The sequence below is a fragment of the Leptidea sinapis genome, chromosome 26, assembly GCF_905404315.1.
Source record: "Leptidea sinapis chromosome 26, ilLepSina1.1, whole genome shotgun sequence".
In the NCBI taxonomy this organism is placed as follows: Eukaryota; Metazoa; Arthropoda; class Insecta; order Lepidoptera; family Pieridae; genus Leptidea; species Leptidea sinapis.
Genome location: NC_066290.1, coordinates 7,255,122 through 7,309,159, shown reverse-complemented (window position 1 = coordinate 7,309,159; position 54,038 = coordinate 7,255,122). Strand labels below are relative to the sequence as shown.

At 36.2% G+C, this 54,038-nt stretch overlaps 2 protein-coding genes across 4 annotated transcripts; one reads left to right on the top strand and one right to left on the bottom strand.

The window, feature by feature from the left end:
* Positions 1-6,432: 6,432 nt before the first annotated feature.
* LOC126972339 (TRAF3-interacting protein 1) lies at positions 6,433-29,944 on the bottom strand. Its single transcript, XM_050819018.1, has 7 exons — positions 29,749-29,944; positions 23,048-23,195; positions 21,623-21,740; positions 18,890-19,791; positions 18,634-18,789; positions 8,726-8,937; positions 6,433-6,634 (listed from the first exon to the last, which is right to left on the bottom strand). Exons 2-7 carry the CDS (start codon positions 23,177-23,179, stop codon positions 6,475-6,477), a joined length of 1,680 nt encoding a protein of 559 aa, XP_050674975.1. The 5' UTR covers positions 23,180-23,195; positions 29,749-29,944; the 3' UTR covers positions 6,433-6,474.
* Positions 24,492-48,799, top strand: LOC126972337 (zinc finger protein 260). 3 transcript variants are annotated; one of them, XR_007731119.1, is made up of 10 exons: positions 24,492-24,917; positions 25,007-25,288; positions 30,127-30,280; positions 32,037-32,146; positions 34,658-34,845; positions 37,763-37,902; positions 39,716-39,924; positions 41,243-41,410; positions 42,194-42,450; positions 44,199-48,799. XR_007731119.1 is itself a non-coding variant. In XM_050819016.1 (10 exons), the coding sequence occupies exons 1-10, from the start codon at positions 24,681-24,683 to the stop codon at positions 43,510-43,512; spliced, it is 1,806 nt and encodes a 601-aa protein (XP_050674973.1). In that variant the 5' UTR covers positions 24,492-24,680; the 3' UTR covers positions 43,513-48,799. The 3 variants fall into 3 exon arrangements, 2 of the variants coding, with proteins under 2 accessions (XP_050674973.1, XP_050674974.1); XM_050819016.1 differs by having other exon boundaries at positions 42,194-42,316; positions 43,318-48,799; XM_050819017.1 differs by lacking the exons at positions 24,492-24,917; positions 25,007-25,288 and adding an exon at positions 29,635-29,942 and having other exon boundaries at positions 42,194-42,316; positions 43,318-48,799.
* Positions 48,800-54,038: the final 5,239 nt, after the last annotated feature.

The window sequence follows — 54,038 nt, the reverse complement described above, 5'->3', positions numbered from 1 at the left end:
TTTGATTTTATCAGTATTATTATAGTTTATTAGTGTAAATTATATTTATATTTAGTGTTAATATAATAGTTTAGTGTTTAGCTAGAGTCCAGGTAAGTTTTTATGTATATTATCATAACGCGCCTGACTTGACTGCCCCGGGGGCTGAGATAGTTCCCCCGGCGGCTAATTTTATTACTATATCGACAACTAATGAGTCGGAAATGGACATGGATAGTTCTGTTTCCAAGCGTACAAGTCGCAAAAAATCTCATTTACATAAAATTTGCAAAAACTGTAATATGAAAAAGAGGAAGTACGCTCAGGCGGTGGGTGGTAAGACTGGATGTCATTGTGGAAGCAGTGAAATTAGTGATACTTCAATAGAAGTTACTAATAAACCTTTAGAAACATCTAATATCACTAGTGAAAATAATTCAATAGTTCCAACAATACCCTCTATTGGTTCAGATCCCAAAGTTTACACTTCTATTGGAAGGATAAAGTACAACGAAAATGACATAGCTCCATTTATTGTGCACATACAAAGAGAAATAAATTCACCAAATGGCAGTACCACTCTACACCCTGTTTCATTTGGCAGGTTCCTTAAAAAAAATAATATTCATAATATTATTAATGGTTCATTGAATAAAATAGGTAGGAACAGAATGTCTTTATCTTTTTCAAGTTTTACTGACGCTAACACCTTCATTGATAATTCCAACTTAGAAAAGATGAACTTGAAAGCATTTATTCCATATAATGCGCATGGGCCTTGTACGAGGAGTGCCGTCGGACTGGTCAATTGAGGATGTTATTGAAAATGTGTCAGTGCCTAGTGGTTGTGGTAAGGTTCTCAAGGTTAGACGAATAAATTATAAGACTATAGTGGAGGGTTCTCCTGTCTGGAAACCTACTCAAAATGTTGTTCTGACATTCGATGGCCAGGTCCTGCCGGAACGTATATTCGTTTGTTTTAATTCCTTACCAGTAGAGCTATACACATACCCAACTATACAATGTTTCAATTGTTGTCGATTTGGACATACGAAATTGCAATGCCGATCAAAATGTAAATGTTACAAATGCGGCTCTGAACACACTGATGACTCTTGTAATGTAAATGAGGAGAATGTTACTTGTTGCTATTGCTCAGGTAATCATTTTGCTATTAGTAGATCTTGTCCAGAGTATGACCGTCAAAAACAAATTAAAATTTCTATGGCACAAAAATGCATCTCATATGGGGAAGCAGCAAAATTGATTCCTCCTATTAATAAATCCTATGCTTATATAGCAGGAAGAACATCAGCTTCTTATAATACTCCAGTCCATCTATCTACTCGCCCTCATTCATCTCATCAGTCACAGCCAAATAGTTCATATAGGAAAACAATCTTTAGAAATCGTCGTACACCCCCTAAATCAAATAATGGTTATGATCAAGAGGCTTATCAAAATATAATCAAAGAATTTCACACTCCTGCAGTCCAAGATGGCTGTGCATTGGAAAATACTTCCAAATTGACTACATCAGATATCATTCAAATTCTTATTCAGACATTAACCCAGTCTAATATTAAAATACCGCACAACGTTGCATCTATAATCGATATGTTCAACAATTCAACCCTTAAAAATGGCAGTACTTCAAAAAAATCTACAATGGAAATGGAGTGCAGTTTCTAAAAAATCTGAAATAATATACTTAATAAACAAGTATAAGGCTTGTTTATTTGCACTCTCTGAGACTTGGCTTAAGCCAGGCTCGCCTTTTAAAATCCACGGATTTTCTTGCTTAAGAGATGATAGGTCTGATGGGTATGGTGGTGCCGCTTTACTTATCAGAAACACTATCTCTTTCTATCCTCTCTCACTTCCTACCTATAGTAATTTTTCCGTGGTAGCAGCACAGATTAATAATATTTGTGTAGTTTCTATATATATTCCTTCTGCTTTTTCTTCAGCTCTTCACTACTTTAACAGTCTTATCACACGTCTTCCTCGTCCTTTCATAATTTTAGGAGATTTCAACTCCCAACATATTTCTTGGGGATGTTCTATCTCTACATATGGTGGTGAAATGTTGTTAGACATACTTGATTTTCATAATATTTGTATACTTAATTCTGGTGCTCCTACCAGACGTACAGGACCAAACGAAAATATTAGTGCAATAGATCTTTCTCTTTCTTCGCCAAGTTTAACTTCATGTATGACATGGCATACGTTATCAAGCTCACATGGATGTGATCATTTCCCAATTGTTGTTTCATTTCCGACTAATGATTCGCGTTACTTACAGAATTCTTACAGAAAGCCTCTGCCCCAGGTGAAGATGGTATTCCATGTTCTTTTTTAGCAAACCTTAGTCAAGCTTCGCTTCAATATTACTTGGATTTAATTAATAAAATAATTCTATCGGGCAATGTTCTGCTTTTTGGAAATCGCAAATTATTATTCCCATTCTTAAACCAGACAAGTCACCGAGTCTAGCATCATCATATCGCCCAATAGCATTATCACCTGTAATCGCAAAAATTGCTGAGAATTTGGTAAAAAATCGTCTTGAATGGTTCATTGAAAATCGTGGAATACTACCCGAATCACAGTTTGGATTCAGGAAAGGTAGGAGCACGTTGGATAGTGTGGGTACTTTTACGACAGATATACGATTGGCTTTTACACGTAATGAATCAGCTATTGCAGTCTTTTTAGACTTGCAATCAGCTTATGATAATGTCAATCTGCATATTCTTCAATATAAAATGAATAAACTTACTATTCCGGATATTCTAACAAACTTTATTATAAACCTTCTGTCAGGTAGAACAATAAAACTTGACCAACAACGGGATCAAAGTAGACTTGTGTGGAAAGGACTTCCACAAGGATCTGTACTCAGTCCGATACTTTTTAACCTATATACTCATGACTTGGTATCTTCACTTCCGAACTCTATTAACATGCTTCAATATGCTGATGATTTAGTAATATATGCCATGGGTAACACATTTAGTTCATTATGTAGCCGAATATCAAATTCCTTAGATTGTTTAAAACTTTGGATGGATGAAAATGATCTCAGCATTTCACCTCTTAAAAGTTCGGTAGTAATCTTCACGCGTCAACGTTTACATCCTCCAATTTCCATAATTTACGATAATCGTCGAATGCCAACTAATAACCATGTCAAGTTTTTGGGAGTCGTTTTAGATTCAAAACTGACAGGAATGGCTCATTGTGAATAAGTAGTTACTAAATGTGAAAAGCTTCTTAATTTAATGAGATGCCTCTCTGGTGTTTGGTGGGGTGCACATCCGTTTTTCCTGAAGCTACTTTACAATGCTACAGTACGGAGTATCCTTGATTACGGAACCTTCTTGATAGAGCCCTGTAATTCAGCAGGTCTAAGAAAACTAGATTCTATCCAATCAAAAGCTTTGAGAATAATAACTGGAGCCATGAAATCGAGTCCTTTGAATGCATTACAAGTAGAGTGTAACGAACCCCCGCTTTATTTAAGGCGCCAGGTTTTGTCTGATCGTCTATTTTTTCGTGTTTGGCAATTTTCAAATAGCCCCTTGATAACCAAATTAAATACTCTCACGGATCTCATTGAACCATCAAGTTATTAGAATAACAAGCCATTACCTTGTTTGGTACAAAGTTATTTGAGGTATAAATCGATTCACTACCCGATACATCAATCTCCAAAGCTTGATTTATTTAAATGTAAATATGAAGCCTTATCTACCATTCCGACGGTTCATTGTCTTGCAAATATTGAAAAATATAATGCAAATAATTATTTTAATTCTGTTGTTAGAGAAAACTGGCCAGGATGGCATCATATTTATACCGATGCGTCAAAACACAAGTCAGAAGATTTTTTAGGAGTAGGAGTTTATCATGCCCAATATAATATTGTCCAAAAAATAAAATGCCCATCTAACACGTCGGTTTTTACTGCTGAATGTCTTGGCATCGCCAAAGCATTAGAATATGTTTTACTTTGTAAACTTAATAATAGTTTAATTTTATGTGATTCCAAGAGTGCTTTACAGGCTCTTTTGCGATTTCCCTTCAAATCAAAATATTTTTTTCCTATTATAGCAGACATTAGAAGTAATCTTTACGAGTATTCAACAAAAGGTCTTTCAGTCACTTTTGTCTGGATACCTAGCCACTGTGGCATAATAGGCAACGAAACAGCCGACATACTTGCAAATGAAGCTGTGGTGTCTGGTGACAAATTCCCCTTTAAAATATATACTCAGAATTTAGCTGTTCTTTCTGGTCTTTATCTCAGGGCCTCCTGGGGTAAAGTCTGGGCAGAAAGTGGCCAATTTAAAGGCAAAAATTATTGCGAAATTCAACAAATAATTCCTAACAAGTCATGGTTCTCTGTCATTAAACTTGATAAAATCATTACCACCATATTGATAAGAATGCGCCTTGGACACACCACTTGTCCAGCCCACCTTGCAAGGTTTTATATTATAGATAGTCCACAATGTGAATGCGGACATGACTTTGGGGATCTGGATCACTTATTCTTTTCCTGTCCTAAATATGACCGAACTTCCTTTTTAGATAGTTTGATATCCATCCGTGTCCCTTTCCCCACTTCTATAAAAACCCTTCTGAGTTCTATTGATCCTATATTGTATAGTATCTTTCTAGATATATTTATAGCAATAATATTAAATTGTAAATAATGTATTCATCTATTTTTTTTTGTATATATTTATTTACCTTAACATTTATCTTAACCATATCATATATCAAAATTCTCGTGTTGTACATTTTTGCAACGTGATTCGTTTCCGTACCTTAAAATAATTAAAAACACTTTGAAGTAGAACATACAAGAAAATTTGCAATGTGAATCGATGAAAGAAAACTTGAAGCTGGCGGATGCATGGAATGTGCGAGCCAAAGTCTCCAAAAAGGAGTGAAATTAAAAAAAAAAACATTAATTTAAAATTACGATTACAAACCAATATTATTACATACATATTTACATTATAGAAAAAACAGAGCTATTTATATAAGATGACCTTATTCTATGTAGGTACAGTTTTAAAGAAAGAAAAGCAACTTCTAGGTGCTAGGTCTGTAGGCCACAAGAATTTCTATAATTGATTTTGCGGAATGAGCTTTCTACGTTTGAACTATTACATATTCTTTGGTAATATTTCTTTGATCATATTTTTTTGTTCCTTACCAAACCCGAGGACCCCACCCGGTCCTCTAGCAACATGCACAATATTTTGTTCTGTGTTTGAAATACGACCTTTGCTGGAGGCCCACACAGGATCTGATTTCGGATAATGAGGTCATCATAATATTGTGGTAGTAGGCCCCTGAACTTTGTACCAAACGTTTCTCAAGGCAGGTGTAAAATATCATTCGGTTCGGTTAATCAAAAAGATCAATCTGGGTATCACTTTACTTCAACCACCTCCATATAATCCTCTATTTCGCAGTCATTTAACTCTTCGAATATACTTTAAGCCTTCCTAAGTACAGCACAAATCCTAACCATTCTAGGAATTGACTATTTTCGAAACTAAAGTTGGTACTTACCCGCCTGAGAATATCTCCCGACGAAATAGCTTAACACTAAGGCTATGCTGAGACGCAGGTGACACAACACAGTACAGATTTTGCAGGGCAGGGCAGGAGAGACACGCATAGGCCACGAGCGAATGCTGCGACTTGTCTAGTATATAGAACAGACGTGTTCGAGTTTACCAGCAAAATTATTTCTTTGAATTAGGATGAAGTGATGGAGAGATGCTTTTATAGTAAGGGACACTTTTAAAAATTATTTTAATACACTAGGGACAGTCTATTCGCAAGCTGAGGTGGTTGCAAGGAGTCGTTTCTTGGTTTTTTTCAATCTACATAAAATGAAAAACGCTTAATTTCTCGGCAATAATTAACCAGTAACTTTTTAATGTCTTTTTTTAATACTGGATGATTAGTATCATACAAACAAGGTACACAACATACTTATTCAATTAAATGATCTATCATTGTAACAAAATTTCTTAATTTTTTCATTCAATTTCTTAATTCTTATTAGCTGGAGAAAACATATTGTGTACAAAGTTGAATTAGCGGTAACAACATGCACGCGTCGCGCAGAAATTGTGCCGGTGCTGAGCGAGACAGTATGTCTGTGCCGTAAGTGGCTGCTCCGCAATCCGCATCGTGTATTACAAAATCTGCTCTGCCACCTGGATCTGCGTCGTCTGCGTTGCAGCATGCGCATAGCCTGACCAACGTGAAGGGAACCCGCGATAACCGACGCAAGCGTCAATTTGAGATATCTAGCAAGTCGCAATCATTAATTGGCAGTCGGCGAATCGACGAACGCTAGGTATCTGATTTAACTAAGAGAATTAAGGATGAAGAATAAGATATTTAAGTATTGTATATTTAATCATAATTATTATTATATCATATTTACATTATTTAAAACTAATATTGCACGCTCCCGTTGGCAAGAAGCCGTTCGATTTTAAAATTATTTTTATGAAATATTATTTGTCCGTCGTTTATCTTTTCTTGCTTTTCCGCTATTTCTTCATCCAACTGCTTAATTCTTGCATAAAGTGGAAGCAAAGACTCCTCGTTCAGACTGTAAAAATCAAATTGGTATTTTAAAAGCAACATTATATTTAGATTATATACCAAAATAAGTTTAGATTACCTAAACACCCATCACAGTGGGAGGCGCTCCTTTGCACCAAGGGCGTATTTACGGGGGAGTAATAGGGGTAACTACCCCCCCCCCCAGAAATCAGGAAACAAAAACGAAAATCGGGTCTCAAATAAAATAGATGAATCTTAAAGAGAAAACAAAATCAAATCTTCGGTAGTAGTTAGTTCCCAGAGTCATAATTCAATTATTGTATCGAAAATCAGATTTAAATATCCTTCCATGTCTGTTACGAGAATTCCCATTCCGCGCATTTAATTTTCCAAAATTCAGAGAAAAAAAATTACGTTTATGTTACTTTATTATTAATAATTTTTAGTAACCATTATGTTCCTTAAAACCCTAAAGTTTATTTTTGTAAAGTGTTTTTATTTTACATAGAGATTTAAAATTACAAATAATAAAGTGTTATTAAAAAAGTGTTTGTTTAATTTTTTTTTTCCTTTAACCCTCTCTTACAGTTACAAGGCGACTTCTTGAAGTTATTACCCCCCCTAAGAAAATGTCGTAAAGACGCCACTGCTTTGCACAGGAAGCCGGCTATGTCATGGGTACCACAACGGCGCCTATATCTGCCGTGAAGCAGTAAAGTGTAAACATAACTGTGTTTCGGTCTGAAGGGCGCCGTAGCTAGTGAAATTACTGGGCAAATGAGACTTAACATCTTATGTCTCCAGATGACGAGCGTAATTGTATTTGTGCCGCTCAGAATTTTTGGGTTTTTCAAGAATCAATCAATTACCATCAGCTGAACGTCCTGCTCGTCTCCCATTCATAAAAAAACCGAAGAACAATAAACCAAAATCTTGACCAAACAGCGAATATGAGTATAAAGATTGTGTGTGTACTTATACGCATGCAAGAAGATTGTTTGGCGTAACAAGATCTTAATCCTAAAAAAAATATTCCTCGTGCTATTTTACGTTCGTTGAGAGAACAATATTACAATAAAGAAGGTAGTAAATACAATCAATGAATATATTATTATTATACCACATAAAATAGTAAAACAATAAAACATAAAACATTAATAGAAGAAAATATCGCAATAATTTACGTAAGGGCCAAGTGTCGAAGGATTAAAACTTAGAAGTCTGAATTGAAATCTCTCCAGTAATTTTTTCGTGATGCGCGTACAAATGAAAACCTCTATTATTTTATTTATATGGACTACTTTTAAACAATTAGATATCATTGAATCTTTTTTACAACTTACTTATTGAAATTCATTTAATTCTGGTCCATTGGTGGTGGTTCATTAGAAATAATATGAGGTACAAGAGGTTTATGGTAGCTGAAGTATGCTACAAATTGTCTAGTTGAGCAACTAACGTCAGGGTGTAGAATTTGGATATCGGTGTGCGCGCGCATCGTAAAATTCACTCTATTAATATTTCCTTTTTACTGTGTTGCTAATCAGTGGCATTTTTAAACGACGAAAAAACGGGGATTACGTTCTACTATTACACATAACTTTTTACCGTCCGTTTTGATAATTCTTTTTTTATTGGAAAGTACCCTAGAAAATAATTCCTACCCTAAGGGTGAGAAAATAGGGTTTAATTATTGTTCACTCTCAGACTTATGCTGTAACACACAAGTGTTACAAAAAAATCCTCACGACGAATGAGCTTTAGACCTGTAGACCTATGTCTTTGTAATTATTCTCAATCTTGTACATCGTAATATTAACACAAACATTGTAATAATAAATTGTGTAATACGTTATTTGGCAAGATCAGATAAAATAATACCCTCAAGTGTTTAAACTCTATGGGGTTACTCGCTTATTCATAATAGTCTGCTAACTTAAAGCATTGCTAATTCTCACTCTGTCTTCTTCTATTCACCTAAGTCAGAATGAGAAAAAACACTCCTAAGCGGCTGTTTAAAGTTAGCGGACCATTATGAATAAGGGGGTAAGTCATAAAATAAGCATGTAGTAATTAGTAGATTACAGCCAAAAAAATTAAGAGCAGTTAAAACGACACCATATTAGTTACTACTAACGCTTTTTGCTTCGATAATTCCCTTGATGTCTCTTCATACGCTTTTGTCCACTGTATCAGTTCTTGACGCATAACTTCAACGTCTTCTTGTATGTGATCCAATAATTTTCCCAGTGGATTTGCTACTCTTGATATGGCCTGAATGCTGAAGCGTAAAAGCTCGATGTCTTTACTTATGTCATCCCTTGCTTTTTGAATTCCAAATTGCCATTCCTGTTAGTAAAAAATCGTGTTAAGTACAAGGTCTATCAGAAGTATACAATATTAAATCAAAATCATCACGGTAATGACACTTATGAATGTCCAAAAATTACATTCCTTTTTTTAAATTTACCGCTACTTCATAAAGAGTTGAGCTAATGAGAATTGACAAGAAACTATGGCACCCTTTTAAATCAACATTTACAGCTTCATCGTTTTACAAATCATTTCAATAATTATAATATACTAGCTGACCCAACAAACTTTGTTCTGTAGATAATAAAAAAAAATTGTGTTTTATAGGAATTTGCCAATAATATTTCAAAACATCAAGAATTATTTCGTAAAAAATGCTCCCTGTTGTTATAATGAAATTGTTTCACAGCGGAACTATCAAACCGTGCGTCACTAAATTCTCTCATAGAAAATATGTCCATACAAAACAATTAGTGAAAATAAATATAATATTGTCTAAATTCTTAATATATACATATTATTATCTACTAACCACACACATACACTTTCACACCCACACACAAACATACACACAGTAAATAAGATACACAAGAGGCAGTGGTTCTGTAATATATCTTGTAAAACTATTGTAAAATTATAATTTTACAATAGTTTTACAAGATATATTACAGAACAATATTTTGTCAATATGAGTAATCTATAATGGCCTTAAAAATTATGTTATATATTATTGTTAATTAACGTTCACTGTAACGCTGTTGATTAACAATAAATAAATAAATAATAATTATTATGGATCCCAAATTGAAATAAAAACTATCCTATCTCTCCTTGGACCACACTGCACTCCATGAAGTAATCCCCATTATAATCCGTTCATTATTTTAGGAGTCCATCGCGTACAAACAACGTGTCACGTATTTTATATATATTAAGATAAGATTATGTAAAGTTATGCTACAATAATACCCAAACGTCAAATAGTCAATGCCTTACAATTGTAAGTCAAAAAACCGTTCACATCCATGAACATGGGCCAGCCATCGCCTCCCTTGACCATATTTTAGGGAAGAAAATGACCCATCCCATGTTATCGCCACAAGCAGTGACATTTAAGCGAGTACGACGAAGCCTGTCACGAGAACTCAACTGAATAACAAAACAGAATCTTCATCTACATATTATGCAAATTGCAATACTCACTAAATACCTCTACTTACAATTTCACCATTCTGCTTAAATTTGGTAGATATTATTAATGTTATAAGAGAAAACCAGAGAAATGGGCGAAGACTAATAACTGAATGGCAACCATTAGACAGCAAAAGAAATAGAGGTGAGCAGCCTATGAGATGGGAAGACGACATCAAGAAAATAGCGGGGCAACTATGGACTCGTACAACAAAAGATATAACAGAATGGGAATCTTTGGAGAAGGCCTTTGTCGGAAGACATGCTGTACCACAGTAAAGACCGTTGGCTGATATTACTTAGAGGCACTTTTTACTTTATTTTTGTACCTAGTATGTAAAATTAGTACAGCAATAAAGGATTTTTTATTTATTTATTTTTATTAATATTATAATAAAGACACGGGAGTGGGTCAGGGATTGGAAATAATACTCCGCTTATAGGAACGAGTCTTTATTTGCGTTCACTTTTTCTGAACTTGCACTTCGCCGGTCTGCCGCTGTTCCTCTTGTGGGCGGTGGTACCTTCAACGCGTCACACTGCACCGAACACTACTTCTCTTCTGTCTTCTTCTTCTTAGAACACTTACACTTTTCACTACTTCTTCTTTTCTTCTTCTTCTTCTTTACACTTTCGAGTCAGAACTAGAACTGCCGTAGGCCACGCTTAGTACGGCTTATATACCCCCGGATCCGTTCTATTTTCAAAATGATTCTCCCATTCCATCTTTAAATTTAAATTGTACTAGAAAATTCTTTTAACTATTTTTATCCTGCTTACACATTTTCCATCCCTTTTTTTCTGTTCGATTTGATCCTGAACTTACTAGAAATCTCCTTTAACTTTACAAAACCCAAAAAAATCCATACACTGGTAGGTGTATCGAACCCGGGTCTACAGCGTCTAAAGTAAACACTTTTCCGCTGAGCTACGAGTATTGCTGACGGAGCTGTTGAAATTAACAATGTCTTGAAGTTTGACAACTCTCATCATATACTTCGAAGGGTTGCTACGCAACACTGCCCCCTCCCAAGACATGATCGTCCCGATCATCGTTGCTTCCGTAGTACTTAGCCACCCGATCGACATGTACGATTTTCGGGGGACTTCGAGGGGTACGCTGGATCCTGAGAGTCACATCATTTATCCTTATGATTACTTTATATGGTCCCTCCCAACTTGGTTGGAGCTTCGGAGACTTCCCCTTTCGCCTTACAGGATTGTGTAACCAAATCAGGGTTCCCTCTTCAAAACTAGGAATATTAGCTCTTCGATCGTAGCGGGTCTTCATCCGTTCTTTTTGCCTTAAGCCCAGTTGTTCTAATTTCCTCGTAGATGTCAACCATCTTTTTCCGTAACTCATCCACGTATTCTGTTATACTTTTCGGAGTATCCGGTGGACAGCCTGAGAGTAAATCAGCTGGCAATTTCAATTCCCTTCCAAAATTGGCGTACGCAGGAGTCATCGTTGTTGTCTCGTGTATTGCGCTTCTATACGACATAAGAAACAGTGGAATGTACTCATCCCAGTTATCCTGATGACTGTTCACTACTTTTGCCAGATGTCGCTCCAATGTTTGGTTAAACCTCTCCACCATCCCGTCCGACTGTGGGTGATATGGCGTAGTTCTGGTCTTATGGATTCCCAAGATCTTGCAAACTTCTTGAAATACTTGTGACTCGAAGTTCCGCCCTTGGTCACTGTGCAACTCCAAAGGCACACCGAATCTGCAGAAAACTTCATACACCAGCTTCGTCGCAACGGTAACTGCTTCTTGATTCGGTAGAGCAAATGCTTCCGGCCACTTCGTGAAATAATCCATCACCACCATTATGTAACGGCTTCCAGCTTTGGTGAATGGAAACGGTCCGGCTATATCCAGAGCTACTCTCTCCCACGGAGCCCCAACATTATACAACTTCATAGCTCCTCTGCTCCGGGTTTGAGGTCCTTTGACAGCTGCACAACTCTTGCATTTACGACACCAGTCTTCCACATCATCACGGCAATGCAACCAGTAAAATCGTTCTTTAATTTTTATGAGAGTTCTTCTTATTCCCAAATGTCCACCTGAAGAACCATCGTGATAAGCTCTCAGGATCTCGTTCACCTTCTCCCTGGGAACGACCAGTTGCAGATGGCAATCCTTTCCTTGCGGGGTTTCCCATTTCCGGCAGAGCAACCCGTCATGCATCACCAAACTATTCCATTGTGCCCAGAGACTCTTGGTAGCCGTACTGTGTCTAGCCACTTCAGACCATTTTGGTTTAAGTGATCCACTTGCTAGCCAATGTAAAAGTGGTTGAAGATCCTTATCATTTTCCTGAGCTCTCCTCATTGCATCGTTGCTCCAGTTCCCATCGATCGAATCTGTTCTGATCAGTCGGATTATTGGATTTTCTTTCTCCTCCTGACGAATGCAATGTTTGCATTCCGTCGGACAAGGTCTTCTAGATAAAGCATCTGCGTTTCCATGAGTTTTTCCTCCTCGATGTTCGATTTCAAAGTCATACTCTTGAAGTTGCTCAATCCATCTGGCCACTTGTCCTTCCGGATTCTTGAATTCTAGTAACCACTACAAGGCGGCATGATCAGTCCTTACGAGGAATTTGCGACCCAACAAGTACTTTTTAAAATGTTGTAATGTCTTCACCATGGCAAGTAACTCCCTACGAGTTACACAGTAGTTTCTCTCCAGCTTCGATAAAGATTTGCTAAAGTATGCAATTACAACTTCTTGATCTCCCCTCTTCTGAGATAACACTCCACCAATTCCAGAATTGCTAGCATCAGTATCTACTATGAATCTTCCCTCCGTGTCAGGATATCCGAGGATAGGTGATTCACATAGTCGTTTCTTCAACTCTAAGAAAGCTTGTTCGCAGTCTTCATCCCAGGAAAAGGCTCTTTTCTCTTCCGTCAGTCGATGTAAGGGCTTAGCAACATCGGAAAACCCTTTCACAAAGCGTCGATAATAAGAGCATAGTCCAAGGAATGCTCTCACATGTGTCTTTTCTGTCGGCGTCGGCCAGTCCTTGACAGCACTTATCTTGGCAGGATCCGTCGCAACACCTTGCTCCGAGATAACGTGCCCCAAGTAATTCACCTGACGTTGAAAGAAGGAACATTTCTTTGGACTCGACTTCAAGTTGGCACCCTGCAGTTTTGCGAAGACGTTTTCGAGCTTCTTAAGATGATCTTCAAAACTTCGTCCCATAATGATTATGTCATCCAAGTAGACAAGGCAGGTTTCTCCCAACATACCTGCCAGCACATGCTCCATCAACCTTTCGAAAGTAGCTGGGGCGTTGCATAATCCGAAGGGCATTGTTTTGAACTGCCATAACCCTTTTCCGGTTGAAAAAGCCGTCTTCTCCTTGTCTTTAGGGTCCAGATCGACTTGCCAGTAGCCACTTATCAAATCAAGAGTAGAGAACCACGTCATGCCACAAAGTGAATCTAATGTGTCATCGATTCTTGGCAATGGATAACTGTCTTTCTTAGTTGCATCGTTCAAACGCCGATAGTCTACACAAAATCTAGTTGATCCATCCTTCTTCTTCACCAGAACCACTGGAGAACACCATGGACTCGATGACGGTTCTATCACACCATTTTCTTTCATATCCCGAATCATATCTTCCACTTCTTGCTCACGTGCAAACGGAATACGTCTTGGTCTTTGCCGTATCGGAACAGTGTCTCCTGTGTCGATCTTGTGTTTCACCAAACCAGTTCTGCCGATGTCCCCGTCGTTCTTTGAGAAAATCCCGGAGTAGCGTAGCAGGAAATTTATCGCTTTTATTAACTGTAGCTTGGTAAGATTGTCCTTATAGCTATCCAGAAGTTTTTGTATGTTCACATCCTGGTTTGCAGCTATGGTCTTCCTCCCTTCTTCACACTTTCTTAACCAAGCTATCTCCTCACAAGCTCCGATCACTGTTCCCTTCCTAATGATTTGCTTGTCCTCATGAGGATTAAACACGGGAACCATCGCAATCTGGGAGTTACCCACAACAGTCCTGGCTGGGATCCATGTTGTGTCCGATGTCTCTCTTTCTATTATAGTGCATTTACAAGGTCTTCCTCTGTCATCCCTTGGCAGGACTACCGGGACTAGGGTCTGCGATCTCGGATTTAAAGTAGTGTCTCTTAAGCACAACACTTTCCCAACAGTTCCGCCTTTTATTGGAATTTCTTCACCTCCATGCTTCAATACACCATGTTTCATGTCAATGGTACACTGATGATTTCGAAGAAAATCAAACCCAATGATGCAGTCATCTGTGATATCCGCGATTACCACTTTTTGCCAGTACAACGTATCCCCGATTTTCATGGCCACGATCTTCTCTCCCTGGACTGGTATGCGCTGGCTGGTAACTGTTGTGAGTGTTAAGTTTACATTTTCTCGCATGTGTCGTCTTCCGATGCTCTCTAGTCTTCTTTGGCTAACGACTGTACGTGAGGCTCCCGTATCCAAAGTGAAACGGCAGGATTTTCCATTTATCATTCCTTCTATAACTAAAGTGTTTCCGTCACATGTCTGCTTAACGAAGGTCCTTGGGGCTTTGCTTCTACCGGCCAGCGCCCACCCCACTGCCCTGGCCTTTTCCTGCTGCTCCAGCGGTGATGTTGAGACCGCCGCATCCTTCCTACCTTGCGTTATGCTCTCACGCCTGGGGCAAGTGCTTCTAATGTGTCCTCGCTCCCCACAACCATAGCATGCTGGGTTATATGCTTGCCTTCGGCTGGAATCTGCTGGTACAATTTTGCGGAGTCTCAACGCCCGAGAATCGTGGCGAACCGCTTCCACTTCCAACGCATGTGCCACCGCTTTCTTCAAGCTGGTATGATGACTCAATCGTACGGCTGCTCTAACTTCGGCGTCCCGTATTCCATCGATGAAAACTTGGAGCAACATTTCTTCTTTTGCAGCTGGCGACGACTGATATGCTTTACGCACTAGTTTCTCGGCTTCCACGGACCACTGCTGAAGAGTTTCGCTGGCCCTTTGACTGCGGTCCTTAAGTTGCGCCCGGTACACATGTTCGAGGTGTTTATCACCATAGCGTGCCTCCAACGCGTCAATAAGGTCTGTGTAGGTCACTTCCACCTTCCCAGCGCCGAGTGCTTCCAATACGGAGAGTGCTTCGTCACGGAGCGCTAGTGTGAGGGCAGAGTGCGCTTCTTGGTCACTCCAACCGCAGGCTCTTCTGACCGTCTCCAATTGTAGCTTAAAGGCAGCCCAGGAAGACTTGCCGTCGTAGGGAGGTACTTTTAAATTTCTGCTCGATGTGGTTCCGCAGGAAACTCCTGTGTTGGCTGAAGGACACACGACCCTCCCACTGAGCTGATTAATGATAACTTCCATCTCTCCCATCTTCCGTTGAAAGTTCTCTTCAACTTTGTCCATCTTCTTTTCCACACTGTCAATCCGGGCGATCTCTTTTTCCACAGCGTCAATACGGGTGGAGTTTTTCTGCACAACGGATAAATGTCTTTGGAGAGGCCTTCATGCAGGCCTCGCAGCTGCTCCTCCTGTCGGCGTGCTTGTTCCTCCTGTTGGCGCGCTTGCTCGTCTTTCAAGCCCCGCAACTGCTCCTCTTCTCGGCACGCTTGCTCCTCCTGTCGGCGCGCTTGTTCCTCCTGTCGGCGTGCTTGTTCCTCCTGTCGGCGTGCTTGTTCCTCTTGCAAGGCTCGCAGCTGCTCCTCCTGTCGGCGCGCTGCCTCTTGCATCATGGCGGCCATCTGCTGCATGACCGCGCAGATGTCTACGGCAGGAGCCTGCGGTGCTGACACGGTCGCACTGAGTCCAGAGCCGGATGTTTCGTCCTCTGCCGCTGCAGCTGCTCATGCTCGCGTGGTCACTCCCTTCTCGTTCCTGGGCACTAATGGCATCTTTCCAATCCCACTTCTGACACCAATTGACACGGGAGTGGGTCAGGGATTGGAAATAATACTCCGCTTATAGGAACGAGTCTTTATTTGCGTTCACTTTTTCTGAACTTGCACTTCGCCGGTCTGCCGCTGTTCCTCTTGTGGGCGGTGGTACCTTCAACGCGTCACACTGCACCGAACACTACTTCTCTTCTGTCTTCTTCTTCTTAGAACACTTACACTTTTCACTACTTCTTCTTTTCTTCTTCTTCTTCTTTACACTTTCGTGTCAGAACTAGAACTGCCGTAGGCCACGCTTAGTACGGCTTATATACCCCCGGATCCGTCCTATTTTCAAAATGATTCTCCCATTCCATCTTTAAATTTAAATTGTACTAGAAAATTCTTTTAACTATTTTTATCCTGCTTACACATTTTCCATCCCTTTTTTTCTGTTCGATTTGATCCTGAACTTACTAGAAATCTCCTTTAACTTTACAAAAACCAAAAAAATCCATACACTGGTAGGTGTATCGAACCCGGGTCTACAGCGTCTAAAGTAAACACTTTTCCGCTGAGCTACGAGTATTGCTGACGGAGCTGTTGAAATTAACAATGTCTTGAAGTTTGACAACTCTCGTCATATACTTCGAAGGGTTGCAACGCAACAATAATAATAATAGATAATTTATATTATCGGGAATTTAGTAACAATAGAGCATGGAGCATATGCAGACGAGTTACAGATGCGTTTTCAACCTTTTAGGTCACATTCATGGAGGTAACATATCAACCATGGAAGACATTTTTTCCACAGTTTATTAATATGTGAAATTTTTCCCAAATGTGGATGTGGTTCAAACATGCAGAGGTGCTGAGGACAATATTGAGCTCTTAGGAACATTAGTCGTTATAGAATTGGTAGAATACACACTAAGCGTTAGATACGTTCTGGCACACACCAGTATGGCGTTATATGTTCAGAAATAGAAAGTGCAAATTAATTTGATAAATACTTCTCCGAAATCCCAATAATCAAGACCAAAGACCAAAACTCTTCACCAAAAGCAGCACAGGATATGCTTAAATTACACGTAGCAGTATCTTCCATTGATTTGAAATTTAAGTATGTAAAAGGTAGCAATATGCTAAAAATCTGCAAATCCATTAACACAAAAATTGTAAAGGACATATATGGCCATTCGACAAATATAGTCAAAAAAATACTAGAAATTATAGCACCTGAATTGGGAATAATATTTAATGAATGCATAGATTAGGGTGTGTTCCCTGACCTCATGAAATACAGCAAAGTTATACCTTTGTTTAAATCGGACAGTTCTTTTGACCCTGCTAATTTTAGGTCTATTTTAGCGCAGCTTGTTTTTAGTAAAATTTTTGAAAAATTTTTGCTTCAGCAGCTCGTTTGCTGATGATACGTCACTTATTTTTAAAGTGAAGCGACGTGCAGATATTGATGACGAGGTAAACAATGCACTCATTCAAAAATAGTGCGTTGGTTTGAGACGAATAATCTGCACTTAAACAGTAAACAAACAAAGTGGTTACGGTTCATTACACCAAACACAGCGGAGGTACAAACCAACGTACTTATAAATGACCAGAGATTGGAAGAAAATTTATTGAAGTAGGCGTTACTTTGCGGAAATCCATAATTATACAAATGATTTAAGTTTTCTTTAGTGTTAATTCCGCCAATATTTGTTTTTAAACAATTCGACACGTGTTTCGCCTCTACACGAGGCATCCTCAGGACGTGTTGTCTTGCCAAAATCTGTCACGAGACCATTAGAACATTTATAGAATTTTAGTGCCAGATTACTGAATATCTAAGTGATCCGACAGCGTGGGACTAGATTATGATTATTATATAGCAATAGCAATAACAGCACAATATTGTATATTTCATTCAAATGAGCGTAAAGAAAGAACGCTGTGAGAGTTTCTTGCACCACTTCTTCTCTCTCAGAGCGCCATTTGTTTCCGAAGCGGTAGTAGTATCTAGTATATCAGAAATGACATGAAAACTAAAGGAATCAATTTAGAGAAAATAATGCCTTTTATGCCTTTAATCAGCTAGATCCGTTTGACCGTGTGCAACGCAGAGCTCATTGGGGACCCAGTGCTCTATGAACGGCTAGATCATTTGGCGTAGCGTAAAGACGTCGCTTCATTGTGTGTATCCCACCGTGGTAGATTCATAGATGTCAGTGATCCTACCGCATTTAACACGGGGAGTGTTCCGATGAGCTGCTTGACCTGATTCCTGCTGCCATTCCACCTTCACGAGACACCCCATAAATCAGGATATCATCCCCGACAGCTAGATGTGTGGCATTCCTCCACAGCGCGGTTCCTCCAAGCTGTGGAATTAGCTTCCTTGTGCATTGTTTCCGTGTGCGTACACCTTTCTAAAAAGGCGGCAACGCTCCTGTGATTCCTCAGGTGTTGCAAGGGAATATGGGCGGTGGTGATCACTTAACTAATAATAAGTACTACTACTACTAACTAACTTAATATTTAGCTTCCGAGGTGAGAGCAATACAACATGTGCTATTGCCGGGCTATTACTTATAGAGAGCCAGTCTGTGGGTTAGCAAAAATTCAAACTCAGATTCATATGTTGTATTCGAACTTACAATCTCTGTTGATCCGGTTGATTTTGTGAAGTCCTTTTGTGAATCTAATATTTGTTGAACGAGATGTCCATGCTCAGCACTAAGTACTTCTTCCAGGTTCTGCTTGGAATTATCAAATTCCAAAGCAGTATCTACTATTTGAAAACTCTCGTCTTCCTGCAACAATAACAAAACAGAGACATGAATGAAACTGTAGTAGTGCATATTTTTTATAAAAAGTACGTAACGTTTCAAAAATTATGAAAATACAACTTACCTCTTCGAGCAAGGTATTTTCTGAAATTATATTAACTTTACCAAGAACCACGGTATCTTTTGGTGCAGTATGGTTTTCTTGCTTATCTCGTATTCTAGGAGCTCCAGGCCGAGATGAAGACGGTCGTATATTTACTTTGTTTATACTTATATCGTCAGTCTTGCGACTAGTATCATGAGACAATGTTTTTTGAGAAACTTCATTGTCATCACTTTTATCTTTTACTTCATGTTTGTCGTCACATGTTTTATCCTTGTCTGATGAATTTGTGGTAATATCACTTGATTTGTCTATGGAACTAGGCTCTTCATTTTTTTCCAATTCAACATTTTCCTTCTGATTTATATCTTTTTCGATGTTGTGAGGTTGGATAGTAGAATCAGCATTACATATTATATTATTTTCTGTGTCTGTTGCAAAAGATTTACCTTCGTTAATTTTATTTATATCAGCTTCAGTTGACTGTATTTCGAGATCGTTTGCTTCATCATGAATGTAAACATTTTCTTTTAAAGGTTTATTAATTTTGTTAATGTTTTCTGTAGCCTTTTTAATAACTTTACTAACATTATTCGAATTGTCAGTTTTAATTTTTGATGCTTGTTTGATGTTCTGCTTCGGTTGCTTAGGTGGAGATTCCTTTTTGGGCAATTTATTTGGAACATTTTTGTCATGTTTGCTTTTCTCTTTGTTTTTTGGTGCTAGATTTTTTTCATCAGGTTTAGTTTTATCATTTGATTCAATATTCAAAGATTCTTTAAACTTCTTTACTGCTTCTTCCGAAGTCAGATTCCGATCAAGTGCATCTGCCAAACATTGTAATAAAAGATTTGTTTTTTCTGGTTCCTGTCCAGCTACTATCTTAGAAGGCTTAACTGAAAGCTTTTTTCCCGTAGTCGTCCCTTAAAAATATGTTTAGAGTTAGTTATTGAGAAATTGATTGCTAAATACGGTAAAAAGTAAATAACTTCCGAAATTATAACCTATGGGCTTCCAGAGAGTTTATGCAAGTGGACCTCCAGCTTCCTCACTGGGTGCAGCATACAGGTCGTTATCGACGATTATTGCTCAAACCCGAAGCCCGTGAACGCGTGCCCCAAGGCTCCTTGTCTAATTTAACCCCGAGAAGACTCAAGTTTGCGTATTTACCACTTAAAAAATCCCATTTGTATCACCGCTCTTCGACAACACATTCCTTAAAGTCTCGCCTAGTATTGGAATACTGGGTCTCAAAATCTCGAGCCAATTGCCAATTCCCAGGGCATCTGGAGGGCAAAGCCAAATTAGCTTCGAAGATGCTGGGTGTAATTAATAGAGCACGACAGTACTTCAGTCAGCCCACATCCGACCACATATGGAGTATTGCTATCATCGCTGGTCTGGTGCACCTCAGTATCAGCTCGATCCATTCGACCGCGAGCAACGCAGAGCAGCACGAATTGTCGTGGAATAGTGCTCTGTGAATGGCTGGATCATTTGCCGTTGCGTAAGGGCGTCGTTTAATTGTGTGTTCTACCGCATTTATCGGAGTATTTCGAAGAGGTGTTTGTTTATGGCACATTCGTAAGGCGTTCCTCCACAGTGCGGTTTTCAAGAAACGTTCTTCCACGTACAACAAAACTGTGAAATAAGCTTCCTTGTGCGGTGTTCCCGAGACGTTGCGACATGATTACCTTAACAAAAAAGCGCGTACACGATCCTTAAAGACCGCCAACGCTCCTGTGATTCCTCTCGTGTAGCAAGAGAATGTGGGCGGCGGTGATCACTAGGTGACCCGAACGCTCGTTTGTACTCCTTTTCCATATAAAAAAATTACCACTATAACTATAGCTAACTTTTTTTAGTAAATTCTTAAAGCTTTTGTAAACTTTGCGAGCGGATTTCTTTTTTATTTTTTCCGAACATCAAGTCCATGCAACAAAAACAGTAAATGCAAAGTAAAGTAAATGTAACATGCAAATGCGACAAAAACAGTACTTACATGATACTTAATGATGATTTTAATAAAAATACGGGACGAGACGAGCAGTACGTTCAGATGATGGTAATTGATACGCCCTACCCATTACAATGCAGTGCTGCTCAGGATTCTTGAAAAGCCCAAAAATTCTGAGCGGCACTACAATAATTGCGCTCATCACCTTGAGACATAGGATGTTAAGTCTCATTTGCCCATTAATTTCACTAGCTACGGCGCCCTTCAGACCGAAACACAGCTTCACTGCTTCACGGCAGAAATAGGCGCCTGTATATGTTTTTGTATATGAATACAGAATAAACATTGTGCGTATCCCGGAATTATCTTTAACAATTCGGACAGAAAACTGCTATAAAATGGTGCTATGGGGGTGAAAACCCTATCTTAGCTGGATCATCTCTGGGAATACGTAGGTACCTACTTTTCACACCGAGCAGATGTTGGTCCAAGGCCTATGTCTATGTTAAGTATAATATATCATGAAACCTTTTCATTGATATGACGTAAAAATAAGATGCTATTGTTTAGTGCCCAATAATAACAATATCTGAGACTTGAAATTTTGTTTCATTTAGAGTGGGTAATTTGATAACCAAAAATTACCCACTCTATATATAACTATATGTTTTATCTCATTTCAAACACTTTATTTGATCCTCAATAAATTCTTATAGGTTATAAATGATAATATGCTGAAAATTGTTTGAAATAAACCTTTACATATTTATTTAAGTTTTCTTAATTATTGTGCTTACCTACTACGAAAATTATTTTATGAAGAAAGGAAATTTTCGATTCTTTATCCTTTACATTCTCTGATATTAGCTCTTTGTCATCAAATAGTCCAGCAAAGAATCCAGTGCTTGTCAATACCTAAAACAGTCAAGTGTTTAGAAATTAAGAATACCTAAATACTAGCTTTACCTGCCTGTGACGTCATCCACGTGGACGTTATAAGCGGCAATAATAAATATATCTGCATCTAGTATGATAATATGTTGCTACATGGTTGTCCCAACATTTTCTGAACAAACTTTGGATCAACTTTACTTTTCCCGTGCATTGATTTTGAACAAATACAGCCTAAATGTTGATCCAGGCTCGCTGAAGGCATTCGTGAAAGTTACATTAAAGTCAGTCCAGTAGTGCCAGAGATTAGGATGTACAACAAAGGCAGACCGACAGACAGATGGAATCTATTTGAAATTTGTATTTTTGTGTTCAGGTACACCACTTTATTACGTACAATCGGTTTTTGGAAACAGTATCCAATTTTGGTTTTTTGAGAAGGGCGGTGATGGCCAAGTCGCAAATTGCGAGACTTAGAGGAGAGTCGTGAAAGGAGTTATGCCTTTGATTTATAAGAAACTAATAACTGCATATTTAGTTTTTTTTTTAATTTATAAAAATTTTGACGGCAATCGTCTGGAACGATTTTTCAAAAAAAAATACATCCTGTATAAACTAGCGGCCCCCCCCCGGCTCCATATGGATAAGCTTGGTGATATACCATTTAGATAGTTATAGGCGAATTTAAAAAGTATGTACTTGGTATAATTCTAGTCTTGAGTATTTCATTGAATATTTTTACTAAAATTGGGCTTGAATCTCTGACTGTACATCACATCAGTTCGTATGGTATATTATCGGATCCTGGGTCTCATTCTATTTTTTAGTGAATTGATCGCTCTCTGTAATTCTTGCGTGAGAATTTATGGTATTCTCCCATTATGAATTCTTGTCCTGCCTCAGAGGTGCTTACTTGTGCGTTAAAGTCGCCCATGATTATAAGATAATTGAGGTGGTGATATTTCTTTATACTTTCTGATAAGCTGTTACAGATGAAGTCTAGAATTGGCAGTGGTTGAGGCTTGTTCAGTGGCTTACACACCCACATGTAAAACTGATATTTTTTTTAGAACGTTTAGTGTATATGTAATATATATTGATATCTAGAGAACATTTCTAGATCGAAGTAATCATTAATCATTATATTGATAATAAAGATCCTATATATTTCATAATTATATCATTTCCTTAGTACATATTAAAAACTGCTAGGTACTAATAATTGTGAACCACAATCGTTGGCTCTCTAATTCAGCGCCTTTACACACTTTTTCATCAACCGTTTTTAAAGGTACGTACTTTACAATTTGAAATTTAAAAAATATACTTACCGACGTTGTAATATCATGCAAAAACCTAAATGGTGGTTTCTTAAGCAGTTTATCAGTGAGCGGCGGACGTTTAATAAATTTTCCGAGAGACCCTTGAGTCCTCTTTATTATTTGATCTAAATCTGATTCCATCGCTCATGTTTCAAATCTATTAAAATAAAGAAGTGTTAATTCTAAAACTACTATTTAAGAACTGTAAATATGTAAACACAGAATATGCATTCATATTGGTTGTCATAGCAACGTATTGCCTATAATAATAGAAGTACCTACAAAACTATAGAGTTAGTGAATGTATTGTCATAGCAACCCTTACGTAAACGCGTAGTTGAGGAAATTGAATATGCTATAGACACAGGCTATTTACAATTAAAGCATACGAGAGGAGGACATCTCTAACGAGGATATACAGCAAGATGGAGAAGGAAACCAAATCTACTGTTACTGTAACCAATTTTGAATGTCAGGTCGTACACAGTCAGTCACGCCTGGTCTAAGCTCCTAAGTACTTTGAGAACCTATTCTGCGAACATCAGTGTTTATTTTATTTTAGGTAATACGATAGTATTCAACAATTATTTTCTTTTTTTATGTAAGTGCCTGTGGTGTTAATCATAAACATAATCAGGAAAATCGCACATTTCATAGGAAAATAATTAAGACGTCGTCATTGCATAAAGCGTTTTTTTTCAGCAATGATTTCCACGCTGCGCTCATCCAACGTAGAGTAACTTTACATCGTTTATTGATAAGACAAAATTTCTTTCGAGGCTGAATGTCTCGTTTCAGAATCCTGCTAGTCAAATTCTCCTGTAGATGTCTCGTGTAGAGCCGAAACACGTGCCGAATTGGTGAAAGACAAATCTGAGTGATAACAAATTATAACATTTTGGTAAATATGGATTTCCGCAAAATAACTTCAATAAATAATTAGCAAAAAATTGTATTTTAAAGTCCATTGTTTCAATTTACTGTTAAAGAACATTTAGTTATACCTACTGAAGAACTATTGGTTTATGATATAATTTTATTTATCGGTTAATTACGTATTTGGGGCTTTTATTAATATATTTTGTAACATAATATTATAACCTCAAAGTTACAAAAATGTAGAAAATAAAAAACCATAGAAAAAAAATCGATAAAAAACTAGTAATCGATTTCTATTAAATTCGTTGTTTCATTAAAGCATATATGCTCTAGTTTTTCGATATTATCGAAAACCAATATTTATAAAATAAGGGATGCTCTAGTTATACTAATTGCAGGCGTAAGTTAGTATTTTTTTGCTGAATCAACACCTAAGACTATTTATTCCATTTTCTCGTCAAATTTATGAATGTCAAACGTTGGTTGTCATTCGAAATGTCACCATGTCAACTTCAATTTAACATTTATAAATGTCGTAAAACTATTCTTTCCTCTTCGAGTCAGCACTCAGCGCCTGAGTGAAAGTTATATCAAAATTTGTGCAAATGGTGAAGTTCTGACTATTGAAAAAGTGTTGCTAAATTGTTAGTTTAATGAAGAAATTCTTAAGTATGTCTTTGAAATTTGTTTTATATGGCCAAGTCATTTGATTTAGGACGGCGTCGAAAGTGTTAAAAGCTGTGTCATCAATTACGAAACGAAGATGGCACCTCGGAATGATAACGTGTCCAAAAAAAACACTAGCAAAAAATGTTCAATATACATTTGCTCATCGTGTGACACTAAATTCAAGAGCAAAGTTCGTCTGAGATATCATTTGAGAAATTGTAGTTCAATAAAAAAAGAACCAGTATCGGAGCAAGATAGTGGCTCCAAGAGCTCTAATGAAAGTTTATCTAAAGAAAAAGAAAGCAAACTTTTAGTAGCCTCCAAGAAAAGGGTAAGCTCTCCTATAGATCAGTTTCAATACCATTTTTTCAATACTATTTACATCAATGTTAAATTTCACAAATTTTGGTTTAATTTCAGTTAAAGTGCACCAAATGTCCAAAGGTGTTCACCTTCGAAAAGTCTTTCTTAAAACATATAGCAAATGAGCATTCAAACTTTAAAAGCAAAATTCAATGCATTTATTGTGATATTACTCTTCCAAATACATCCTCGCTGAAAGTTCACATAGACAATAAACATCACAGTAGAGAGTATGAATGCAAGTACTGTAGAAAAAGGTTTGCCAGGAAATACCATGTAACTCGTCACTTGGCTCAAAGAGGCTGTGACGGTAGAAATATTACAGTCTTTCCATGTAATGTAAGTATTAATGATTATATATTATTCAAAAAAATTTAATGAAGTAGGTGTTACTTCGCGGAAATCCATAATTATACAAATGTTTTAAGTTTTTCTTTAGTGTTAATTCCTCCAATGAGTCTTGTGCCAGATTTTGGTGAGACAACACGTCCTGAAGATGCCTCGTGTAGCGGCGAAACACGTGTTGAATTGTTTAAAAACAAATATTGGCGGAATTAACACTAAAGAAAAACTTAAATCATTTGTATATATATTATTCTTTCTTTATAATTTATCTTGCTAACTTTGAAAACACATAATATGTGATTTCCAAACAATCGGTACAACTGTTAAAAATGGCTCTAACTTAAATCTAACTATTCAACAGCAATATCTAAGTAACTAGTAGTTGCATTTGCACCTAAAGGTTTTATCTCAGCCATTAAGTTGGCATAGCAACATTCCATTCTGGAAACTTGGACCAACAGCCCTTATGTCATGTGTATACAACAAATGTGTGAAAAACATAGCAACACTGGACATTGGTTGTGATAGGCTCCCACTTTTTCTAAAGAAATGTAGCGACACTCTGGCCAATTAATTAGTGTTTAACTTTCTATTATATTCAACATTTGTCATTGTTCGGAAAACCATATTCTTCCAACTAATACTTATTTTTAAGATACTTAAGTAGTTTATAGTCACCTTAAATGCAAATTAGAGTCACTTTTATTTTTATGGAATGATGTGTTCTCCTATAATTGGTAGTACATACAAATGTTTAGTTATAAGGCATGTGTTAGATGTAAGTTATGTACAACTGTTGGAGATCCATACAAATAAATAAATATTTTATGCATTATTATACTTCAGCAATGACAGTATGCAATAATGTATAAATTGTATTTCTTTGAATGGACACTTAGCACTGCTTCTTCTCTCATAGAGCTCCATTACTGAAGTGATAGTAGTTACTTAATCGATGTCAAATAGCATTGGAAAAGACAGATGAGAGAATAAAATGTCACAGTAATTGTATCAAAAGAGCCTCACATTTAAGACTGTTGTGACTGTTGAAATGTGTCAGATCTGTCTGCATGACGGTTGCTTGCAGTGAGGAAGCAACCGAATCATGTAAACTCACTTTATAAAATTAAATATTCATGGCATGCCATCAATATATATTTATGAAGAAGCAGTAATGGTAAAGAATAATATCAATAAATAATATGAAACCTGAAAGCATTGAAGTCCAGAACAGAGTTGTATCGAAACAGCATCTTTTGCATGGACCAACAATTTACAATAAGTTACCTGACAATATTTAGCGCGCTAATATATTCTACTTTAAAAAGCCACTCAGTACTTAGTACTTCTTACTCATTAAAAGATTTTCTTGATGATAAAATAGTAAATAATAAATTTTAACTCCCGACTGAAATAAATTACAAGAGCTATTATAGACATTATATTTAAAATTAAAATGAATAAGCCTATGAAATTATAACTATTATATGATTGATGTTAATTCAAGTTTGCTTTGGATGTATATCTTTTTTAGTATAGTATACTAGCTGACCCAGCAAACATTGTATTGCCGATATTAAAATCGCGATACAAAAGTAACAGTTGATTGTAGATGGGTGAAAATTTGAAGTTGTATGTATTTTGTAATGCTGACTAATAATCAAACTAATTAAAAAAAAATGTGTAATAATTAAAAAAAAAATTGGTGTGGACCACCCTTAACATTTAGGGGGATGAAAAATCCTTAACATTTAGGGGGATGAAAAATAGATGTTGTCCGAATATGCACTCAAAATTTCATGAGAATCGGTCAAGCCGTTTCGGAGGAGTTCAAAGTTTAACACCATGACATGAGAATTTTATATATGAGATTGTTACTGAAACTTAAAACATGAACTGACTGTATTCCACTATAAGTTTGCATACATTATGGGTTAGGATAAGAGCACCTGTTAATTATAAACAAACAACACCTTATAATAACCTTATCTTGCAAATAAAGATGATTTGATTTTACATAAATAAATTACATTAACTTTAAATATTTTACAAGCTTATATATAAGTATGACTAAATTATGATTGCCATTGAATCGCCACACTAGTCGGAGACTGTATCGTGGGATCAAATAAAGATATGATTAACAGTAAACTATTATCTTGGTTGTCATCATTGGCATTACTATTACAAATTTTGAAGACACTATATACAACTGTAAAATAATAATTTAATTAAAAAATTACATATTATCAATACGTAATTTAAAAGAAAGTAAAATAAAATTAAAGTAACAACATGTGTGTGTGTGTGAGTTTATGTGTGTGTGTTTATGTGTATGTGTGTGTAAAATTAAATACAAGGGATCAAAATATTTTCAGTTTTTTCATAATCTAATTCTCCTAGGTATTTACTGATTTTTATTTTCATATTTTTTGTACTTAAGTCTAATATACCAACATGTTTATGCATAAAATTATATAAATATTTAGATATATAAGGTGCCAGTCGTTCCGAAAACTTGGTATTAACTCTTGGGCAAGTTATGTTAAACATACGTTTCATTTTGTTAGTGGCAAAACCCGGAGTATTGAGAACATTTTTGTGCTCCTTCATTACACTAGCCAATATGAATAATTGTCGAACTCTTAGCACGCCGCATTCCGTATACAAACTGTCCGTAGGGTGTCGTCGTGGCTTCCTGCACATGACTTTTAGAAAGGCTCGTTGAGCTCTCTCTAATATTATTAGATGAGATTTTACAGCTCCTCCCCAGACTATTATGCAATACATAATGATTGATTGACATAGTGCAATATAGATTGATTTAAGCAATTGGCAGTCAGCTGAGTTCCTGAGTAGCCTTATGATATTCATGAGTTTTCTAACTCTTCCAAATAAGGATAAGATGTGCGGCAAGAAGGTGAGTTTTTCATCCAATTGGACTCCCAGGTACCGTAATTCTGTCGTCCTCTGTATCTTTGGACAAAAGCATCTTCTGCTAGAGCTTCTGCTGCTTTATCACATCTATGTATTTGAATGAATTCACAGTCGGTTGGAGCACTAGCTTTTGTTATGTGAAACGACAGGTAATTCGTTTTCCCGGGGTTAAGAGTCAGGAGGTTATTATCTAACCAGTTAGCTACTACGGAGAGGCCTTTTTCCGACATGTGTTTTGCTTCTTCCCATGACTTTAAATTTTACCCTTTAAATAATATTACGGTGTCGTCAGCATAACAAACGATATCCGCGTTTTCAATGTTCAATTTTAGTAGGGAGTTCATGTAAATTGAAAACAGGGTTGGGCCTAAGATAGAGCCTTGTGGAACACCCACTGTGACCTCTTGCAATTCACTAATGTGTTTACCTACACGCAGACACTGTTTCCTGCCAGTTAGATAACTAGCAAACCACTTCAAAGGAAGGCCTCTGATACCCATACATTCCAGTCGCTTCAAAAGTCTTGGAACTGAGACAGTATCAAATGCCTTAGACAGATCCAAGAATACCCCAATAGATCGATGTCCACTGTCCATGTACCGTGAGATCAATTCTGTTACCAGTAAACATGCATCCTCTGCGGATTTTTTTCGACGAAAACCAAATTGACGATCACAGAGTAGGTCCTTAGATTCAAGATAAGAAGTGAGTCGGGAATTGACTACCTTTTCCAAAACTTTTGATACTACACTGAGCAATGAGATTGGTCTATAGTTTCCAGGCACTTCTTTTGATCCAGATTTATATATTGGAATTACCATTGCTAGCTTCCATGATCCAGGAAAGACTCCAGTAGTGATACTCAAGTTTATTATATGAGTCAGCGGTAAAGTAATATGGTCCGAGTTTTGCTTAAGTACTACTGCTCCTATTTGGTCTATTCCTGAAGTAGATAGTGATCTACTCGTAGATCGTTTAACCAATGTTTTATTTCAGTCTCGTCAGCTGGTTTCATGAAAAATGATCTTATTGGAGTGTTTATATGTTTTATTTCGGATGCTAAATTTTCCTCAGTTTTTTTGATGTTGTCAAGAATTGTCTTAGTAAGTTGTCTACCCCGTTATGCAACCTTAAACAATGTTCTACTTCATCAGACGTTTTAATTAATTCTTCAGCATTCTGCTGTGAGCGTTTATGATGAGTAATATCTGCAATCACCTTCCATAGCTTCTTTTTATCATGTTTACTTTCTGTCAAAAGTGAGCGTTCGTAATTGTACTTTAGTCGATGTAGTAGATTATTACAGAAGTTTCTATATTTTATATAAATTACCTTTTTAATTTCATCTTTGGATTATTTTTGTACTTTTTCTATGGAGTTTGTCTCTGTTTCAAATACATCGGATTAAACCAGGCGTAATCCAGGGTTTAATGTTAAATTTATTCCTACTGAGCGTGACCTCTGATCTGTGTCTAGATATAATTGTGTTAATTGTATGTGGGAAAATTTCTACTGACCTTGAGACGTCCATAGTATGATACACTGTCGTCCAGTCAGTATTTTGTAGACCGCGCGTGACTGCGTCATAGTCAGTTTTTGTCACAGTTCTACAGTGTTTGTGACCAACCGGGTATTTAGTTTTTAAACAAGTAATCGTCATATCGTGATCAGTCAGATCCGCGATGCAAATGAAACCCTCTGCTGACGTAATGTAACGAAAATATTAACTATTTCTTAAAAAAAAACTTATTAAACACATTTAATAAATTGTAATATTATATGTTTATTCAAATTTTACTTCTGATATTCGATTTTAAATTATAAATTGCACGGAGCTTCACTAAACGATGTTTACAATCCAGATGACTCACAAAAATTTGATTTGAATGTTTCAGATTTGCACTGCTACATTTACTCGTAAGGACAACTTGATAGTGCATCTAAGAGAACAACATTTGACGAACAGAAATAGCTTTTTCTGTAAAATATGCAATTACTATAGTAAAAATATATCGAAACTTATCCTCCATAATCAAAGAATGCATCTTCGTAAGTATTATTTTTATATACTTTTGATTAAAAGAAATATGAAGTTGATTCCTCATTGGATTTATATGTGGAGTTGGTCCGACCTATTCATGTATAGATTTATTTTAAAAGTTAAATATTTTGACATTGTCCAATATGTATATATTTGAAGTGTGTAAATTGGTAAAACAAAATAATCACTTATTTAAAAGGGCCATTCAATTGAATCCTCGTTCCACCAGATTAGCGGATAGACTGGTTTATGGCCACTGTCCCAGAACAACATTATACCTCAATAGAAGCTACGTAATGTGTATAAAAGTATCTAATCATCTACCTCTAGAAATAAGAAACTTACCACAGAAACGATTTACTGGACTCCTGTTTAAATGGTTAATTGACAAAAAATTTATAGTGTTAAGGATTTTTTAGATTTTAAGTAAACATTTTGCATGCTAATATAAATTAGCCGAATAGTAGACACTACAATAAATTTAATATCTATAATGTATACTGTATACGGTGCAATAAATAAATTTCATTTCATTTTTCATTGTGTTTCAATGACACAATTTTATCACAATCAGTATTGAAATTGTTGGTATATATGACATTAAGGCAATACATTTGCTTCCACATATGCTAGAAATATGATTCCAAAGTTTTGTTGCCATGGCTATAAAATCAGTGTAGCTCAGTGTAACCCTTGTACAATTATATTTTACAAATAGAAAAAAGTATATTTATACTTTTTTCTATTCTATTTTTTTTCTATATCAATTTTGATAAAAATCTATAATATATATAAAAATGAATTGCTGTTCGTTAGTCTCGCTAAAACTCGAAAACCGCTGCACCGATTTGGCTTATTTTGGTCTTGAATTATTTGTGAAAGTCCAGAGAACGCTTAAAAGGTGAATAAATATGAAAATGCTCGGAATTAAATTAAAACAACAATTGATGTGTTCAGAAATCATAAAAAATAGTTTTAAATGAATAACTAATTAGAATTTTTATATCTTTCCAACTTTATCAGCAGGTAAAATATAAACTTAATTTAAGTTCAAATAAAATTTGAAAATTTAATTTTATGAACGATGAATCTTACGTATCAGCTGGTTCTTTATAAAAATGTAGATTTTGTGAGTGCAAATAATAATAAAGACTACTGAAATCAAAATAATATCAAATATTATCTTTCATTGCTTATGAAGTATTCATATTCAAACATTCAATATTAGATTTTGAAAAATTTTGCCCCTATAGGGCCATTTGTTAAAGATAAAATTGCATTACATTAAATATTAGCTGACCCGGCAAACATTTTTGTGCCATATAAATTATTTTTAGAGTTAAACTGTTTCTTGGACATTGCAACATTACTTTATTTTTCTAAAATAAAAGAATTTTTCTAAAGTAAACATTGCCTAAGTTTTCCTTATTACATAAGCTACCTGCCAATAAAAGTCCCATCAAAATCGGTCCAGCCATTTCAGATCTTAGCCAAAACCAGACAAAAATTGCAAAAAAATGGTATTTTGGTATATGTACCATATATATATATATTCATTTACATGTAGTAAAAAACGGTTATTTCAATATTATAAACAGACACTCCAATTTTATTTATATGTATAGGTTTAATACATAAAATAGCCTTTAGGATTTTAACTTTTACATGTGTATGATATGAAAAATAATATTAGTAGGATATAAGTAGGACATATCCATTTAATGTTTTATTAATTAGTTAATGTTTAAATTTTAAACATTGCAGCTAAGCCTTTACAGCTTGAGTGTGACCATTGTGGCAAAATAACTTCATCTAAAGCGACTATGTTGAAACATCTGGAGATCCACGGAGACAAGAAATATGTTTGTATGGTGGTAAGTCGAATTTATTATAATACAACACAATAATAATGAAGTGTTTGTGTTATTCGGACACACACACAAAAGTTCCATATCATCATACAGGATAAGAGACCATGGACATTCTAAATAATAAAAAAAAAAAATAGTTGTAGAATAAGTAGCTGATAGAAGTGAATACTTAGAATGTATAAAAACAATTAAATTATAAATTTCAGTTTATTATATGTAAAAAATTATGTATCGATATGCGATATATTATAAATTTCATTTATTTCTAAGATTGCATAAATACATTTTAGTGGTTGAGATTTCCCAGTTAGTTATTCATAGGATACTTGTATTGGGAATATCTCGCAACTTCCTTAGCGGATACATAATACTTGATAAACAATATAGAAATAAATAAAAATGATTAAAAATCAAATTTTACAATTATCACATAATTAAAACCAATCTGAACTGTGTGTGTGCATGTGGATTTGATTTTGAACCTTTAAGGTACGGACAGACGTGTTCAAAAAAAGGCGTGCTTTTAAGCATGCTTAAAGTGAGCATGCTCATGCAACTATTCACATTTTCCAGCAATAAGCATGCTTGCTTAAACATACTCATAAATAAGCATGCTCAGAGCAAACGTACCGGACAGACGTGCTGCTATTTGGCACCAGGCTCTTGGACAAAATGGATGTACAAAGATATAGTGACAGTGATATCCATACAGAACTCAATAAAATAATCATAGTCGCCCGCCGCGGATCGAGATCAAATCGATAATAGCATGCTAATAAGCAAACCTGTTCAGACGCGCTCGTAGCACGCACCCTTCTACCCGCGCCTCAGGTAGCGTGCTCGAAAATCAAACGTCGGTTGATTTTTGAGCACGCTCTAAATAAGTATGTAGTATGAGACACGATTTGAAAATGAGTTTGTAAGAGTAGCCTCTTTTTTGTACTGAGGCAGTACAATGTCCTACTTCAAATGAGGCGCGGCGTACTGGAGCGAGGCGACACTTTTGAAGTTACGAGTACTACAAATATGACATTTGATGTTATTGCAGTCGGAACGAACGACATAGTAATGTTATTATGTAGGTAAATAAAAAAATATAACAGATATAATTTTAAGTATAGGTAAATATATAATAAAAATTTTATTTAATAAACTGTGATTTTAATGTATTACAAAAAATAAGATATTCCATTTAACAAAATTTAATATTTCTTTATTTATTGTGCATTTGTTTTAATTGTTTTGTAGCATGCCACTCGCTCCCTCACTCTCTCACAGTACACAAGTACACACTATAGTGTTACAGAGTGAGTACTGACTACTGAGTAGTTGAGTAGTGAGAGCGCGTCACGCGACTACCGCGACATAAAATTTGAAGTGGTACAATTTTAAATTTCGAGCCACTCTTACATTTTGACGTCATGTACGGGACAAATGTACCCGCCTCTTGTATGTCCTACTCAACACTATAAGTATGCTCATTACAGTACACACGTGCTACTAATGAGCACATGCTCAATAAATGCATGCTTTCGTGCTAGTAATGAGCACGTCTGTCCGTACCTTAAGACAAGTTAGACAATCATTTAAAGCTTTTTCACAAAGATGTTATGTCATCATTTTGTTTTACATGCATTTATTTGGTCGCTTGTACAGTATTAAATAATATAGCTTACAATGTTATATGTGTATAGAAGCCAAATTTGAAAATTAAAACTCAAATAAATAAATATATTTTTATTTTTGCACACACGGATCCAACTGGGTAAGTCACTACTTCTTTCCTCATACAATGGCTACTACAATATTTTAGCTTTAACTAATTATACACCCTGTACAGACGGTAATTGACACACCCTGCCCATTACAATGCAGTGCCGCTCAGGATTATTGAAAAACCCAAAAATTCATATATAATATACGGCAATACAACTGCGCTCGTCACCTTGAGACATAAGATGTTAAGTCTCATTTGCCCAGTAATTTCGCTAGCTACGGCGCCCTTCAGACCGAAACACAGTTACTATTATTCTTCCCAGTACTAGTAGCTACTGACGTATATTTTTTTCTAGCAGATGCTATTTAAGAATGCACGGAAACGAATATCCAAAAAGGTTTCTTCAACCAAAACATATAAATTCACTCTGACAGGGAACTTGAGACAAGGATTTAAGTCTCATTTGCCCAGTAATTTCACTAGCTACAGCGCCCTTTAGACCGAAACACTATAATGCTTACAGCACATTACTGCTTCACGGCAAAATAGGCGCCATTGTGGTACCCATAATCTAGCCGGCATCCTGTGCAAAGGAGCCTCCCACTTAACTATTAATGTGTTATTAATAAACGCGATGTAAACTTATTCCATAGTTAAAACTTTTTTATTAATAAACCCAATGAAAAGTTAGTCCAAGATTAAAATTACTTCTCCGTGTCATGTAATTCTGTAGTGACGCCATCTTGTGCAAAGAAGCCCCCCATTGGTAGATGTGTATGTGTTAATTTTATTTCTAGTGTGGCTACAAAACGTACACAGTGGAAGTGATGCGCAGACACACATACACACACATCGACAACAAGCCGAACAAATGTGACATTTGTGACAAATCGTACATCCAACGTGGACAACTCCTGAAGCATCTCAAGAAGCACGAGGGATTCTTCTGTACCTATTGTAAAGAACAGTTCAACACCAAACCTGCGTATGTATCATGTTCTGTTAATATCATTAAAAAAAACTAACTAGTAGGTTAATATAAATGCTGTTAGACAGCCGTTAAAAACAGGCCAGGAATATTAGAAAATTTATTGAAGTAGGCGTTACTTTGCGGTAATCCATAATTATCCAAATGTTTTTGAGTTTTCTTTAGTGCTAATTCCGCCAATAACGAGACAACATCTCCTGAGGATGCCTCGTGTAGAGGCGAAACACGTGTCGAATTTTTTTTAAAGACATTAGATTAGAGTGAGTAACAAGCTACGTCATACACTCGCGATTTTGTATGACAGTGTACTTTGTGTTAGTGTTCGTGCATTGCTCAAAATAGAGGCTATTTCTAAAATCATTTTTTTTCTACGTTTTCACAGCTATCACAGTCTATAACGGCTGTTCCCGATATTCAGTCGTATCTCTTACTTGAGATAAAAATCGTAACTATCGTTGACTTTTCTGCCCCAATAAACTTATCGACGGTAACTCACCTTATTCGTACACGCTGTCTGTCAATGGGACGACGTACAGCCTACCAGAGATAGAAGTTTGTATGGAAATTTCAATTCATGCGTCCCAATATAAGGCGATAAGAATGACTCATCGGGTATATTGGTCAGCTTCAGATTATAAATTGCTAATTACTGACAGTAGAAGGTAGTAATTTATCTTTATCTGTAGATAGTATATTGGGAACGGCCGTTAATGATCTAAGTAGAATGGTTATGAGCGCTAACTCCTTGAGGGACAACTGTCGACATTGCAACGGTCCAGAGACTGTTAACAGAGAGGTGTTAAATATTAAGAAACTTGTGCAGATTGTGAAAAGTGACGGTAAAACGAATAAATTTTTGTTCTTAAGTAAAAAATGATCGCCATATATTTTAGTAATTATAATAAAATAAATATTTAGTAATGTAGTATTTTGGGTAGTGCTACAGGTTATGGAAGACTTCGCTGTTAAAGAAATACGCCATATTAAAGCGTTGTTTCAGGCCTGCCGTTCCGATTAGTACTAAATCACTACTGTTGATAAGCCAACTGTGAGGGGACATGCTTAACACAGCTGTATTTTTTCTATTTCCTTCTTGTTTAGATTTATATGATAATTTACAATCATTATTGTTAGCTAGTTATGTGTAAAAACATCACCTTTTCACAATACATCACATCACTAAACGGTCACTCACATGACCCTGAATGTGAAGGAGTGGCCAATCAATGAGCAAAAACCTTAGTAAATATAAGGTCGCTCCAAGAAATCTGTGAACACCCCTCTGGTAAATGGCACGCAAAATGGATCCAACTTAGTGGTTTAACTGAGGAAATATAAGCCCATTTACCATTACCTTCTATATAATATTCATTAATAGTAGTACTATACTGGAATATTTATTAATTTTGACAGTCATGTTTGCGATGTAATCAAATCAAAATCAGTTTATTCACGTACGTCACGGAAATGACACTTATGGATGTCAAAAAAAAAAAAAATTTTTCTTATTGAATCTACCGCTACTTCGTAAAAGCTTGAGCTAATGAGAAGAAGTAGCAAGAAACTCATTGCCACTCTTTTATATCAAGATTTACAAATCATTTCAATTACAATATAATATGTAAAATGTTAAATGATGCAACAAACACACTCAAACGTCAAATAGTCAATGTCTTACAGGAGTAAGTCAAAAAAGTAAATGTAAATTAATACAAAAGTTATTGAGTACAGTAGCTGCATCATCCACATACACCAAAAATCAATAAAGGTATTATGTATGATAATTTTTGTTAATATTTTGTAATAATAATAATAATAATAAAAACTTAATAGTTACTAGCAAAATTAGTAATTAATGATTAAGTTAAAAATTCCCTAACTAACTAAATATAAAAAAGATATCACTGTTTAAGATATTAAACAGTTGTATAGGTGCTTATCCTGTCGGAGAAAAAATAAATACAGTTTGAGATTGATACTAAAATTCTGTTATGAAACAATTATTGTAACATTTCATATTTGTTAAAACTCTAATACTTAAAATAAACTTGGTTTAAATTTATACCTAAGAATAAACCAAGAATATCCAAAATGTTTACAAATATATATTTTGTTATGATTGGTTTATTCGGATTTATAAGGTTTCCGGGCGACGTATAAATGATTGCGAAACTCAAGTGGCAGTGGGCAGGACAGAGGGCCGTTGGGGCAGTAGTCCTCGAATAGCGACCACGTACCGGAAGACGCAGTGTTGGTAGACAAGATGGACCGACGATCTGGTCAAGATCGCCGGAATACGTTGGATGAGGGCAGCGCAGGACCGATCGCCGTGAAAATCTTTGGGAGAGACCTTTGTCCAGCAGTGGACGTCTTCCGGCTGATGATGATAAGATTTCCTGCGTTTATTTACAAGGCTGTTTGAAATTCGGAAAACTTCAGAATTGTAATTGTATTAACAGCGTTTTTAGCAATATAGTCAATATTTTGCATATTTTCAACTTGGTTTATTCTCAGGTGTAACTTTACACAAGTTTATTTGTAAAGCCGTAAAATACTCTTATCGAATTGTATATGATCTTGTATGCCATTATCATGCTATACTGCGCTAACCCAGTAAAAGTTAGGATATCGTCCCCACCATCTGGATGTGTGGCGGTCCTCCACAGTGCGGTTTTCAAGCAACTTTCTTCCAAGTACTACAAAGCTGTGGAATGAGCTTCCTTGTGCGGTGTTTCCGGGACGATACGAAATGGGTACCTTCAAAAAAAGCGCGTACTCCTTCCTTCAAGGCCGGCCTGTGATTCCTCTGGTGTTGCAAGAGAATGTGGGCGGCGGTGATCACTTAACACCAGGTACCGACCCGTACGCTCGTTTGGCCTCCTATTCCATAAAAAAAAGCATTTCTGTTTTTCAGTGTCATTGTTCACGAGCAACTGCATCACAGAGACCCAGAAGGCAAACTAAAGTGCCCCTATGAAGATTGTGAGTCAATAATAGAATTTAAAGACGAAAAGACCTTAGAGAAACATGTCAAGCGACACTTGACTGTTACACGTGAGTATTTTTGTCTTATTACCCAAGTATTATATATAAAAATCAGATTTTATACTATGACGTAAGTAAAATTATAATTTCATGAACATTAAGGGTGTTTCGCAAGGGGTTGCCACGATGTTAAGTGTCCTGGCAATGAGTAACGTGATTTTTACTAATATTCTGAAAGTAATACCGAAAAATCGCACTTTATTATTTGATGTATTTAGTACCGTTTACCTGCCAAAGCCACTGTATTCTAAACTCCGTAACGGTCCATCGTTCTTACCTGTGTTGTGAGTATGCGCTGACAAACTTTCAGCTTTTATAAAATAACGTAGGTCTGGGGTCCACGGGCTCTGCTCTATAAGTTTATCCGAACTTAGATGACGGAAAATATCGCGAGGAAATCTACACAAAACTGTGAAGAAGTTTTAAGGCTGTGGGTGAAGTTGACTAACCTAATTTTTTGTAACCCATCCTATCTACGAGAAAGTGAGAAGAAAAAGATCAATTCTCTTGAGATGTGGTGCTGGAGAAGAATGCTCGGTATATCGTGGACGGAATTCCGAACCAATGAGTCCATTCTTCGGGAGCTCGGCATCAAACAGAGACTGTCCACTACCGTACAAGCTCGCATTCTCACTTTCTTCGGGCATGTATCGCGACGTGGAAGCGACTCCATAGAACGCTTAATAGTGCAGGGTAAAGTCGAGGGCACTAGACCACGAGGCAGGTCCCCGATGAGGTGACCAAGGACCATGAGGACCAAGTGAGGCAAGCTGTCCACGGTACTCTGCATGAATGCACGAGAAGAGTGGCAGTTCGCGACGAGTGGCGTCGCATTGTGAAACAGGCCACTAACCTCGACGTGACGACCACGACCACTCTGACAAGAGTGTAACGCCAAAAAATAAGAAGAATCCTATCTAAACAATTTGTTATTTTTAAAGTGATACCCCTCACTTCTGGGATTAATTAAAAAATTTAGAGAGCGACAACTTAAGTCAATTTCTACTGGAGTTGAGCATATCAACTTCAAAGTAGATCCCACAGATGGAGCCACAACCTGAGAGTTGAACAAGACATACTGAGATTTACGTTGAGTCACTCGAACGGTTGTCTCAGTTGGTAAGAGCGCTCGGACGGAACCCGTGAGTTCGCGGGTTCGAGCCCCGCATCGTTCATAAATTTTGGTTACAAATTGAATTTGTATAATCCATCCTGTGTTGTAATTAATGTGAAGTAACTATGTAGAGATTGAATTAAATACGCTGGAAAAGACTGGCTAATATTGGACAAAGACCGTATAGTGTGGAAGAAAATAGAGGAGGCCTTCACCCAAAGAGGGGCCGATACTACTAATTAAACATTAACTATTAAGAAATAGATAAAAAACATACTAACATAAAACTTTTCTCTTTATAAGTTCTTATAATATTAGGCTTAAGTTAAGTTTAATAATAATAATTTTGACACACTTTTTACACAAATTATCTTATGGGTTGCAAGACAACGATATATTTAATACAATATACTTACTTAAACATATATAAATACAAATAAATATACACATAAACATACATAAATACATATAAACATCCGTGACTCGGAAACAAACATCCATATTCATCATATAAATGCTTGCACCTACCGGGAACCCGGGACCTCTAGCTTAGTAGGTAGGATCGCTAACCACTCGGCTATACAGGTCGTCTAAGTATACTAACAATAATTTATAAGTTTGTTTTAATTTTTTAAATTTAGTTGAACTTAATTATGTAATTTAGTATGGGAATAAAATGCTTTTTTATTTTATTTTATAACTATGTAGAGTTCCGTTGCGATGTATGCGGTAAGCGGCTTCAGAGTGAGGCGACTATGCAGCGCCACGTGTCGACTCACACCCTCGACCGACCGCGGCGCTGCATGTACTGTGCGCAGGCGAGGGCCTACGTGCGAGGGGAGCACCTGCTGCGACACGTGCGCAAGTCGCACGGAGAGATGTTCAAGCAGCGGCTGATGCACGTGCGGCAAGTGCTCGTGAGTACTTACGTAACACCCAAATTCAAAATCACTTATTGAATGTCAAAAACTACCACCCATTCAAAATAGACTGCCTCAGACCTGAGGAGAACGGGCGCAAGAAACTCAGCGGTCTTTATTTTTATAAAAATATGGATTACAATGTAATATCGTACAATAAACAATTATAATTAAAGAGCCTGAGGGTGTTCGCTTCGTTCCCAGTTCAAATTCAAATATTTTTATTCAAAATAGAATGTGACATCACTTATTGAAAGTCAAAAACAACCACCCATTCCAAAACGAATGCCTGAGACCTGAGAAGAACGGGCGCAAGAAACTCAGCGGGCTTTTTTCTTTCATCGAAAAATATGTTTAGAAAGTAATATTGTAGAATTAAACTTATTATTTAATAGCCTGAGGGCGGCCGCTCCATTCGTTAAAATCGTTAATGTTATAATAATCTTTCCCACACAAATGTTTTTTAACAATTCTTTTTAATTTCGTACCACATTTATTTTGTACATTTCTGGGATCATATTGTAAAAGCATATACATCGCCCAATAAAACACTTACTAACTCGACTTAGCCGAGTAGTTGGCATAACAAGTTTATGTTTGTTCCTAGTGATAACATTATGATTGTCACAGTTTCTAGCAAATTGCTCAATTTTATTTATTTATTTTATTTCTTACTAACAAATTACATATTATAAATATTAGAATTCTTGTACATACATAAACTCATTCGAGTTTTACCGTGTACAAAAGGTTGTCGGAATACATAATATGATAAATTAACACCTTACTTCGTGGCAATAATATTGAAAGTCTATTATATACATATATATATATATTATATATATGTATATAATAGACTTTCAATAGATATATACATATATATTATATACGCTCATAAGAAGCTCATTGATTATGGTGGCACGAGACAAGAACATTTTTAATTGAAATGTAATTTTGTAGCAAAATGATTAAAAACGATAAGTTAGTTACACATTTAAGTTAATTTAATGAGGCACTTACCTGAAATACTACACTCCATCCTTTTTAAATTTAGATATACTGTAATTCAGACAGTTTTTCACTGAACACTTTGTCAATGCGCGGCGTTGTATTCAAAGCGCGGTCTAAACACTACTTCAGTTTTGCTTCAGACAAATTTTGAGCGTGATTGTGTAGTTGTTTATTGTACGTCAATGGCCTTTAAACCTTGTTCGTAAGTAAATAAATTACTCACTGTGCACATTTAGAAATACAGACCATTTAGCAGTAGGCTCATTACAAGTAACAGAAGAAATAAACAGTATTGTTTTGTCAGGGTACGCAATCGTCGACGGATCGCGTCTCAAAATCAGAGTTGGAGGCCATATTGAATATGTTGGACGCGGAGTCGGACCGCATTCTCGAGGATTTAGGCACGGGAGTTATGTACGCGGGGCTGCAGGAAGAGCGATCCGAAGAATACGTGGTCGAGGTACCACTTAAGGTAACCATTTTTTATAAAAATATGTCACGAAATTAGATGACCAACAGTATTGTAATATTTCATCAAATATGTTTTTTTTTAATGAAAATAAGGGACGAGACGAGCAAGACGTTCAGCTGATGATAATTGATACGCCCTACCCAGTCCAATGCAGTGCCGTTCAGGATTCTTGAAATAGCCCAAAAATTTCTGAGCGGCACTAAAATTGCGCTCGTCACCTTGAGACATAAGATGTTAAGTCTCATTTGCCCAGTTATTTCACTAGCTACAGCACCCTTCTGGCCGAAACGCAATAATGCTTACACATTACTGCTTCACGGCAGTAATAAGCGCCGTTGTGGTACCCATAATCTAGCCGGAATCCTGTGCAAAGGAGCCTCCCACTGTTAAGCACTGCCACAAATCGTGTTGGTGGGGATGATATCCTAATTTATTGCGTGTCGTGCGAGGATGGAATTCGGCGGCAGGAATCGGGTGAAACTTCAGAACACTCGACTAAACGTACATGACGGCGCATTCAAAATGTCATTGTCAGAATACGCTGAAACTAGATTTGACATCTGTCATTTCTGGCGGAACGTTGTGTCGATGGCTAGCGCAGCTAAATGGGCGGCATTCATTGTCCAACCGCCATAGTGAGCGCACCGCGGTTTCGACTGATAGCTCTTGTTCCACGTAATCTTGAAATAATTTTTATTGATTTCGGAAGTGAAAGTTTATCCCTTATCTAGCCTATCGCCTTTATATCTAAGACAAAAATATTTCTTGTATTATTTATTGTAGACTGAACCCAGTCCACTGATGAGTGAACCAGTCCTGGTGGAGAAGCTCAAGTTGTTGTTGAATAACCTCATTGAGATCAAGTTGTTGGAGGAGTTTGGTTGGCCGGACGCCTCCATCGATGAGGTAATGTGACATTTGATATTAATTAAAACTGAATAAAATATAATATCTGCGATATCCATTTCACAGCGAAGCTAAGAGGGCAAAATTTACTGACAGTCTTTCCAAAAACCATCTGTATGTACAGCAAATACCACCTCCGAGGCAATAAATGGTGCTTCTTCATAATGACAACTATGAAAATTATTTTTTATGGAAAAAGGTGGACAAAAGAGAGTACGGGTCACCTGGTGTTAAGTGATCACATTCTCTTGCATCACCAGAGGTATCACAGTAGCGTTGCCGGCCTTTAAGGAAGGTGTACGTGCTGTTTTTGGAGGTACCCATGTTGTATCATCCCGGAAACACCGCACAAGGAAGCTCATTCTACAGATACCATCTTGATTAATTTCAACTTGAGTCCCCCCTGAAAACGTGATCTGGAAAGATCTCGAAATGTCGGGTTAACTAAAAATATATTGATAAAAGTGTAGCTTTTACGCAAAATCGAATGTAAAGACACAAACTAAAAAAAATGCAAATACACGCGTTTTAATCGTTTAAAAGTGGTTTATTTAAATGTGTACCACTCGCGAAGAAAATAGAATTCTTTTTGATGTCATTTCTAATATACTAGACACTACTACCGCTTCGGAAACAAATGGCCCTCTGAAGAGAAGAAAATCCCAGCATTCTTTTTGCGCTCTTTTTAATCAAATTTACGATATTTTATTGTCATTGCTACTACTATAAAATAATCTAGTCCCAGGCTTTCCGATCACTTAGATATTCACTTGTGGAGTAGTAGGATTTACGACAGAGCCATTTTTTAATAAAAGATTTTAATTTATTTATAGATAATGCCTGAACAGTGGCTGGGACTTTATTATAAAGGTGTATACATTTACCCTTAAAGCTATTATGTATCTTATGAAGCCTACTAGAATTAGTTTCAAGCAATCCCTTATTTCTGGTGTTATAATAATGAAAATACATTAGAGTATAACTATTCAATTCTGTATTAGATATTGGAGAAGGTGATTGAAAAATGTGGAGCCCGCCCGGCTGACAGAAAATGGTCGAGAGTTCAAAGGCTGAGAGAGAATACCAAACATCTGTTCCTGTATGTGATAGAAGACTCAACTGTCGACAAGATGTTGGAGACACACACCATTGATGAGGTGATACAACATATTCTGGAGAAAGTGAGTGATGATTAAGAATTCACCACAAATAATAAATCATAAATATATATTTTTTAATTATATAAACTGTATATAAACTAGCGGACCCGACAGACGTTGTCCTGTAAACACGTCTTAAATTTGAAAAATTGGTCCAGCCGTTAAGTGGAGTTCACTAACATACAAATGGGCAGGAGTATATATGGACTGAATTGAGAATCTAGACCATTCTTAAATTCATTGGAACACACACAAAAAAAAATCATTCAAATCTGTCCAGCCGTTTAGGAGGAGTTCACTGTGAACACACGTACAGAAGAATTATTTATATTATGATAACAATAAATTTGTATTCGCTTATGTTTTGATTTATCAGATAGCATTGCAACTTGCAAACCAAATAGAGTACAGGCGTATCAATACCTCAGTTCCAAAGTGTAATAAGTCTGAAATTCATTTAGTTTGAGTGGAGTTAGGCCTATCACAGATGAACCAGTCCTGGTAGAGAAGCTCAAGTTGTTGTTGAATAACCTCATTGAGATCAAGTTGTTGGAGGAGTTTGGTTGGCCGGACGCCTCCATCGATGATATAATGTGATATTTGACATTAATTGAAACTGAATAAAATATAATATCTGCGATATCCATTTCAAAGCGAAGCTAGGAGGGCAAAATTTACTGACAGTCTTTCCAAAAACCATCTGTATGTACAGCAAATACCACCTCCGAGGCAATAAATGGTGCTTCTTCATAATGACAACTATGAAAATTTTCAGGCTTTCCGATCACTTAGATATTCAGCTGTGGAGTAGTAGGTTTTACGACAGATCTATTTTTATTAAAACATTTAAATTTATATAAAGATAATGCCTGAACAGTGGCTGGGAGTTTATTATAATCGCCTATCACAGACGACAGACTATCCGTGACGGGAGTCACGTTTAGTCTTTGATAATAAAAGCTATAGAATTATATGTAGTAACGCATACGACGCGCAAAAAAATCTGACACACGAAATATCCTCGTAGATCTGACAGATCGCGCCGTACTAAAAGTGCGCCAAGAACATATAACAACGCTCACGGTGCGTACATCGATGTATCACTGTAGAAAGGATTGGTAATTAAAACTCACTTAAAATTGAAATATCTGTATTTTACACTTTCCACTTATAACTATTATATTTACTTAATACAATTGGGGCAGCGTTACCCCTTTCAATTAACAATGTGTAATGCTCTCTCGAATTTTTTTTTTTTTTTTTTGCGCCCAAGCAAGGGAATGGGCTACCCTCCGGGATAACGACGGGAGGGAGGTGGTGAATGCTCATGCATACCAACGCAGCCTAAGTCTGCGTTGGTTATGTGGGACTCACGTGAAACCTAGGTGCCTACCCACTAAACACCACCTGCAGTTGGCTTTGGGCAGGTGCCCTCTAAGCCTACATCGAAGGCGACCTTCTCATGGGGAGAGAGAGGCGCAAGCGGCACTCCCTATGGAGTTTCCGCTGGGATGCTCTCTCGAAGTAAGCGCTCTGGCTTATATGCGGCACGACCGTCACAGTGATTATGCTACCAACTGTTAGTTGGCACTACTGTATTGCCAACTAACTCACACGAATCAAGAGCGTATCCTTCTGTGATTATGGTACTATCCCACCTTCTGAACTGTAGATGTTGATTCAAGAAATAGAAAACATACCAGCACTGTATGATACATCTTTGGCAGAGTATCACGACATAAATTTAAAATGAAAAATTGTGGGAATTGAAGTGTACAAAATTTATTTGGATATACTTTTAGAACTGAATGTTTAATATGAAACAGTCCCTTTAATAATCTTTCTGAAAGAATAGAATGAACCCATTCTCTATTTCTTCTTCTTTTTTTATATCTCAAGTACGAAATAATACACCGCAATCCACTTACTATAATGTACTTCCATTGCGTGTACGTCCGTTGCGTTTTTGTGTGCCACAGACTCAATAGCACAAAAAGTGTGTCATCTGCGGTGGGCCTATGAGTAATTGTTCCGTAAACAATAACCTACCATTACCAAAGAGATACAAATCGATAAGTGAATGCAGTTTAGTTGCTACTTCCATTATTTCTTCATCTTATATATAAAATTCTCGTATCACAATGTTAGTTACCTTACTCCTCCGAAACGGCTTTACTGATTTTACCAAATTTTATATGCATACTAGCTGACCCAGCAAACTTTGTATTGCCGATATTAAAATCGCGATACAAAAGTAACTGTTGATCGTGGATGGGTGAAAATTTGAAGTTGTATTTATTTTTTAAATGCTGACTCATGATTAAACATATTTAAAATGTCAAAAAAATTTAAAAAAAAATTGGCGGGAATTCGCCTAACATTTAGGGGGACGAAAACTAGATGTTGTCCGATTCTCAGACCTATCCAATATGCACTCAAAATTTCATGAGAATCGGTCAAGCCGTTTCGAAGGAGTTAAACTACAAACATTGCGACATGAGAATTTTATATATTAGAATATATGCATATTGAGTAGGTCTGAGAATCGGCTACTATCTATTTTTCATACCCCTAAGTGATACGGGTTGTTCACCGTTAACATTTTTTTTTAATTTTTGGTAATTTTTTTTTAATTTTTGGTAATTTTTTTTTTATTCTGATTTATCATTTAAAAAATACATGCAACTTAAAAATTTTCACCCTTTTTTGATCAACACCTATTTTTGTATCGCGATTTTTATTTTACTTTATATGGCAATACAACGTTTGCTGGGTCAGCTAGTAAGTCTAGTCTAGAAAATTTTCGTTTCATACAGTATTTACTCGAGTTGTTTTAGTTTTGGTCTTTTTAACACTTTCCTTAATTGTAAGTTACTCTTTGGAACTGAGACATCGATATGATTAGAAAAAGTGTCAAATATTTTCGATAAAACTTTATTGCTTTTTGAATAATGCGTACCTACATCAATATTTGTGATAATAATTTTTTTGTGAGCAATAATTTATAAAAAGTGTAATAAAATCTGAGAAATTGTAATACTTTAAAAGCTACACCATTGCGAATATGACGAAAACATGTGACAAACAATGTTTATTTCTAACCGATTCTTGTTTGTGTGCATGAACTATGAAGTGTAGAAAAGAAGTGCCAAAATGGCAGACATTTTTTAACCCTGAGAGAATATATCGTTTATTTAAATATCATTTAAAAAATGTATAATTAAAAATGTTTTTTTTTTTAAATTTACAACTAAAGTGTCGTAATTTTTTAAATCTCGTGCATTGGTTGTGGTTTAGTTTAGCCCAAACGAAATATATCTTTAATAATGTTGTTATCAACCACAATATAATATACTCCATCTTATCTGAAAACTGGTTTTAAAACACAGATAGTATATATGCATTTTGCTGTCGTATCTTGAAGATACAATTTACTATCCACTTATTTTATAGATAATGAGGAACAGTAGCTGGGCTTAAAAGGCATTTTGTATTACTTGTTGGGTTCTAGTTAAGTTTGAAAATCTGTATATCTCTATTATATTATAATACTAGCTGACCTGGCAAACGTCTTATAAAACTTTGCCATATAAATTATATGTTATGTAAACCTTCCTTGAGCTTCAACGAATCTATTACAAATTTCATTGAGATCGGTCGAATAGTTTAGGAGTTATTATGGAACATACAATCATACATTCTCTTTTATATATATAGATAGATTAATATCATAATACTATTATTGTAAGGGAAGCTTATTGTTAAGAATTATAAATCTTATACATTATGGTTTATTTGTATTTTAAATAGGAGCATAATATATACATTATTATAAATGAATTAAGTGTAAACCACAGATGCCTTATATGATTATGTAGATTAATGCATATTGCACTAGTTTATAATTTATTTTGTTCACTAATTTTTAATTGATGTGAATTTTCAGCATTTTATATTTAATCAAACATTCCACCATTTGATTATCAAGTATTATGGTGCTAACACACTGCTGTAACAACAGACCATTAGACACAACAAAACTACAAACATATTTGTGAAATACTCCGATGATCGGTGTATGGATATTCATTGTTGCTATCTCGGATAGCTCTTTTTCAGGCCACACAAATTTCAAAAATCTTTTTAGTCTGTGAAAACAATATCAATATTTATACCAAATATTTTCGTGGCTTATTTTTTTGGCTTTAATTAAAAATTTATATTGATTTTGTTCTCATCCGACAACATTAGAAACGAAATTAAAATTCTTCACAACCGTTAGCTTATTGCCAACATTAAAACACCTATTGTAATAACCTTGCTTGTGACGGCGACGTGGGGCGGGTCGTTCCCTTCCCTAAAATATGGTCGAGGGAGGCGATGGCTGGTCCATGCGTCATGCTCGTGAACGGGTGCTACTCGTGGGGGCTGGATGATCTTGTTACCGGGAGGTCTGCTTGATGTGTTTTTTTTTATTATTATTATTTCCTTTAAAGTTAAAGTTATTATATATTTTATTTTATGAAATGCTCACATAATGCCTCTATTTATTTACGGTATGTGTGGATTGATGCATCTGCTATACTCAATAACTCTTGTGGTTATAAGTATTAATTTACTTTCTTTTTCTTTTTTTGACTTACTCATGTAAGCCTTTCAGTTTTTGACTTTTGAGTATTTTTGTTGCGTCACTTTGCATATATTGTAATTGAAATGATTTGTAAAACAACTAAAATGTAAATCTTGACTTAGAAGAGTGGCAAGAAGTAGCGGTAAATTCAATAAGAAACAATATTTATATATTTTTTTTTGACATTCATAAGTGTCATTTTTGTGACCTACATGAATAAAGTGTTATTGAATTTGAATTTGAACCATTACATCATCCAAACGAGTGTTTTAATGAAATTCGGTACAACATTACTGTTTTAGAATCTTTAATAGAGTATTTAAAGCATGCGTGTAGATAAATATGTATATGGCAGGCATATTGGCAACCTAAGGCAGGTCGCCTTAGGTTGCCTTTTTGCCTTTATTAAAACACTCATGTGATACTATTATCACATAATGATAAACCCACATTCGTGATTCAATACCTACCCCTTATTACACAACAGTTGTATAAATAATTATTACACTGACTTTTTACACGTGCACAAACACAACCGCACACTAACACGATCTTCTTCAGAACAATGTTTGAATATTTGTGGATTATTGTTTTAATTGTGTTTTATAATTATTTCTTAATTATTGAAATAATTAATTTTATAAACAGTTATTCTATCTAGTAAACTTACAATAAAGATGTTTATAATTTCTATTTTATTGTTTTCGCCTTTTTTTCTTTATGTAAATAATTCTTAGTTACATATTATATTAATAGTTAATACAAAATTGAGCTAAATTTTGTTTATGGACATAATATATCCCGATATTATATTCTCACGGAAGCTTGAACCGAATTCCAAGCTGTTGGAGTTTAGCATTTGTTTCATATTTTTCATTTTTGTTATTATTTAGTATTATTGAGTTTCAATAATATTTCTGCATTTGTTTATAACATGCTTGAATTGCAGGCTATGTATGCAATTTTAATGAAATTTAGAATAGTTTTGTTTTGTAAAATAATGGATATATATACTTAGGTATTAAGTCATAAGCAGACTATATTTACATACGGTTAAAACGTTTAAAACACATTTTACATTTTATTCATGAATCTGAAATAAGTTTTTTGTAATCAATATTTCGAACATTTTTATCGTAGGAGGTGTTGTTGGCCTCTGAATTCGCTTAGTTTATGGATTGGGGCCAATACCAGCGGAATTAGGCACGTGCAGTCGTGTTTAAGCAAGCGACAGATTGGTCTATAGTCTAGTTGCCTACATTTTGGTCGGCGAGACGCCATTTTGTCGGCGACTAGTATCTATAGTCTAGTTGCCTACATTTTGGTCGCCGACCAAAATGGCGTCTCGCCGACCGAAATGTAGGCAACTAGACTATAGATACTAGTCACCGACCAAAATGGCGTCTCGCCGACCAAAATGTAGGCAACTACTAGTCGACGCCATTTTGTCGGCGACTAGTATCTATTGTCTAGTTGCCTACATTTTGGTCGGCGAGACGCCATTTTGTCGGTGACTAGTATCTATAGTCTAGTTGCCTACATTTCGGTCGGCGAGACGCCATTTTGTCGGCGACTAGTATCTATAGTCTAGTTGCCTACATTTTGGTCGGCAAGACGCCATTTTGTCGGCGACTAGTATCCATAGTCTAGTTGCCTTCATTTTGGTCGGCGAGACGCCATTTTGTCGGCGACTAGTATCTATAGTCTAGTTGCCTACATTTTGGTCGGCGAGACGCCATTTGTCGGCGACTAGTATCTATAGTCTATCTCTCTGCAATTCCGTAGGATCTTTAAATTAAAAATTATATACTTATTACTACAATTACTATTGTTACTCGTTCATAATAGTGCTGTTTGTTTTTGAATAAATTTTTAAAATAGGGCCAGCACTTTATGATTTTATTCGAAACAAGAAAACAATATTTTTCTCTTTATAATATTAATATATTATACGCAGTCGAATGTATTATAACTAAATTTATTGTGAATTAATTACGGCTTTTGTTAATCAAATTATATTGTATACATTATAAATCATATTTAACTGTTAAGTTATAGTTAAGCGTGGGAATACATTTTTAAATAAAGACATTTTATTAATTTGTTTTTGTTTTTTTTTCTTAAGTAATTAAGACAATAATCATCAATAAAATCTATGATGAGTCAATATGAAGATCTCTTTGAAAATAGGAATTACTACTGTCGAGTGCGATACCCCCAATCTATGAGAGTACGTCTGCTTGACCTTGAGGGGGGAAAATGGCGTAACTCATTGATACGGGAGCTGCTGGAGCCAATAAGTCGCAGCTAGACTCGAAGCCAATGTCAACGCTCAGCCTTATAATATTTTTTAATTACTAACAAAGCATCCAATACACCTTAGTTGTGCGGTTTACGGCAGTTGACAATATTCAGTCTATCAACGGTTGTGGCCTACTTGAGATAAAATCGTGACTATCGTTGACTTTTCTGTCCCAATAAACTTATCGACGGTAGTTCATCCGTACAAGCTGTCTGTCAATGGGAGGACGTATAGCTTACTAGCGATAGAAGTTTGTATGGAAATTGCGATTCACGTGTCCCAATATAAGGCGATAAGAATGACTTATCGGGTATATTGGTACAGCTTCAGATTATTGACAGTAGAAGGTAGTAATTTATCTCTATCTATAGATAGTATATTGGGAACCGCCGTTAGACGATATGGTCTGTATAGGTCAATGGGATTGAACTTTGAAACACGTGTTTTAGCACAAAATTTGTTATTTACCCTTGGGTTCATAAAGGCGGTCATCGTCAAGGGTCCCATTTTGAGAAATTTTCGTGATAATTTTTATATTGGCTCTGCCGTTCACCACATGCAACAGAATGTTCAGAAAAAGTATATAAGTGTTACTAGTAACCACCCTGTCGCCGCAAAGCTGTATACACTCGAGCCTCAAACTAAATAGGTTGTTACCTATGTAATATGTCAATCACAGTAAAGCCCCGAACATACTGTGAAACGCAAATGCAACAAAACCCTTTTGAAATTATTGATTTGAAACCACTTTCAAGCATTTTCCACACACCCTGCAATCACAATCATTTCGGTTTTCGTTGAGAAATACGTGTTTATAGTGAGTTCTTCAAGTGACCAAGAAATTGAGGTTATGTATTTGTATCTTTGACAAAGAAGAAGGCACAAAAGAAGAACTATGTGGATACATCCCTACATTGAGAAGAATATCAACTGTCGTATGTTTGTGGCTGCCAAAGAATTACAAGAAACTGATAGAATGCTTTATCAGTCTCAGTCTTCCGAGAGTAGCTTCATAGTGTGATATTATACAAGCAAGGATATTTTTGCACTTCTAACACAAGTTTAATGTTGTTTTGTTCGTCGTCAGCCATTTTGTAAAAAAGACGCCAAGACAAAAAATGTATGAAACGCAACGCGAGTTTCCTGCACGCCGGTTTCAATGCGACTGATTTACAACGCGTTTCAAACTGGTCGCGTCATGTGTGGTCTCTCAACGGAATCTATGGCAGAAACTTAAATGCAACTCAAAAGTAACTAGTAGTTGCAGTTTCGTTGCATTTGCGTTTCACCGTGTGTTCTGGGCCTAAGTCAAACTTCTTCGTTATTTAAAAAAATCCGTTTTTTAAATTCGGTCTGCTTGTGGGTTTTCCAGTTTCCTAATATGGAAAAATTTATATTTTCAGTATAAAATGAAATGAACTTTTATGTTATTTATTGATTTACAATATAAGGTTCTTTTACTTTTGAAAGTATTTTACTACTCAATAAACGCATGCATAGCTATAGAAAGTTTTACGTTTTTTTTTGTGTAAGGCAAAAATACTGCTTCAATCATGGCGTTAATGCCTCTATAATGGCCAAATTAAAGTTGCTGGACTGGCCATTCAAAAAACACTTACGAATGGAACACTCCGAGATTAGGTTACATTTTAGTTTCTGTTTGTCATTTGTTTTAAGTGATTTAACATTGTGGCATTGTTTTGAAATTTGTGTGGCGGCACACACTGGTTCCATATCACGAAATCGTGGTCTTAAGGTGAGGTCAATTTGGAGGTCAAGGAATCGAACAGATTTTTTTTTGGTAGACTGCTGAAACTATTACAAACACCTTTAACTTATGTTGTTTTTCGGACATATGCATTAATTTAAGAGAAAAAAAATATTAAATTATTTTTTGTATGGAGAAAATTCTGTTTTTGTCAATTACTTGTGTGCTTCATATTTCTTTAAAATGTAACGTACTACAGGTCATTCAGGAAGTCACGGCCAACATTTTATTTCCTTACACTTATCTGCGAAAGTCCTTACGAGTTAAATACGTAGTCTATCTAATGAAAGCTGGGAGTAGCTTTACTTGATACGGGTGTGAAAAAAAATCCGATAAGTAAAAGCTTTCATTAAAGCAATATTGATAAAATAAAAAAATCAAATTAATATAAGCACAAAAAATTAAGCACATTTTTATGTTTTTACTAATAATATGATGATGATTATTATTATGACGATTTACTATGCATTTGCTAACGGATCTATAGATGGGTTATTTTCAATATCAACATAATATAGGTACTTCATCTTCAGTTTCTTCAAATTCATAGTAATTTGTCCTCCATAAGCATATGTTTAGTTTCTACAAACATCTGTTTCTCCTGCATTTTAGATTCTACAAATTTTTCTTGAATGTTTTTCCCTCACAGAACGGAAGTCTTTATTCCTCGCTTCTGACACATCCTCAGACATACCAATGGGGATGAAAGAGAAGTGCTGGCTAATATCTGCACCATGTACTAAAAGTTTATGATCACTCGATGGCATATAGTACCAAGGATACATGGACATACAGTTCCGCTGTTTCCTTGCAGTCATTTATCATTTTTTTCTATATTAATATTTCACCCAGAAGATATAGCCTGCAGTATCACGGCAAATCGCTTTAGTAAAACCAATCCAGGACGATTCACCTGTGGTACGCATTTCTCGTCGCTATAATGCCTATACAAAGAAATGTTTTAAATCTCGAGCGATTGTCAATTCCGTGGCCATCTGGAAGGCAAAGCCAAATTGGCTTCGAAGAAGCTGGGAGTCATTAATAGAGCATGGCAATACTTCAAGCCGGCCCACATTCTAGCACTCTACAAAGCGCAGATCCGGCCACACATGGAGTATTGCTGTCATCTCTGGTGTGGCGCACCCCAGTATCTGCTCGATCCATTTAACCGCGTGCAACGCAGAGCAGCTTGAATTGTCGGGGACCCAGTGCTCTGTGAACGGCTGGATCACTTGGCCTTGCGTAGAGACGTCGCTTCATTGTGTGTCTTCTACCGCATTTATCACGGGGAGTGTTCCGAAGAGCTGTTTAACCTTATTCCTGCCGCCGAATTCCACCTTCGCACGACACGCCACAAATTAGGATATCATCCCCACCATCTGGTTTTGTGGCGGTCCTCCACAGTGCGGTTTTCAAGGAGCTTTCGCCCTCGTACTACTAAGCTGTGGAATGAGCTTCCTTGTGCGGTGTTTCCGGGACGATACGACATGGGTACCTTCAAAAAAACGCGTACACCTTCCTTAAAGGCCGGCAACGCTCTTGTGATTCCTCTGGTGTTGCAAGAGAATGTGGGCGGCGGTGATCACTTAACACCAGGTGACCCGTACGCTCGTTTGTCCTCCTATTCCATAAAAAAAATATCAACATTAATTTTGATAGTCTTAACAAATTTAAATTAAAGATTATAAAGTGTGATCTATCTACAGCCTCAGAATGTAATATTTAGGTAGTCTTATATAATAAATTGGTTGGAATATTGCATTCACAGAACTGTTATTAATACAAATAGCTCGTAATTTACTAATTTTAATCAATATTTTTCTAGATTTCTCCTTACATTAAATTTTTGTAACACAAAGCAT

Excerpts from the sequence above, each read along its gene's own strand:
- LOC126972339 (XM_050819018.1), bottom strand. The coding sequence starts at position 23,179 with ATGGAATCAGATTTAGATCAAATAATAAAGAGGACTCAAGGGTCTCTC. Across the intron at positions 21,741-23,047 it reads TGCATGATATTACAACGTCG|GTATTGACAAGCACTGGATT; the intron begins GTAAGTATATTT and ends TGACTGTTTTAG. Across the intron at positions 18,790-18,889 it reads AAAATACCTTGCTCGAAGAG|GAAGACGAGAGTTTTCAAAT; the intron begins GTAAGTTGTATT and ends TTATTGTTGCAG.
- LOC126972337 (XM_050819016.1), top strand. The coding sequence starts at position 24,681 with ATGGCACCTCGGAATGATAACGTGTCCAAAAAAAACACTAGCAAAAAA. Across the intron at positions 34,846-37,762 it reads CAGTTCAACACCAAACCTGC|TGTCATTGTTCACGAGCAAC; the intron begins GTATGTATCATG and ends TCTGTTTTTCAG. Across the intron at positions 42,317-43,317 it reads CGGACGCCTCCATCGATGAG|ATATTGGAGAAGGTGATTGA; the intron begins GTAATGTGACAT and ends ATTCTGTATTAG.